The sequence below is a fragment of the Odocoileus virginianus genome, chromosome 11 (assembly GCF_023699985.2).
Source record: "Odocoileus virginianus isolate 20LAN1187 ecotype Illinois chromosome 11, Ovbor_1.2, whole genome shotgun sequence".
In the NCBI taxonomy this organism is placed as follows: Eukaryota; Metazoa; Chordata; class Mammalia; order Artiodactyla; family Cervidae; genus Odocoileus; species Odocoileus virginianus.
Window position 1 is genome coordinate 5,729,040 of NC_069684.1, and position 72,089 is coordinate 5,801,128.

Consider the following 72,089-nt stretch of genomic DNA (forward strand, 5'->3'; position numbering starts at 1 on the left):
GTCGTTTAAAAAAGGGTAAAAGTTGAAAAAGTGGGATTGACTATCATAAAAGAGTCAGGTCTTTGTAGGTTTTACCTTGATTGTGATGGCAGTTACCATGCATTTTCAAACCTCACTGAGATGTGTGTCAATTAACCTCAATCAAATTGATCTGCACAATCTCAATAATAAGGACTAGCAAACCAGTTTTAAAAAATGGGCAAAATATTTGAAACAACACTCACAAAAGAAGATACACAAATGGAAAATAAGCATATGAAAGTATATTCAACATCATCAGTCATTATGAAAATGCAAGTTGAAATGACAATATTATCCCACTACCTATTAGAATAGCTAAAATTAAAATGATTGACAAAATGTTGGTGAGAAGGTGTCAGAACGTGAACTCTCAAACACTGCTGGTGCTAACGTAACATGGTGTGAAGATTTTGTAAAATGCTCGACAGTTACTTAAACATTCCACATACAGCTGCCACACCATGTAGCTGTTCCACCACTGGGTGTTTATCCAACAGAAATGAAAACACAAGTCTGTACAGAGACTTGTACAGAAATATTCATAGCAGTTTTATTTGTAATTGTGCAAAAGTGGAAACAATCCAAATGCCCATCAAGAGGTGAATGGATAAACCAATTGTGGCATATCACATTTACCAGTATAATAGAATGAACTATTGAATACTTATTGAATGATTCCATTAAAAAAAATTGGAAAATGCTAACAATTTTATAGCAACAGCAATCAAGTCAGTTGTTGCCTGGGAGGAGGGCGGGGAGGGGCAGGATGAAGGAAGCAGAGATACCTTGTGGCATGATGGGTATGGGATGCTTGTGGTCTTGACTATGGTGATGATTTTTTTTGATATATACATATATATATGCCATATATATATACACACACACATATATATATGCCAAACCTTATTAAATTGTGTATTTTTAAATATGTGCAGTTTATCAAGTGTCAGTTATACCTTAGTGAACTTGTAAAAACAAAGAGACTCCATTTAAAGTTCATGGCTTAGAGGGAAGAGTCTGTTTCCTCTACTTGCCCCTGGCTCCATGTGCTGAAATTATAAGCAGGAGAGACTTCCGGCTTGGCCTAGACAGGCCCCTGGAATCCAGCTCTCTTCTCAGGGCGGCCCAGGCTCCTCCCCAGAGTCACGTTTTAGAGGATGCAGGGCAGCCGTGCATCTCTACGCTCTCCACGAAGGGCCGGCTCCAGTCCACAGTGCTTCTCTGCTCCCACTAGGGCTTCCCGGTGTGTGGGCTTTAATAATTATTTCTTTATTATTCATTTTGTTGTCAATTTTTTATGACTAGCAACACAAGCAAAATCATTTAACTCAAATTAATTCTCCTGATATATATTTTTTTTTTCAAAAGCGAGCATGTATAAGATACCTGGCAAAGGGGTGTGTGTGTAAAAGAGCCGATGTCTAAAAAGACCTCATCGATTAGAAAAGTTTGAGGGCTAATGCGGGAGCTCTAGTGACTTACTGAGATGTGGAGTGGGATTGGCATATGTGGGACCTGCAGATAAAGTGACACAGGGTTTACTGAGATCCGATTCTTCCTCTTAGAAGTTTCGTGAGCTCATCCTGAGACCCCAGAGTCCGTCTTTCTTCCATGGTCAAGAAGGCTGGAGATCCAGTCAGTGGAAGAAGGCAGAAGTGTCTTCTTGCTTATTGCCTTGCTCGTCATCTGTGCCTAGAGCAGTGGAGACTTGGGAGTTACCAGATGACTCGGGAAGTATTTTCTATCTTTACCTTTATTGCTCCCTACCACTTCCAGAGATGTGCTAGCTGAGCTTGTGGATCTGATTTACGGAGGGGCTCTAAAGGCAACTTTCAGCTGCCTGTCCGTATGCAGCTCTGTGTGGGCCACTCGACAGGCATTCAGATTGAGCGGGAAGCATATGCATCTCAGAAGGAAGCAGATGCTCCACAACCAGCAGCAATTTAGAAGGAAAAGCAAAGGTGGAAAAGGACAGACCCCCTGTTTGACCTCAGAAAGTTTTGTACCACTGCTGTCTCCTTCCTGAGGCCCCTGAGAGCTTTATGTGTCTTGAGCCACTGAACCAAAGGCTACAGGCAATTCTGAAAAAAGGAGCCTCCGGAAGACTGAGTTATGGGAGTATAGACATTACCATCCTCAGCCGTTGCCGTAGAAGGGATGTTACTGTTAGGGGGTGATGCGGAAGAGGCCGTCTGAGAAGTGCCCAAACTTGTACCTGAGAATTGAACGCAGCGTGGCGAAGAGTGAAGACCAAGGCCTTTGGAGTTTGAGAACAACAAAGGCCACTCAGAGTGAGAATCAGCTCTACCACTTCCTGATCTTGGAAATGTTATTTGCTTACTCACAGCATCATTCTATCAGCTGGAAAGTAGGGATATTAATAATAATAATGCCTGTCTTCTCAGGATCGTTTTAAGGACTAAGTGGAATGATACAGGAAGTGATGAACTGGGCAGTTCACACTTATGCTAAAAGATACATTTTAGGTGGTTTTAAATACAAGAGGCATGGCGTTTGGTTGAAAAAGGACTCTTTAGCTGCCAAAGATGTTTTTTGGATCCGAGACTGATGGTCAAGTCAGCTGCTAAACGATCAAAGCAATGGCCATACCTACAATGAATGGGGCCATCTTTTCAGATTTAAACCACGGCCCAATGGCGGAACATCAGTGAAGGCTATTTCTCCTTCCTACTTCATCTTAGTGAAAATGAAATGTTTGCAGGCTTGGAAAAAAGGGCTTGACCTCAGGTTAAAAAAAAAAAAAAAAATATATATATATATATATATATCTCTCTCACAACTTCCAGGTACACAAAATGACTTGTGTTCACCAGCTTCGAATGAACACTGAGATCTCCGGCTACCATGATTTGTTTAATCGGAAGTTGGTGAAGGGCATTAAGTAAATGTCACGGGAACACCATGCTGTTCTTGTCGGGCGGTAGAACACTTTTATTTCAGGGCCAGAGAAAATGTCTCTTTAGAGGATTCTGATGCTCCCATTAGTATGTCATGCCCCTCTGCACACAGGCAGACAAGGGTTATTTTTAAATTATTCTCTTCCCACTCAAAGAATCACGACGAGATTCCATCCCCTAAAATCTCTACCTGGGTGAAAAAGAGGAAATCTCTCTGGTATCTCGTAAGCTGACCTCTTCTCCAGCTTCCCCTGAAGTGTCTGACAAGCCACCCTTGTCCCTTTGCCTGTGGCTGCCGTTCACTGCCTGTGACCCGCCAGCCTCGCCCACCATCCCTTGTCCTCTCCCTTGTCTGTTGGATGCAGTGGGGTCACTTTCACCACCGCTGGCAGTGCGCTTACAGGCCCCTGCCTGCTGGGTCCCCCTTTTGGACATACTTTTCTCGTTGAAGGGCTTCCCTTGTGGCTCAGCTGGTAAAGAATCGGCCTGCAATGCAGGAGACCTGGGTTCGGTCCCTGGGTTGGGAAGATCCCCTGGAGAAGGGAACGGCTACCCACTACAGCATTCTGGCCAGTATTCTGGCCTGGTTGCAAAGAGTCAGACACGACTGAGCGACTTTCACTTTCACTCACTTCTCGTTGAAAATCCTGAGGCATAGAACCCGTGGAAATGGTTAGGTAGCAGGGAAGGAGTGTTGCAGGCCTCTCTGTGTGATAATGCTCATGTTCATATTCACGTTCAGTTTGTGTTAACTAATGCAGAAACCATAAAGTGTCTAGGTTAGTACCTGGCCTGCACTAGGCATTGCACACATGCTTGCTATCACCATTATTATAACACAAAAACAGAACCATGGCACATGTATCACAATTTATGAAAGTCATTTCACGGGCCATGCTGTTTCATGTTCTAGTGTTTCTCAAGTACACCAGGTTTTTTCTTAAGAGATAGAGAAACACTCCATTGGACTATTGGGGTGGCATAGATGGGATTGTGAGAGAAATGTCAGTTCTTCCATCCTTTCTAGATGCAGTGCTTCTGAAAGCATCTTCAGAAACACTCCTAGCCTAGCGCCCGGCACATAGGAAGTACCTAATATATATACCTAACATATATTAGGTACTTTCTAATTTTTCCTCTGTGTAAAAGAACTGTACTTAGAAATCTGGACCCAGGCCCCGCTAAGCAGCCCTGCCCTGGAGCCCAGGGAAGCCCCATTCGCAGCCGCACCGGGCTTCTTATCTTTAGGCTCCTGCTCCTGGAGGAAGTGAGCTTATACATGTGCTCAGCTGCTTGAGTCGTGTCTCTTTGCGACGCTATACACTGTAACCCCAGGCTCCTCTGTTCATGGGATTTCCCAGGCAAGAATACTGGAGTGGGTTGCCATTTCCTTCTCCAGGGACCAAACCTACATCTCCTGCATTGCAGGCAGATTCTTTACCTCTGAGCTACCTAGGAAGACGAAGTGAGCTTAGTTGCCCCCAAATCAGCAAAGGACTATGCCTTTCTCCTCTAACTCCTTATCCTGTCCCAATCTAGGTGGTAATTGTTTCTCTCCCTCAGCTGGCTTTCTCTCTGCTTGACAAGCAGTTCTTGCTAATACTCTTTTGTTTTATAGATAATGATCATGATAACGACAATCTCTCTCTCTTGTACAGTGCTTTCTAGTTTTCAGATCATTTCCTCTGCCTTGTCTTATTTTTCCCCTCAATCAACCAGATGAGTAAGCAGGAGAGTGCCACCTGTCCTTCCCATTTTACAGACCAGGATATGACATTCACACATATTCCTGCTGTTCTAAGGTCACACAGCTAGGAACTGGCAGAACCAGAACTAGAGTTCAAGGCCTTACCTTCGGACCCTTGGTGTTTTCGCTGTTGCAGATGATTTCCTGTGAATGAGTGACAGGTCTGGAAGCACAGAGCTGGAAATGAGCAAGCCCTAAGGTTGCAAAGAATCCGCCTGCTAATGTAGGAGATAAGGGTTCGATCCCTAGGTCAGGAAGATCCCTTGGAGTAGGAAAGGGCAGCTCAGTATTCTTTTTTTTTTCAATCCATGTGTCTAGGGCATGAACCAGGCTTGGGCACAGAGCAAAAGCCAAGCTGGGATAAACAAGAAGTTGCTTTGTCCCTCACTGACATGAGACAGGCGTCATCAACCAGGTGCCACTCTACCCAGGTCAGAGACAACAACCCAATATTCTTGCCTGGAAAAGTCTATGGACAGGGGAGCCTGGCAGACTATAGTCCACGGGGTCGCAAAAGCGTTGGACTGAGCCCACACACTATACACATATGGTGATGAACAACAGCAGGGGCTACTGTGGCTGAGAGAGAAGCAGCACTGTCAGGCTTAAAACAGATCCAAAAATGACAATTTCAATAGCCAAGAAGTATAGCAAACATTGCTGGTAGCGACTTAATTTGTTGAACGAATACAGGAATGAATAACATCAAAAAAGAAGTACATTCTCTAAAGATGTGCGCACATCCTCATGATCAATTCAGTCATCTCAGCTAGGGGAAGCGTCACCTCTTAGATTCTCAAAGAGCACTTTTGACCCTCAAAGGACATTGGACAGTGCCTGGATATATTTTTAATCATCATGGCTGGGAAGGGAGTGCTACTGGCCTCCAGTTAGTAAAGACAGTCAATGCCGTTAAACATCCTACTGGGCACAGGCTAACCCCGACCCCCTCCGCCCCCCCAAAAGATCATCTAGCCCAAATGTCAATAGTGCCAAGGTTGAGAAACTCTGCCCTAGAGGAATAAACATTTCCACACTTGCCCTCCTTTCAGGATAGAGACAGTCTTGGCATTAACCTTTCTTATGGGTCTGTGAGTATGACTACCGGTAACGGGCATCCTTAAGGGAAGGAGAAGGGCTTCAAGAATTGTATTTGATTTTAAAACCAAACACTGGCTCAGCCCAATATTTTTTCCTCTCTACAAATTTAATACACTCTCCTCTGTGGATAATAAAGGAGTGGGGAAATAAGAGTCAAGTGGTGTTCTACAGGGATGTGCTTCCACGAGTTGGCAAAGTAAGATCTGAAATATTGATAATTAATCTATACAGACCTTGAGAATGGAGAGCTCTGTTGAGAGCTGGAAAGGTCAAGAAAGAATTGACTGAAACAAAACAAAACAATGTGAGAGGATAAGAGCTCCATGAAGGTCAGGGCTGGAGGAAGGCTTAGAGATGATATCACTGCTCCTTTTCTACATGGGGAAACTGGAGTCCCATGCAGTGTGCCCTGACAATGGCACAGTGAGGCCCAAACTCAAGCTTCAGAGTGGTTGCGGTGAAGCAACGTGCCTAAGGATTCTGCAGTGTCATCGCAGTCAGCACAGGGACAGTTCTGATGGAGTATTTCTCTGTTTACTAGGGCATTGTCAACTCTGACAGGGAGAGAGCTGAGAAATGCTATCCTGTGAAACTGGGCCCTTTAATACAAGGTCGACAAAATGATACCAATACTCCGAATGAAAATTTGCACATCACTTTTACCCTTTCTGGTTTATTTACATATGCTTCTCACCTTCTCAGTTCTCTGTACATGCAGTCTTCTTGTCTTTCCTTTTTCCAATCATCCTCTGGATAGTGACCCATCCCCCCTCCTATAGATCTTTCCTGGCACACCCTCTCTTCATATGCATGTGCACACACACGTGCCATACACACACACACACACACACACCCCATATAAAATAAATTCCTCCCTACTGCATATTAATTCTATGCTTTATGCATCTTTCTGCAGTACAATAACCTGTGTCATGTTGGATTTTGTGAAAACCAATAAACAACACACCCTTTATTCCCCAGTTGAATTCAGAATCAATTGAGAAATAAGACACAGTTGTCAAACAGATGGATATAAAAATATAAACTTTATTGGTAAATTTTACTAGAGAACATGGCTTAGATCTGCAGCCAAGTGTGCCTCCCTAATAATTTCCTCCAGAGTGAAACGCACACATCCAGTCCCAGGAGAAGCAGAAGTGTGCCGTGGTGGGTGAGCAAGATGATGGAAAAAAAGAGGCCCCACACTTTCTCTTCCTGTAGTTTGGTCATTTTTTCCTTTCTTGGGGACCAAATATTTCAGAATTGAAATCAAAATATACAGTCTGTCTCCTCTCTTAGATTGTGGGCAACTTGGGGGCAGGGATACCATATGGTCTATCTTTGTTTATTCAATCCCAAGTTTAGCGTCTGGTACTTAGCAGGTCTGCTAAATGAATGATGTTAGACATACTCCATGTCTTTTTCTTCTGCCTCATTTCATTCCTTTCAAACAGAAATTGATGCTGCCAGTCCTCTCCCAGCCAGCCAGGCTCCATCCCACCCCACACGTTACAGCAACCAATTTTACAAAGCCCCTGCGGAGTCATGTCACTTCCTCTTTTACCAAGGAGGGAAATGAAGCTCAGAGCTCTTTAGTAATCTGAGTATCAATCAAGTCAGCCTGCAAACAAGTGGTAAAGCCAGCTTCAGTATGTGCCTCCTCAGCCCTCATGTGCCATGGGCTTCTCCTTGCTAGCTCAGACCTCACCTCTTTCTGCATCCTCTTACAAATTCTTCACTAATCCTGACTAAGGCAGAAATTTGAATCAACTTAATTTTTAATATGGACTTCCCTGGTGACTCAGTGGTAAAGAATCCACCTGCCAATGCAGGAGACATGGGTTTGATCCCTGGGTCGGTAAGATCCCCTGGAGGAGGAAATGGCGATCACCCCAGTAATCTGGCCTAGGAAACCCCATGGACAGAGGACCTGGATGCGCTATGGTCCACAGAGTTGCAAAAGAGTCAGACACGATTTAGTGACTAAAGAGAGACAGTTTTTAATATAGTGAGATTGTAGGCTTCAGACTTAGTGGGGTTCAGTGGCCCAGTTACCACTAGAATCCCACCAACTAAAAAAAAAGGGGTATCACTAGGCAGAGAGATCGCTAAGCTCTGTGCGGTTCCTCAGCCAGAGGCCACCTTTCTATCAGCCAACACCTCTCTTTCAAAGTTTCCACCTACCCAAGGCTCACCTTCAGGACATAGAGTCTATCTCGAATTCATTCCCTCTAGACAAGCATCTCAAGGACATACTCCGAAGTACCGACCACGTGTCTGGCTTCCCCCGTAATCTTGGCTCCTGTGTTCTGCCTACTCTTCCAGGATATCATTGCCCACTCCTGGCAACCCGCACACTCACCACGACCATAGACTATCTGCAGCTTTCCCAGGTGTCACCTCAGAGCTAGCCTCTGCTCTGCGGTGTCCTCAAGCTGATACCTGCCCATCCCTGTGGGCAGGGCTCAGGTGAGACCCCAGCCCACTCTGTTCTCTTTCTTCCATCATCTCCTCACACCAAAGGCAAAGCACCAGGTCTTGGAGCTAGGACCTATCATTTGTGGAGCAGGTTGGGGATGAGTAGATTGTATTAACTGTCCTCATTTTTAAAATGAAGACACCGAGATCTCAGGAGGCTTAGAAGCCCACCAAGTTCACACAGGCATGATGATCTGAAGGAAATCAGGGCTTCAGGAATGTTGATCTTTGTATTCCTGAATGCGTAATTCTGTCTCTTCACTACACAGCCAGACTCACTCTCTCGGCCCCTACGAGCCTGTTCCTGCCTCTTCAATCAGAAGGATGTAAAATGAGAGGAAAGAGAGAATCAAGAGAAGGCAAAAATCGTTCACAATTCAACATAATTCTAATCTGACGTGACAAGGCCAAGTCCATCTCTTTCTGGTGCCAATTACTTAAAGGGCATTGATGCCATGGCACCATTAAAGTAACAGCCAAGACGAATTGTAGGACCTCGTGGATCAATGTGTTCAGTGTTGTTCAACTCGTTCAATGAAATAAAGTGGTAGATGATTAACCTTACCAATGTCAATGTGTTGTTGCCATCAAATTCAGCTAAATGAATGTCCACAGCTCTCATTATAGAGTGCACTCTGAGGTAACTAATGTATTAATACCTTATTGGCAGATTATAAAGGGAGAGAATCTCCAGGGCAGGGCAACGAGTCTGAACAGAAGCTAAGATTATTTGATATTCTTAGAGTGGGGAACAGTGACAGATACAAATGCAGAGATGTGGACTGGGTCAGTAATTGAGAGGGAGATAGAAGGGAAAAAAAAAAAAGCAATGCCCAGAGCTAGTGAATGACTGCCTCCTTGATCAGTGGGGTCTGGAGTACACAGACATTGATGGTGGACTTCAGAAGAAAACCGCAACTTGCCCATTTTATTTTCTTTTGGGATAGCTGTCTAATCTGGGAGGGGTTAACTCATCCTTTTAACCTTAACCCAGCTGAGGATTTTAAAGAAATGGGAGAGTGCCTACAAGGAAAGCAGTGAGTGGGCGCAGCATGCAGTAGAAAGATAGCTTAGGAAGCATTTGATTCCCTCCTCTTGCCACCCCGCCCCACTGTCCGGGGATGCTGAGAACCCCTTGAGGAGCATTGGCTCCCTGGCCAAGGCTGGCTTCTAGGTGTGGAGGCAAAGGGCAGTGGATTGCAATTCAAGAGACCGGAGCGCTGCTTCCAGTTCCACTGCCCTGGGCAAGAATTCTGCACGCCCGTTCTGATCTCTGGATCTGTTTCCTTATTTGTGGAACAAGGGGGTTGGAGGACTGCAAACAGACTTTTTCAGGGTCTCAGACACCTGTAGGGTGAATTAGGGGATCCCGAGGGAAAACACGAGTGGGCGGGGTAGCAGGAATCTGCTTCTTTACCCGCTTCTGTCTATCCACAGCAGCTCGACATGCATACATGGTATATCAGGCTTCTGCATAATATTTCATGGGAAAAATAGACCCCATTGCCAAACAAGACAAAACGAACAAGCAAACAAGCAAATCTGAAACAAAAACCCTGGACCGTGTAATCCCCAATATTTAATAATTTTTAACACTAAAATGTACTCGCTGAAAAGTGATAAATGCAGTCCATTATCTAGTCTTTGTAGCTACCAAATGCCATTCAGACAGATTTTTTTTCCTTCCTCCCTAACAAATGCTCTGATTATCCTGGCACCATGTGGAAATAACTTTGTTACGTCTTTACCATCAGTACATGCATTAATGCCTCATGGGCTGGTGATAAGCTTCCAGAGGAGAGCAAGAGCATTTGAAAGCACGCCAAGCCCAATGGGTGGAAAGGGGAGGAGTCCTCTAAGGGAAGAGGGTAATGGTAGATAGGAGGCAGAGAGGCTGATGCAGAGAGCAGACATCGGGTCACCCATGTGGTGGCAATGCTTATTTTACAGTCAAAGAGGACTGTGATTGTCCAGTAATTTCTGAGAACTATCTGCCCAGCTACTCCAAGTTCTGCATTACTGGCTGAAGCTGGGGAAAATTTTGGCCTCCCTAATGTGTACTAAGTGTCTCATCTATCATAAGCTTCTGCTGGGGTGACTGATTTTGCTCTTACTCATTCTCCACACTGTCTGCAAATGTTTCCCAGAACCCAAAGAAACTCTTTTCTGTTTATAAAAGCTTACATTTTCATTTCCTGAGCCTTGATCTGCCAAAGGTCCTCCTGTTGGGCCAACATTTTCTGTAGCTGCTCTGGAGTCCTTTCCTTGGTTACCTGTCCCCATTTGGAGATTTCCAAGTCAGTCCCTACAAGAGATGCTTGTACTGAAATCACACAAATGAATGTCATGGACTAGTCAAAGCTCTAGTTTTTTTCATGTGTGTTCTCAGAAAGTGATGACCGTCTCTTGAGTTAGGAATGCTTATTTTAAAGAATGTTTTTCATCTATATTACCATATGTGAAATAGATAACCAGTGAGAATTTGCTATATGACGCAGGGAGCTCAAATCTGGTGCTCTGTGACTACCTAGAGGGGTGGGATTGGGTGGGAGGTGAGAAGTAGGTTTAAGATGGAGAAGACATATGTATACCTATGGCTGATTCATGTTGATGTTTGGCAGAAACTAACACAATATTCTAATCTTAATCCTCCAAATTAAAAATAAATGACTTTAGAAAATTTTAAAAAGAATGCTTTTTCTCATCTAACTGTGTACTCATTGGTGGCAGAAGTCATTATCATTTATTTGTTTTATTTTAGTTATTATCACTATTATCGGGTTGGCCAAAAAGTTCATTTGGTTTTTTCTGCAATGGTGATAAAACCCAAATGAACTTTTTGGCCAGCCCATCATCATCTCAATTGGTGTCTCCCAATAATGATGGATGGTATGTATTCCTTAGGTTACTTGGAAAAAATACCTATTCTGAAGCCCCTCCCCTAGAGTTTAAGTCAGTAGATATAGAAGGGCTGTCCAGGAATCTGTAATTAAAAAAAAAAAATGATTGTGATCCTCATGATCACAGAAGACTGGGAAACACTGAGCTATAGAATCGAGTGCCCAGCCCAGTGCCTGGCACTGACAGTTCTCAGCAAATGCTTGCAGCGAATAAAGACACTCCAGGATCCAGGCCTAATGACCCAAGCCTAGCCCAATGAGGAAGAGGGGGGTGCATGAGAAAAGCCCATGCAATGATCTGTGTTTCCCGAGAGTCCAGCCCGGAGGGACTGTGTGTATGTCATAGACTCTCAACACCCTAGCCTCCAGCTACATTGCCAGACATGCAGCCCGTATCTGCAATAATAGTCCTTGTACTCAACAGGCAGACATTCAGACTGTGTACCTCTCCCCAAAATTGTCCCCTTCAGAGCAGCAAGCTGCAGATCCCAAGGGGACATCCAGACTGCTGTCCATTCTGGGCTGCTTTTTGGGGTCCCTGCGGCCTCCCGCCCTCTATCTGTTTTGCGATAAAAGTGAAGTCCCTTTCTGTCGCCCCTTGGCTCATCGTGGGCTTCTCCCCGACGAACATCTCTGCTCCAAGAAGCAGCAAGGCTGTCCGAGCCTGTGCTGGACTTGTCCGCCAGGAACACCTCTTGGCAGAGACTTCCATTCACTTTCTTATGTGTCTACTTGTCCCAGATTGTTGACCAGTCATCTGGCCTGAGCTCTTCTGCAGATGTGTCCCCTTGACCTTGTCATGGCTTCCCAAATCTGGAAGATCTGCATAATTTGGTGATAACTCTTTGAGCACTCTGCACACGGCTGGTGGCTGAGGGTGCAACAGGGAATAACATGCAACCTCTTTATCTTAGAATCACAGGAGATGTAAAAGGTCAGAAGTCCAACCCTGGCTACCCTCTGAAAAAATGCTATCTTAAGATTAAACACAGATGACTGTGCGGGCTCGCAGAAAGGGCCTTGACCCTGAATGCTTCAGCAGGGAAGGTCTCCTGGAGGAGGTACTCCTTGATCCATGTCTGAAGGAGGCAGTTGTCCAAGGGCGAAAGCCAAGCCTGATGGGCATGCTAGGAGGAAGAAGCAACATGCACAGAAACAAATGTTTTGGTACTTAGATTCCCTGCATTATTTAAATATCCTGGCCTTAGACTCAGTTCCATTTAGGAAAGAGTTCTAGGATCAGGAGTCAGAAAGTTGTATTTTAATTATTTTTCTTTTTTTGTTTTTAGTTGTATGATCTTGAAAGAGTCACTGCTTTTCTTAAAGTCTCTATTGTCTTCTCTGTAAGGGGTTTGGAGAGATTTATAATCCCTTCTAGTTTATTCTACTCTGAATCTTCCTGTAGTACATGTGCTGTTACTTGGCATAATAAATTGTTCTACTTACCAGGTAATATTTGCATGTGTGTGTATTTGTGGGTGCACACAGGCATTCATGTATATTCGGGCTCATAAGACCCATCTAAGTGTAGCTGCCTTTATTGTGGAATTAAATTGTATGTTAGGGAGAAGGCACACTTTTTTTTCCCCTAGACTATCATACATTATACAACACACACACACACACACACACACACACACACACACACACACAAACACAATCTCTTTGGAGTAGACCGCCCAAGAAGGGTGGGGGTGGGGTGGAGAATGGGTGAAGGGGAGCAGAACACGGGGCTGTCACAGCGTGTGGCTTAAAAATGGCCTGAGCTGCAATTAAAAAAGGCAGAGGCCAAAGGTTATTCCCTGGCATTTTGCTTGGGGTGGATAATTTTAGAGGGTGATGTGTCTCAGCTTGTTGAGATATTCTGAGAGACTTGCAACAGCTTAAGTCCGGCCAGCCTAAAATAAAAATCAGAAAGGCCAACACATTCAAAGATACCAGAGAGAAGCAGCACATTGGTTGACGTTAAATGGAGAAAAAACTCAGCTTGATTGACGCTGCTCCTGGATCCTTATTTCTTGATTAATAGTAGAGATTGGATAATTTTAAAATTATTAATTATTTCCAGAGTGCATACACGATATCAGCTAGTCTTAGGCAGTCCTGTCACTGGGAAGGTTAAATACTCTCTGTACTTGATAATTACCTAATCACCATTACTCTTTTACATTCACTCTGCCCCAGAATTCATTATGACTGGGTTGGGTTATTAAAGCTTGCATGGAAAGAAATATAGCACCCTGTTGTTTGCTCAGGATTTAGCAGCGAATAAAATGCCCTAGTCTACCAGGCTGCTCCAGAAGAGTCCGGAGTAGACTCTCCCACCAGTTTGTTAAATTCGCTCTCAGATTCACCTCTGTGTGTCCACTAGCACGAACTGCATAAGGAAATGCAAATGAGCCCTTCCCTGGGGAAGTCTGAGGCCAGCAGGGAAATAACCTGCAGGAGAGGAAGGTGATGGCAATTAAAGTAGGGATCGCCTCACTCCAGAATGTCCGAGGCACTTTGGAGAAACTGCTGTTTCCCCCAAACCCTCTACCTGGTCGGTTGCTAGCAGGTCTCCCCAGCGATCACATCCGTTAGCTCTGGCTTCTGTTGAATCAATGTCAGCGCAGCGAGTGAGGCCAGAAACCCCTCTCACAACCTTGGCCAAAGCAGGAATTCCTGGGAGCTGCAGAGGGTTACGAATAAAATGCAGTCACAAAGGTAAACTTGGCTTTTACAAAAGCTGCCCTTGGCTGAGATTACGATGAATCATAGCCCCTAGTGTGGGTAAGGCAGTGGGGGTGAGGGGAGCTCATACACAGCTAAGGGCTGTGTAAATTGATATAAGCTTTCTGGAGGGCGGTTTGGCAAACTGTACTAACAACCTTAATAAGGTGCATATCTTTGACTGCATTTTCCTACCTTTGGGAATGCATAAAGATATGTCTCTAAAATATTAAAATATTAATCAGAAGCCTACATGTTGAGCCATAGGGAATTGATTAGGTTAAGCGTACTTTTTAAAAATAATATTAGACTTAAAAAAATCAAGCTATGAACTATTTATTGATAGTGGAAATGCCCCTTATCTATCTTTAAATTTTTTTTAAAAAGGAGGCTATGAAAATATAAGATATAATACTTTTTCATTTAAAAAAGCATATATAAGTATGCACTACAAAAGGATGGAAAGGTACAAGGCCTGATTGTTAACAGTAACTACAGGTGGTGCATACTGGGTGTTTTTGTTTCTCTGAGTTTTTTTTTTAATTGGCGTATAGCTGCTTTACACAGGTGTGTTAACTTCTGCTGAACAACCAGGTGAGTCAGTTATACATACACATATACGCACTCTTGTCTAGAGGCCCTTCCCCTTTAGGTCACACATGCATGGACTAGAGTTCTCTGTGCTGCACAGAGGTTCTCTTTAGTTACCTGGTTCATACACACCAGAGTATATATGCCAATCCCAGTCTCCCAAAACATCCCGCCGCCCTCTCTCCCCTTGGTAACCATAAGTGTGATTTCTGCATCTGTGACTCTATTTCTACTGCACCATCTTCCTAGGTTCCACATATAAGTGGTATTATAGTATATTTGTTATATATATATATATATTTCTCATTCTGACTTACTTCACTTACTTCACTCAGTGAAATAGGCTCTAGGTTCATCCATCTTATTAGAATTGATTCAAATGTGTTTCTTTTCATGCTGAGTTATATTCCATTGTGTATATGTAAAGCAATCATCCTCCAATTAAAAATAAAATAAAGTATTATACTCATCTTGGACCATGGACAGACACGCTTTAGAGAAAATGCCAATAATCTGGAAAAATAGAAGATAACTGAACTTGAAAACTTAAGTCTTTGAGCAACTTTATTAGCTAATTCTGGAAATATCTGCCTATGGATTTCTTAACATATTGGATAATAAATACCTATTTTTAGTGGAGTTTTTGATTACTTAAAGCCCAAAGCAAAGTATCTTGGGCTTCCCTGGTGACTCAGATGTTAAAGCATCTCCCTGCAATGTACGATACCTGGCTTCAATCCCTGGGTCAGGAAGATCCCCTGGAGAAGGGAAAGGCAACCCACTCCAATATTCTTGCCTGGAGAATTCCTTGGACAGAGAACCCTGGCATGTCCATGGGGTCACAGAGGCAGACACAGCTGAGCAACTAACACTTTCACTTGCAAAGCGTATTAGTCACCCTTTGCCTCTCTAACTACTTGTGGCTCACATAAAGAAGGTAGTTAGCTATGACCAACATATTTTAAAATGTTTCATGATAGAGTGTTAAAAAGCTACCAGGGGTCAAAACACACTCTAGAGCTGCGGTATTTAAAAGGTGTGGTACGGGTACACAATAGGAAAAATAAAATCCAGATACAGACTCATATATATATATATGGGAATTTGGTGCAAAAGGGATCTTATAGTATAATGATTAAAAGTACACCCTGTGGAATTATATTGCCTGGCTTTAAATTCTGGCCCCAGACAATTATTAGCTATGGAAATACAGGAAAGTTACTTAGCTTTAGTCATTTTCTAAGTTTTAGTCACTTCAGCTATAAAACATGAATAGCAATGTCTATGACATAGTGTTGGCATGAGAGTTAAATGGCATAACATATGTAAGGATCTTAGTATATCATAGAAAAATTCTAACTTTTTATGGTGCTTGGTACATGACAAAAGACATGCTGGCACCACTTAGGCATCATTTCAGAATCTTCTTCATCCACATTTTATTCCAGTCCAATGCCATCCTGTAAGTAGCCACAAGGCATATGTGGCTCTGTATATTTAAATTTAAATTGATTGAAGTTAACCAAATATTAACAGTTCAGTTCCTGAGTTGCATAAGCCACATTTTAACAGTCCAGAGTCATATAAGGATTAGCGACTCCCACACTGGACTGTAAAGATATAGACCATTTCTCTCATTGTGGAAAGCACTATGAGATGGCACTGTTCAAGGGCTTTCTGTAAAAACTGGCTGCGTGCAATGTAAGTTGACCAGCCTCATGCAGGTGAGATCAGACAGCTGTTGTCTTTGGTTCTTACCACTTGTCTGTTCCTTTTTGCTGGGGAGCATCATGCAGAATGTAGATAAGAATGTGTTTTGCACACATACAGGCCCAACCTGGAATTACAGGGGATATTCATGGGGCCTCTCTTGACCAATGGTGAAATGGAGTCAAGGGATACATTCTTCTCCCTTACATTTGCAGTGTATTTAGTAAAAATTCCAAGAATATTCAGTGAAGTTATTTTTATTTTTTTTCCAAATAAAATTTTGGTTATTTTTAATTCATTTTCTTCTTGTTTCATAAATATGTAATTGACCTACAGCGCTCTATGAGTTTGGAGAAGGAAATGGCAACCTACTCCATTATTCTTGCCTGGAGAATCCCATTGATGGAGGAACCTGGCAGGCTACCGTAATCCACGGGGTTGCAAAGAGTCAGATAGGACTGAGTGACTTCACTTTCACTTTTATAAGTTTAGGGGTTTTTTTAAATTTTTTTTTATAAGTATAAGTTTAAGGTGTATCATCCACCCACTTTTTAATACTTTGTTACAACAACCCTAGGAAACAAATGTATCCATGATCTATCACTGAGCAGAATATGGAGTCACAGAGTCATAAGCATAACATACATTTACTTTATCCATAAAACATTGCTGTATTTCTTCTCAAGTGCTTACATGTACCTACAGAGCTTCTGAAAGAATATTCACAAGGCTGTTCAACAAGACTACCCCTGAGAAGGGAACTTGTTGGGTTAGGCCATTATGGGGATGTCTTGCTTTTTTTTTTTGCTATTTTCTATTTTCCTATGAACAGACTATTTCATTTTTTACCCCATTACTTTTGTAAAGATATATCCCCTCCCAAAGTTCAACTCCCTTGTGCAACCCAGGGCCTTTTTCTTCTCGAGGTGGAGAAAAGAAATATAAGCTAGAGGAGAAGAAGGAACCTAACAAAGGGTATGAAAAATCGGGGCTTTGAGGCCCGCCCACCCGGGCCTCTGTACTAATTCCTCGTTGGTGAAACGTGCCGTATCTCTACAAATGCCCTGATTTTGTTCCTTTTTAATATCCCATTGAATACATATTGCACATCTTCTTTACCCACTCCTCTGCTGATGAACATTTAGGTTGCTTCCACGTCCTGGCTATTGTGAATCGTACTGGAGGCATCTAGAGAGTGCCATATGGAGTGAAAGTTAAGTCAGAAAGAGAAAAGCAAATGTCATATATTAACACAGATACGTGTAATCTAGAAAAATGGTGTAGGTGATCCTATCTGCAAAGCAGAAGTCGTGACACAGATGGAGGGAACAGCTGTATAGACACCAAGGGGGAAGCGGGGGATGACTTGGGAGGCTGAGATGGACACATCTGATCCATGTGTAAAATACACAGATTTGGTTCCATGTGTAAAGTACACTGTTGATTCTCTGCATAAAGTAGACCACGGATGAGAACCTCCTGCATAGCCCAGGGGACTCTACTTAATGCTCTGCGGTGGTGTGGACGGGAAGCAGTCCAGGAGGGACGGGGGATAGGTGTGTACGGGGCGGATTCACTTTGCTGTAATAGTGGAGACAGACACAACGTCGTAGAACAACTATACTCCAATCAAACTGATTAAAAAAAATAAAATGTGCCATCGACAGAACTCTTAATGCCTTGGAGCTGCCAAGAGCAGGAATCGCATCTCCGCATGAGGAAAGGCCCCTTTTCCACTGGGCCTGGGAGCCCCCTTCCTTACACGCTTCCCCTGGCATCTTCCATTCACCCTGCCACTCTGCACCAAGCTGGGAGGATGCAGCATGGGTGTCAGTCTGAGCCCTGGTTTGAAGTGTGTCCCAGGCTTATTTCTGAAAATCTGGTCATCACAGCAGGGCCAGTGCTGGAGATGGTGGGCATAGATGACCTGAAATCCTGCCTCATCCCACCTCCTTCTCTCCCCCAGCTCTGAAGGGGCCTCTTGGGGGTCAGGACGGTCTGGAGCTGGCGGGGGGTGGAGAGGAGAAGGGCAGGGAGAGGCGTGGGGGTTTCTGACGACAGAGGGGAGGGGGCACAGTTAGCGACACCAGAGAAGCGAATCTGCGCCGTTGAGGAAAGCCGCTCTCAGGCCTCTGAGCAACTCCGTCTTGGCCCCTTTCTCCTCTTCCTGCACCGTGCTTCCGCATCTCTTGCTTCACAGCACTTAGCACCTTCTTATTTCCTTTTCTCCTCCTTTCAAACCAGGACAGGGTTTGATCTCTCCCAGAGAGTGAGATAATCGCCGATCATCATTAGACAAGTAACCTCTTCCCTTCTGCAGCAGTAAAATCTGGAATTAAACTTCAGATGCTGGAGGGACAAAGCCCTCAAGGGGTGAAGGAGGATTTTCAGAGCTTTAAAAGCCTTCCCAGGAGTCTCTGACATAATATATCTAGCCCTTGTTTGATGAGAATGAGGGAAAAAATGGGTGATACATATATAAATATCCATATACTGCAGTCCTTTCCACAACCTGCTGAGGTAAACTATTCCCCATTTTATGGAGGAGAGACTGAGTCAAAAACATTAAGTAATTCGTCAGCGTGTGACAGAAGCGGGGTTTTCACCCGGGATGTCTGGCTGTGGGCTCCGGTGCTTATCAACCTATTATACTCTTTCTGATAAGTGTGTCTGGAGTGCTGATCTCCGGAAATCATCAGTGAGCCTTGTGAACACGGGACTTCAGGAGAACCAAGGGATGGGACGTGAATCAGAGAGACACTTGGGATGGACAGAATGGAAGCGGTTCCCTGGCAGGAGCACCCCATGGCAGAGGTCTCATTAGACTGTAGAATATGCCATCATAATGCAGTAGAGACCCAACGTGCTTGCGGGGCAGTGGAATCCCGACAACAGGTGGAGTTGAATTAGGTCTCCAGGGACTAGGAACAACCATTCTCTCTTTTGACCCAGTTCCATGCTGAACGTGACATTTAGGAAACCATCGCTTGACCCTACAGAATCTGCATACAAGCCTTCCTTCTGTGTTCCCTCTCCACGCTCCCAGCTCATTCTCAAGTTCACACTTCATAGGCTGGACAGGACAACGCCTGTGACCTTCATCCCTGTTTCTAGGACTTTATTGCCCTTGAGGATTCAGCCCACGGTCTCTGGTTATCATAGAATTCCAGGATTTTAAATGGTGGATGGAAAAACCACATCCACTGTGGAGTTTTGCAAGTTAAATATTTTTACAATTTCCAACCCAATGGCAGGGAGATCAAACAGCACAGTTGCGAAAGAAAGCTGAATAAGGCCATTCGATTCTAGAAGCTGCTGGCTGGTATTAAAATATTCCATTTCCTCTGTCCTTTCCCCACCTTGCTCTCTTCTGGAATAAGAGCCTTTGACTCTCCAGGCAGCCTGAAAGAGGTTTATGGATGAGACTGATATTTAAGACTCTGGCAAAGTATGACCTTCGGCTTCCCAATGAGCATCAAGGACAAACGGCAGTGCTTGGGACTTGAGACTTTAATTCCCACCAATTGCTTCCCTCTAGTCTATTATGCATGAGAAATGCAACTGGCTCAGCCCTGGTAATCCAGGGGCGCCTTTGAATCACAGACCCATAGAGCATCAGAGCTGGCCTTGGAGATCACTGAGTGAGTCCAGCCTCCTCATTTTCTGGATGAAGAACCTTGCTTCAGGTGCGTGTGCATCTCAGGCTGGACTCTGCTCTGGCTCACCGTTCCCGGAGACACAGAGCAGTCAGCAAGGTTATGAGTTTCTCAGGCCGGTTAACGTTGCTAACGAGCAGGCGACGTGGGAGTAGGACAGAGTCATCAGGCAAGGGCAGAAGCCACGGACCTGGGTTTCAACGAGGCTGAATGTGGACCAATTCCTTGCTACCATGAACCTGAAAGAAAGGATGACGTATGAGCCAGAACCTTGAGAAGGTTCTTTACAGAGGCAGAAAGGAGGATCTTTTTCTTTGTCCCATTTGCCTCTTTACCTCTTTCTTGTTTGGCAGAGGAACTCTGAAGTTTTCCACATCCCTTCCAACCCAGTGAGGAGGCTACTGTCTCTCTAGCTCTCTGATGTTCCTTGAGCATGATCCCAACAGCAAATCATTCTGTGCTTTGCATGTGTCAGGCAGCATTCTGAGGGCTTTGCATGTGTTCATTCACTGAATGCTCACAAAACTCCCAGGAGGTGGGTGTGGATATAAGCCTCATTTTATAGATGAGGAAACCGAAGCAAAGAGAGATGAAGTAACTCATCCTGGGTCACACAGCGATACCATTAAAAGTCTTGAGGCAGGAGAACGAGAAATGCTTTGGCAAGAGGGGCTTTCAATCTGGGGTAAACTTCTTGAGGCAGTGGTGAGTTAAGCTTGACCAGGGGTCTCACTGAAGGAGAATACCCTTGTTGTAAACATGCATACTCCAGGTGAGAGATGTATTCTAGAAGAAATGCAGACTTTAAAGCCTGGATAGGTTGCTTGGGATTCTAACTCTTGCTAGCTATATGACCTTGGGCAAGATACGTGATGTCTTCAAGCTTCCATGTTTACATCTGTCAAACAGATGTAACACGGTTTTGATGCTTATAAGGGTGATGAGATCATGTACCTTGCAGAGTTGTTATTAAGGTAAAAGTTATCACATAGGGTTTGATGTTGGTGGGCATTAAAAAAAAGGTAACCCCTGTTAAGCAGCCACCTCCTTTCCTATTGCCTCTTGTTTCCAGGTAGATGTGTTTCCATTTCTATAATGTTCCTGAGTTCTCTCTTAATCACTTACTCAGTAACTGAAGCAAGTAAAAAAAGTAAGTAACTTTCCCAAGGTCACCCAACTAGTAAGTGGGAAGCTATGATTTAAACCCAGACAGTCTGGCTTCAGAGCTCACATGCTTTGGTGCTTCGCCACACCAACTCCTCAGAAGACTAGGTACACATTGATATCAAGTGTCTTCTCTCTCCCTGGCAGGAAAAAGGTTGAAACCACCAGCATTTTGGAAAAGGCAGCATGGGGAAGCAGACTCAGAGCTGATGACTCAAACCACTCATTCTCCAGTCTTATTTTATTTATTTATTTTTCCCAGTCTTATTTTATATCCCCATTTCTTGTTAACCCGAGGAGTGGGGATCTTGGGAGGCAGTGTCCACTCAACCCAGTTCACCCAGGAATCTTTGATAACATCCATTTTTCTTATGTGACTATCAAGGTCCTTCTTTCACCTTCAGAAGTACCTGAGTTTGGAGATACATTTGATGGTTGTTCTATGCAGAAGGCATACAGAACGCTTAGGCAAGTGAGAGGAGCAGATCATAGACAAGACTGTTGGCATCTTCTCTAAGGCAGAGGAAAAAAAAAAATTGGCCATATTCTTTTTTTGAGGGTTGCGTTAGTTGGCGCCCTGAGAAACTAAGACCACAAGACTTCTTGGAATGTAGGCTTCTTGAGTTTTGCCTTGGCAGGACTATCTTTGTTCTGGCTCTTGAATGAGTCCCACTCATGCGTTCCCAGGGCCATCAGAACCCTAAATGACAGCTTAACAGCAGGCAATCAAATTGCCTCATGCCTCTTTCAACATGGTCAGGAGCAGCCCTCGGGCAACCTGTTGCCAAGGACAAGGACAGGAAACCTAAAGCAAAGGATGACCTGCACAGCCTAAACCCTGGAGTTAAATTTACCGGCATAATTGCCAGATGTAATTTCCCTGCACCTCTTTCTGCTAAGTGCTCTCAAAGAGCAAAGCACTTAGTAAATTATAAGGAGGAACCAGCACAAAAGTGCTTACAAATAAGAATTATGGAAAATCAGAAGCCAAATGCTCACAGCAGCATTTTTTTTTTATTTAATCAGAAACAGAGTCCGAACCAGACAGGAGGGGTGAAGCCTCTCAGGCAAGCGATAACATGAGCTGTTCATATACTTTAAGTCTAATCTAGCATTTTAAAAATTATTTTATTACAGGGCAGTTTCATAAAAAAAAAAAAAAAAGAAAATAGAGTCCGTGTTCCATTATTCTACTGGGTATCCCAAGAGAAGCCCAATAAAGGGTAATGATAGAATGACTGGGAATAAAGTTTATGGCATTAACTCACGAGCGGAGAGAACAAGCAAGAAGCAAAGATGGGTGGACAAGGGAATTCAGCTACCAACCGGTCCATGCTGATTGGGTCTGGGAGCTGTTTCTACTGGTTTTCATTTCAGGAAAGGGAGTTTGTCACACAGAAGATGGCATCTGACCTCAGCCGCAACGATGGCAGAAAGGAACAAAGCCCAGGCTTCCTGGAATCTTAAGCAATCCCACAGGAAGACTTTGAGTTTCTTAAAAACAGAGCCTGGAGGAGCCAGCCATCTATCAAAGCGACTGTGCTTTTGCCGGCTCCACATCAGTCACCTCCTGGGGGCAGATCATGAAGCACAATTGGGCACACGGTTTTTTTCATGTCTCCCCATCACAGCTGGAAATTGTAGCTCTGGGTTCATGGGAGGCTATGTTTGGGAAAAACAGCAGATCGGGCATCTTTGAAAACCACAGATTACATATATAAACATGTCTAGTAGTGTGTAGAATACAATAGGCACAAAAAAATGCGAGCCCCTGTTTTCCTCGCCCTTTCCAGCCTTGCTTCTAGAACAGCAAGATAATGGAAGAGGCCTAGAGATAAGACTTTGAGGGGCTCTTGGGGACTCGATCCATCTCTCTGCCTCTATCCAAGTTCACAATGAACTCACCCCACTTGGGAAGCTCACCTCTTCTCAGAATGAACTGTCTTCAAACTCCTTCTCTGCTTTCAGTGTCACCCACGAGTGTCTCTTAAGCCCCAGCTACTAAGGTCATGGCTACCAGCAAGCTGTAGGCTGATTTAAGATGAAACTGACCTGAGAGCCTTCTTTTTGACTCTTAGATGACAAGAGCTTCCTTCTTTAAAAAAAAACAAAAACAAAACTCTCTGCCCTGGTTAACTCTTTAGCTGTAAATCCAACAGGCAGCTCTGAGGAATAAATGAGTCACGGAGAATAAACTAATGTTCTCAGTACCTAACAGGAATCCCTCCGTCGCCAATGGGAACTTCCTAAATGCAAGGCATTAAAGCCAAGATATGTCTTTTTCTTGCCAGTCAGAGATTCCTTTCCTGCATTTATTCCCAAAGTCTCAACTGGCACTGAAGTCTTCCAGCATTCTGAGTCACAAGAAGACTCACACAGACAACCTGTGTGCAGGTTGCGTATCTGTGGAGTGTAGACCCAGTAACTCTGAGATGGGCCATCATGCTATTTCCAGAGGGCACTGTGCGACTGACCCCAGCTACCATGAGGTGGCTCTTCCCTGCTTCCATCCCCAGGGTGAAGCACATTAAAAAGCACAGTGGCAGAGTTCATTTGGAGAGAACGCTATTTGCCTACCATCTCTTTTCTCTACATCATCAAAATTGGTCAGTTTGCTAACGCTTTATATCCTTTCCACATTGTCAGGTAAGATACATTGCAAATGTATATGGCTTAACAAATATATGGTAAATAAGCATTTTTTCCTGTCTTTTCTATTGATAAAAGATTCTATGGAAAGTTGGAGGAAAGAAAGCTGCTTTGTAAAAATGATAGATATGGTATAAAACTGCATGGTTTAAACATCTAACTTGCTGAGTTTTAATGGGGTTGTCATCACTGGACTGTTAGCTTAACTTATGAAAATCAAGAAAATGCCTTTTTGTTGCTTCATAAATCCTGATGAACAATAGTCCGACAACAGAAAACAAGCCCTGATTTTGGAATGATTGCTCTCTGTGTATCGCCAGTAATGAAGTATGCAGGAAATCGAAGACTTATTGCTCACAGATATTAGCACAGACCCAGATGGCTCAATTTTTTTTTTTACCATAATAGATAATTCTTGAATTATGTGCCTAACAAAGACAAATTCTAGATCCATCGGAAGGCATTTATTATATTAACAAGTGTGTTTTCGATTCCTTCAAAACAGAATGTAATTTAATCTCAGCTTCAGAGACAGATTGGAAATGTTAAATGTCTGCTTTTCAGAAGTGATTTCTGTAGGGAGAAAAGTATTCACCATCAGCTTGAGCTGTGGAACTGGGGGAAAGGATGTTTATCTTAACAGCACAGAAAGGGAGAAGTTGTGGATTTTTTTTCCCCATTTTCTTTTTCATTTTTTAAATGGAGAGCAGATTGTATATATCCTAGTCCTTCCCCAGGGCAACTTCTGCCTTGCTGCACATAACATATTCCACTGTGAGAAAGAATAATTATCTGATAGTGATAGGAACCCTTCTTAGTGTTCTGTGCGTATAAATGAAAACCTGGGACCTATATGTTACTCTATGGACTCAGGTGGATCTGGCTGGGGTCAGGTTTGCGATTTTTCAGGGAGGTCCCTGTTAATAATCATCCTGGGAAGGATGGCTGGAGCTGTGGAAGCTTTGGAAATCATGCCATACGAAAAACAGCAGAAGGACCGAAGTTGTTGGAGTTGGAGAAAAGAGACACTCACAGGTGTTGGCGGGAAAGGAGATGATTGTGAGGGCATGGTTTGTCCTTCATGGAGGGCGTGTCACTCCACACTGGGACCAATGTCTACATTTCCTAAGAGAAAACACACTCACTTTAATGTCCCAGCTCACCTTTCAGAGAGAGAGCATCCAGAGGGCTCTACCAAAACTTTAAGGACTTGAGTCTGGGTATGGAGCAGGGAGGATGGAGTCAATGGAGGTGTGAAAGGCGGTGCCTGGAGGAGAATCAGGGAGTGAAAGTCAGATGGTCCTAAGGAAGCCTCCATCCGAATGACGGAGATCTGACGCCAGGCGGTGGAGTGGAGACAGGAGGTGGTGGGGCTCAACTGACAACTTCAGAAGGAGATCAAGAAATGCCAAGGGGGACGACTGCCATCAGCGTTGGACACACCTGCAGTGCTTGTCATAGAACATCTGTACCCTCCCCTGCGGGCAGGAAGCGAATGGTCAGTGTGCGGAGGAGCCGCACACTGGATGAGGAGGAACTTGCTAGCAGAACCGCCACAGTGGAGCATCAGTGGGCTTGTGAAGAAGTGGCGTCTGGACACCTGCTCCCGGTCTTGCTGGAGCCAGTGGTGTCTGGGTCAGGAGCACTGCAGAGGAATGCCAGGTTTCGGTGGAGGCCCTCTCCAGGTGCCATCTGAGGTCCCGCCAGTTCCGAGGCAGTGCCAAAATACCTCTCCTTTGCCACCATGATTCATGCATTCAGCATCTCTTTATGCAGTCCCTTCACTGTGCAAGGCAAAGTGCTTGGCCCTGGGGCCATGCGGGGTCATCACACAGGGGTGAACCCTGCTCCCAGGGGTCCCGGTGGAGCAGACAGGGAGTAAGCAGGAGTTACAGGGGTGCCCGTGATGAAGATGAAGGGCAGCAGCTGGGGCGGGCGCCCTAGGCAGATGGTCTGATAACATGAGGGCAGACAGTGTGGAGGGAGTGATTGTAAGACTGACCTATACTGCCCACGGGAGTTACGTAAGGACAGGGAGGAGGAAAGAAAAAGAGAAGATCCCGTGCAAAGAGAACCACACATTTCACAATATGGAGGGAAGAAAGGGAAGTGCCACCATGGGATCACTGTCTACCTCGGATCTTAGAACAGAGCAAACCATCACGCTGGTGGCTCCGCTACTCAGCCTAATTAGTTCTATTAAATTAAAAGTTAAAGTGGGGAGAACAGAGAAGGAACATATGCATTTTGAGGTGAATTGGTGTGACCTGGAAGGGATTAAAGAAATGGGGATTATTCCTTGAAGGCTGAGTATGACTGAATAAAGCAGGAAAGGGAGTTTGGGCTGTAGCCGGAGGTGTCCCAGGGCGGCGAGAGGTCTTCAGAAGTGGCAAAGCGCTAGAGGCAGAAGCGTGGGCATACGTCTCCATTGCTGCCCTCAGGCAGAAAGAAGATGCAAGACAACGCTCTCCCCAGAGCTTGACTCTCTCCGGAGTGTCTTTCAGGCAAAACCACCCCTGTTTGGCCACCCTGCCCTCTGGTTCTTATGTAGGGAGATCCTACACTACAAGTAAGTGGGGGATTTGAAGAGAGAAAACTCCATGCAGTTTGCTTTCTTCCAATGCTTCATAGCTTGCAAAGTGTATCACCCATTTGAAGACTGATCTTTGCTCTGTAGACAGGACTTGAGATCCAGACATGGGAAATGATTTACCCGAGGTTATGGCTCGGTTCTGTTCTGGAACACTCTATTTCTGCTCTGCCGACTGGTTTTTATGCCAAGCATTCCCATTGCAGGGGCATGCGAAACAATGGTGTCTTTCCAAAAAAGAGCCTTTGATGGGGAGATCAGTCAGGTAAGCGAAGGGACGGTTCTGAGGGGGCTCCTCTCCCTTCAGCCATCTGTCCTTGAAAACGGTGCCAAGGGCTTTCCTGAGTGAAAGGAAAGAACGGGCCCACCGGCAACCATATCTCAAAACGGTTGATAAGCACTTGCTCGTCTATTCTGGGTCTTTCCCCTCCTTTTCTTCATTGCACCGCTGTGGCGTTGAAACTGGCTGAATCAGCACGGAGTCGTTTAGCAGGAAATGATGAAAACTGTCATTTTCCTCTGTCTGCACGGTAACACAGCGGGGAGAGCTGACGAGGACGGAGGGGCCGTCTGACAGTGCCTCCGGCCTCAGATTGGAGTGTGGGTGGGAAGCGCCCACGGTCTAATCAGCGGCCCTTCCCCGGGGTGGGCTGGGGGCTGTGAACGCGAAGCTGTCCCTGCAGCAAGGACGCCAGGACCCACAGAGCGGCCTGGTGAGGGGAGGACAGAAAGACAACCTGCTCCCCGCCGGGAAACAGACCCCCAGAGGATGGGGTCACCAAGTGCTCACTGCAGCTACTGGAAATGGAGCTGGGCAAGGGGCTTCATGACGGGGAGGGGTTTCCCTTGGTTTCCAAGAAGTAACAGGGAGCCTTGCTGAAATACTACCCCCTAACCTCATTCAGGGGTCAATGTGAGTGCTTTTACCACGCTCTCAGGAGTTTCCATCACGGCTCTGTAACGTTACCATGCAACTTTGCCCTGTGAGCCTCAGTTTCCTCTTTTGCAAAATAGAGATGTTAGGACCTAGAGCTGTAGCATTATTGGGCTGAATAATGACATAATGACTCTGATAGCGCTTTGAGCAGTACACATTATTATATTATTCAGAATCCAGAGTCTCTGGGGCATGTTAGAGCCCTTATTCTAACACTCCTAAGTAGCCAAACAAGCAACACTCTCCCCCCCTCATCCCTAGCTTAATGGGTTTAATGCAACTGTGGATATAAACACTGACCTATATGTTCCAATCTGAGTGGTGTGTGGGAGGGGGGGCGCTGGTTAATGGAAATGAGACAGTCCCCAAAACCCAGAGTTGCTTCTGCGTTCTTTGAGGCCAGGAGACTCTATAGCAGTGACCATGCATCACTCGATATCCAAAAGAAATGTGAGCAATGTTGTTAACCATTTGCATATTTCTAAAGTCCAGATTTTTGGCAATGTTCATATGACAATTTAGAAATGATGTTCCCGAAGTGAGGGAGGAGAAAGTAATGCAAAGCACGCTTACTATTTTTGTTTAAAAATTGAGCAGGCAGATGCACAGCCCAAGTAGCCCCTAAGAAGGGGTGGTGCAACGCTAGAGCACAGGGCAGGGCCGGCAGAAACACTGAGTGCATGGCAGGCCGTTACGCGATGGAAAGATCTCGCTGGATCGACATTACACTCACTTAGGATTATCATGCCACTGAAGCTCTGTCCAACAATTTTTTTTCCTGTATCAGTCAGCATTGATTTATACCATTTATACTATTTAAAAAATCTTTCTGGAAGGTCACTTTGGCCACTGTGTAGGGGATGAACTTCAAGGACATGCTCCCAGAATAGAACTGAGAGCTAAGTGGGCAGCTACTCTAGATGAACTTGGATGGTGACTTGAGTCAGGGTAGTGGCCATGGAAATAGAATGGATACACCTATTCGTCACTAGCAAATTAATTAGCATGACTTGTCAATAGATGGAATGTGGCTGATGAGAGAGAAAGAGGAAAAAAAAGGAACCAAAGATGGAACCCATGTTTTTGGCTTGGGCAAATGGGTAGATTGAGGTAACTTTATTTAGATGGGGGAAACCAGGGAGGAACTCACCTGGGTAGAAAAAGCAGAATTGAGAGCTCTATTTTTTGGACATGCCTGGAAGCCATTCAATGGGAGATGCCAAGCATGCAGTTGAGTACACAAGTTTGGAGCTCAGCTGAGAGAGATGTCAAGGCCAGGAATACAGATATGGAAGTAATCTTTTAGATATCTAAATCTTGGAAACTGGAAGGGATCACTTAAGGAATGAGTGCTTATAGAAGAAAGGGACCCATTCCAACATTTAGAAGAGGGAAAGAGAAACAGAGACCAGAAAAGAAGTTGAGAAGACATGTCCAGTGAAGTGGGAATGAAACCAAGATAGTCTGTTGTCCTGCAAAGGGAGGCTGCTCTATATAACTGCTACATGCAGAGTACATCATGTGAAATGCCAGGCTGAACGAAGCACAAGCTGGAATCAAGATTGCTGGGAGAAATATCAATAACCTCAGATATGCAGATGACACCATCCTGATGGCAGAAAGCGAAGAGGAACTAAAGAGCCCTTTGATGAAAATGAAAGAAAAGAGTGAAAAAGTTGACTTAAAACTCAACTTAAAAAAAAAAAACAAAAAACACCTCAACTTTCAAAAACTAAGATCATGGCATCCAGTCCCATCACTCCATGGCAAACAGATGGGGAAACAATGGAAGCAGTGAGAGACTATTTTCCTGGGCTCCAAAATCACTGCAGATGGTGACTGCAGCCATGAAATTTAAAGATTTTCAATGAAAAGACACTTTCTCCTTGTAAGAAAAGCTATAACTAACCTTGACAGCATATTCAAAAGCAGACATTACTTTGCCAACAAAGTCCATCTAATCAAAGCTATGGTTTTTCCAGTGGTCATGTATGGATGTGAGAGTTGGACTATAAAGAAAGCTGAGCACTGAAGAATGGATGCTTTTGAACTGTGGTGTTGGAGAGGACTCTTGAGAGTCTCTTAGAATGCAAGGAGATCAAACAAGTCCATCCCAAAGGAAATCAGTCCTGAATATCCATTGAAAGGACTGATGTTGAAGCTGAAACTCCAATATTTTGACTACCTGGTGTGAAGAACTGACTCATTTGAAAAGACCCTGATGCTGGGAAAGATTGAAGGCAAGAGAAGAAGGGGACAACAGAGGATGAGATGGTTGGATGACATCACTGACTTGATGGACATGAATTTGAGTAAGCTCCAGAAATTGGTGATGGACAGGGAAGCTGGTGTGCTGCAGTCCATGCAGTTGCAAAGAGTCGGACACGACTGAGCAACTGAACTGAACTGAACTGAACTGTAAGGTTCCTTTCAGTGCAAACACTCTATGATTCTTGCTGCTCTTTGCATTGCATCTTCTCTTGTTGACTGTATAGGCTGATACACCCAGGAACTTGGATTTCTGCTTGCCTCTGGAAAGGGACCTCAGGCTGTATAGGGTAACAAATTATCTGCTTATCACGACTGACACTACTACCATTATACTTCTGTTTCTTGCTATTATTTTATCTAACTTTTGGAAAGTTGACTGCAGCTTTTAATCTAGACGCTCAGGCTCCATTGCTAATTCACTACTTCCTCTGTCTACTTACCCCCACTTTTCTGCCAGGAAGGCTTCACCATCATCTCTACCCAATGAGTTTTTATCCACTTCATCTAGTTTATCTGCTGATAGTCCTCAAGGTTCAGTTGTTTTTCCACTGTTATTTGCAATTTATCTGATTCCACACCTGACATTATATCTTGCTGTGATATACAGTTGTCTGGCTATTGTTTATCTAGTCAAAGTGTATTTTTCTGCTTCAACTTTTCTCCCTCTCTTGGAAGTTGTGGATTGCGTCTATAATATCGCACAATCTGATGTCTGCAAATCATCCACAAAAACGCAGAGATGAGACCTAATTCATTACCATTCATGTTACCCTCACTTGGGGGGAATTTGGGTCAAATTGCTTTGCCCTTGGATGGCGCTTCCTTTTAATTTTAAGCACTCTTTCTCCTACTCTCTCTCTTTCTTATTCCCACCACATCAATTTCTTCTCTGATTGGAAGACCATTTCTACTATGGTAGGCATAGTGTAAATATTTTATTTTGGTGATTTGTTCAGCGAGATCTATGCAGAGTGAAGACAAAATGCCGACTGAAGTCCCTGTGTGTGAAGAACACCGTGTTCAGCTTTTTACTCCCAAGGCAAATTATTTGCTTAAGTAAGGGTTTATTCCTTGATTACAGCTCTTATTATTGAGATCATGTTTGAATTTCCCAGGTGTGTTTTGAATTTCACAATCTTGCACTGTACTCTCCAGAACTAGTCTCAGAAAATATATTTGCATGTGCTTTCAGAGACGGAGTCCTTACCTGGAGGAGTTACCCTGGGAATAAAGGGCTACACAGAAACACAGTATCTGGGCACGTTAATTATTCTTCCTGACTGAGGCTATTTGCTGGCTGTTAACTGTGATAGCGACATCTATTAAGTGTCATACTGTTTGTTTTAGGAGATAGCCACTCTTGAGTTGCAAGATCTTAGAGGATAATGAAGTGAATAGGTGAACATGGAATAAGCTATATTTGATTCATTCATCTAAGACATATACATTGAGTACCTATGGTATGCCAAGAGAAATGCTAAGTATGGGGATCCAGAAATGAACAAGAGAAGTAGTCAGTCTATAAGGGACATCTAGGCAAGCAATTATAACATGGTGATAAGCCCTCTGACAAAATGCTGCAGGAGCCTTGAAGATGGAGTTACAAATTGCCAAGGGGTGCTGGGGATAACGTGACAAAGAATGAGTTTTGTGAGTGACTGAGAGCATGTCAGAGAAAGCGGGCCGCTGCACTCCGGAGACAGGCAGCCCTCAAGTGTGGAGCAATGACAGGCAGTGCAATGGGACCAGGCAGGATGTGGGTGGGGGTCAGAGGGAGGAAAGGGGGCATCTCGGGAAAGGACAAGGGCCTGACAGCTGATGGTGTCACACTTCCTCCTGTGTGAGGGTCTGGTGTCTGATTCAGGCTGCCTCCTAGTGAGACAAGGGAAGGGGGAAATCATGGACCTTGCAAAGGAGCAGTGACAAAATTTAATGCACCCAAATAACTCAGCCACTCCTTACATAGGATTCTGATTTTCTCTCGGAAAATTCTACAGCTGGTTCTCGAGCTCAGATTTCTCTTCTGGCTTTGCCTTTCCCATTTGGCTGCCACAGATCTGGGGACTTACCACAGGGTTTGGTTATTAAGTTTGCTTCACAGAATTCCTTTTTCTGCTTAGGTGACCCTGGCTTGTATTTATCTCTATCTATTATCTATCTATCTATCTATTCATCTATCTATCTCTGCTGATCTATTCATATCCTCTCATATAACCCTTTTGATTCAAGGCTATGGTTTCATTTTCCCATCTTAGCAGTGACTATATATGGTAGAGCTCAGTACTATCCCGGGAACAGAGAATCAGAATGGGCAAAGAACTCTCTTAATAGGGCTTATTGATATCTACTCATAAAAGGAAATGGGTGGGGTTTATTTAACTTTGTCAAGAGTCATACTATTCTGGCATGAGGATAGATGGGAAGATGTAAAGTGATAATAGTAATGACATCTGAAAGGAAAGTTTTCCTTGCAATACCAAATAAGGGCAAAGCCAAAGAATGTTCAAAATACTGCACAATTGCACTCACTTCACATACTAGCAAGCCAATGATCAAAATCCTTCAAGCTAGGCCTCAACAGTACGTGAACTGAAAACTTCCAAATGTACAATCTGTATTTAGAAAAGACAGAGGAACCAGAGATGAAATTGCCAACATCTGCTAGAAGAAGCAAGAGAATTCCAGAAAAGTTCTACTTCTGCTTCACTGACTACAAAGCCTTAGACTGTGTGGATCACAGCAAACTGTGGAAAATTCTTGATGAGATGGGAATACCAGACCACCTGACCTGCCTCCTGAGAAATCTGCATGCAGGTCAAAAAGCAACAGTTAGAACTGGACATGAAACAACTGACTGGTTCCAAATCGGGAAAGGAGAACATCAAGGCTGCATATTGTCACCCTGCTTATTTAACTTATATGCAAAGTACATCATGAGAAACTCTGGGCTGGAAGAAGCACAAGCTGGAATCAAGACTGCCGGGAGAAATATCAATAACCTCAGATATGCAGATGACACCACCCTAATGGCAGAAAGCAAAAAGGACCTAAAGGGAAAAAACAGAACTTGATAAAGATGAAAGACAAGACAGAAAAAGCTGGCTTAAAACTCCACATTCAAAAACCCAAGATTATGGCATCCAATCCCATCACTTCATGGCAAATAGATGGGGAAACAATGGAAACAGTGACAAACTTTATATTCTTGGACTCCAAAAATCACTGTGGATGGTGACTGCAGTCTTGAAATTAAAAGACACTTGTTACTTGGAGGAAAAGCTATGACAAACCTAGACAGTGTATTAAAAAGCAAAAACATCACTTTGCCAACAATGGTTCATATTGTCAAAGTTACAGTTTTTTCAGTAGTCATGTATGGATGAGAGAGTTGGACCATAAAGAAGGCTGAGCACCAAAAAATTGATGCTTTTGAACTCTGGTGCTGGAGAAGACTGTTGAGAGAGAGTCCCTTGGACAGCAAGGAGCTCAAACCAGTCAATCCTAAAGGAAATCAGTCCTGAATAGCCATTGGAAGGACTGATGCTGAAGTTAAAGCTCCAATACTTTGGCCACCTGATGCAAAGAGCTGACTCATTGGAAAAGACCCTGATTCTGGGAAAGACTGAGGGCAGGAGGAGAAGGGGGCAACAGAGGATGAGATGGTTGGATGGCATCATTGACTGAATGGAAATCAGTTTCAGCAAATTCAGGAAGATAGTGAAGGACAAGAAAGCCTGGTGTCCTGCAGTCCATGGAGTCGCAAAGAATTGGACATGACTGAGTGACTGACCAACAACACTATCACTGGTAAATAGTAGAGATAGATTTTAGAGAGTAAGGGAGCTTTTCAAGTACTAGATATGAATGATATTGGGAGATTAAGTGGAATCATTGTAAGCAGCATGAAAGAAGTAGAATAATAGGTTTGGTAAGTTATGATGCTTAGATTCTTTCATTTTTTAAATCACCAGTTCCCTTCCTCTACCTTCTCAGTCGTATCAAGAGTACCATCAGAGCTAGGGTTCAGAATATAAAAAGAGAGCTGAGGGGAATGTCAATCTTGCATTATCTCTGGAACCCAAAGCATGTTAAAAATTTTAAGCCAGTGGTTGGCTCACAGAGATAGAAGCCAACTGTCGGGTGAAACTGCATCAGTAGGGGGATGGAGGCTAGACTTGAGGAAATGGGGTTGCAAGGCACTAAAATAACACAGTGAGGGCATTAGATTTCTCTCCATGGAAATCTGTTAGAAGAGGGAAGAAAACCATCTGTCTGGAAAAGTGTAAATATAGTCATGCATATGCCCAGGGGATGGACTTGTTTTTTTCCTCTTAAACAATATTAACTAAAAGTTTTATGTAAAAACACTATCAGTACTTACTTCCACATTGTTGCAACCAGAAAGTACTTTGTATTCTGCTTTATCTTCCCATTATTTCATTTACTTAACACTATAGCAATAGCATCTTTCATAATTCTACCTAGTCTTCAGAGTTTTTTTAATGGCTATGTAATACCCCAAAATATTGTTGGACTGTTAATTTAATAATGTATCTCAGGTTAGCTTTGTAAATCCCTTTCTAGCTTCATACTGTGTATTTTATGGACTTCTTAATTCCTCTATTCTATCCAAATTAGTCTTTTCCTTTCTTGAATATTTTTATACTTCCTTCTACAACCATCCCACAACCACCAGCAGAACGTACACTAAACTTCATCTCTGCTGATCTGTAGGGAGGAAACATGATATGATGGTAAAGCTTTCAGTGTCACACCAGAAATCACAATTTCAGTTTTTGTCACTTACTAATTGTGTGATCTTGGAAACGTTACCTAATTTTGCCAAGCTTTTTTTTTTTTTAATCTTGAAAATGCTTCAGGTATAACATATAATTACATATACCTTGAAACTAAAAGTTAAAGTATTAGTCGCTGGGTCCTGTCTCACTCTTTGGGACACCATGGACTGCAGCCTGCCAAACTCTGTCCATGGGCTTCTCCAGGAAAAAATACTGGAGTGGGTTGCCATTCCCTTTTCCAGGGGATCTTCCTGACCCAGGGATGAAGCCCAGGTCTCCTGCATTGCAGGCAGATTCTTTATGGTCTGAGCCACCAAAGAAGCCTTGTATATACCTTAAAGGATTGTAATTATATATACTATATGTATCTTAAAGGGTTGTATAAGGATTGAACACAATTTGTAAAGCACTTGCTAGAGTAGATGGCTAGAGACTCTGCTTGCTCAGGTCCCTGTGGCAAAATCTTTCTTTGAACTTACTGTCCATTCCACAGAGCACTTTCCACATCCTGCCTTGTATTCTAAGTTATTCTTTGTATGTGAGTAAGTTGAGCCTCCTTACATTCAGTTGAAAACACACTGCGAGCAGGGAACCTTATTCACCCTTGAATCCTCCAGTGGTGCACAGGGCTGTATGCAGCTCATGCTGGTTGGTGGATGACGGAGATCTCTGCTGAATAGCTGATGTTATGACGACTGCTGTAGCCTTCCTCTGTGATGACTGCGGAGTGGAAGACGTGAGGGACGGGGCCAGTGGAGGGGGACGGGGCCAGTGGAGGGGGGCGGGGCCAGTGGAGGGGCGGGGCCAGTGGAGGGGGACGGGGCCAGTGGAAGGGGGCGGGGCCAGTGGAGGGGGCGGGGCCAGTGGAGGGGCGGGGCCAGTGAAGGGGGCGGGGACAGTGGAGGGGCGGGGCCAGTGGCGGGGGACGGGGCCAGTGGAGGGGCGGGGCCAGTGGAGGAGCCAGGCTCTCGGGTGGTGCCTTTCCAAAGTCTTCAACTCTTCACCCCTCATGGCTACCGGGCTTCAAGATGGCGGCGGAGCGCCGCGCAGCGCGGAGCTGCAGCTCCACCTACAGGAAAGGTGATTGGAGGAGGCAGTCGCTGGCGGCCCAACCACGTGCCAACCTGCTCCCAGCAGCAGCCCGGGCACCCGGCATGCACGTTCAGTGCGCATTTCACACTGTGCCAGTTTTAGAGACCAGGTGCACCCAAGATGCAGGGGCAGATGAGAGCAAGAGAGGGGAGGAGGGAACCCATCCACCAACAGACCCGAGTTCTCCGTTCCTCGCAAAACATTTGCCTTTTACAAGCACTCAGGTAAATCCCAGCAGAACAGGGAGTGCCAAGAGAGGAAGCTGGCATTTGAAAGGCTTGCAGTATCAGCTAATTGGTCTCAAACCTAAATCATAAAAAGAACTGTATTTATGCTGCTCAGAATGAACACAGGGGGCTGTTGGGTGCGCGGTGCTAGAGAGGAGGGGCGGTGATGGGGAAAAGAGTCCGTTTTTTAAGTGAATTTATACTATTATAAGACCTGTCGCGGGTGAGTAATAAAAATGGCGATGCTAAGTTAAGCCTTGTGTTATCCTGTTTGCTCAGATGCTGCTTATGCCAGCTGTAGCCAGCAGAAAGCACTTTTCAATTTATTTTTATGACTCTTCTCTAAAAGCATTCCATTAAAGGAATATTACCCTGTATGAAGTTTGGAGGCACCAATGGCAGTTTATTTGCTTGTTGTGCTGGAAAGGGATAAACAGTTATCTGTGGTACCCATAATTTCAGTTTTGTCTTTCTCTCTCTCCGGTAAAGGGTCAAACGTGGATTATGCCTTCTGCTCTTCTGTGGACCACCCCCTCCATCACAGAGTTTGCCTGAACCTCGGCCACATTTCAGTGCAGTCTGATTATCAGAACCGCTGAGTCTCAAGTTTGCAGCTTGCTCTGTTCATTTCCATCATCCCATCGGTGAGGAGAAGCGTCTGCAGCCATCCTTCATATTGGGAGGGATGAGCTGAAGAAGGCAGGGAGATGTCTCCTAAGGTAGAGTCTTTCCTGGCTATCATGGCTTCCAAACCTTCTTATCTGGCTCCTTTGGCAACATTCCACACAAGCTGTGATGTATAAATATGGGAACTTCACCTTTCTCTCACACAAATAAAACAATTTCTAGAAGGAAAACAAAGCCTAGTGGTTGAGAGTAATGAATGGGTTTGGAGTCAGATTGCCTAAGTTTGAAATCTCACCCTGCCACGTAGGACCTGTTATTTTAGGTGAGTTACTTAACCTCTCTGCTCTTACTTTCTTAACCTATAGAATGGGGATGTAATAGTTCTCATCTGATAGGTTTTTGTGAAGGTTGAGTGACATCACTGATGTAAAGTGTTTAAAAAATTAACTGTCCCATAGTAAGAGCTATAAATAGTAGTCAATTTTTTTTAAACTAATATTGTTACTGAGATCTCAGTAAATCTAAGGGAAGACTAGTTTTCTGGCTCTGATTTCACTACTAACTTGCCACATCACCTTAAACTTGTCACTTCACTTCTCTGGGATAGTCATTGAAGCCCCTTTCTCATTTATGGAGGGTTATGAAGACTAGCAAATGGCAAAAATCATGACATGTGAATGGCCTTATGACTTTATGATGGTTTTATGACCCAGATGAAGATGGTGCTAACTCATGGTGTCAGCATGTTCTTTATGCATATTTTGAAGATCTGGCATTGGGATGTCAATTTCCGAGTGAAGTAGTTTTTTATTTAAGTAATAGAGTCTTTCAGTTGCAAGAGATCTGAGATGCCATGAAAGTTTTATTTTTAGGCAGGAATTCCTTCAACGACTGCAGTTTGTGGCTGTTCGCAGCCTATTCTCTAACCTGCCCAGGGATGGTGGGTTCGCTCTTTTGCAGGCTCATCTTTCCTACTTCTGAGTGATAGAATGCCCTCCTTTACAGTATCTGAGATCTTCCTCTTGCTGTCGCTTTCATACAGTTGTGTTGCTTCTGCCCCGTGAACCTTCACAGATGAGTCTAATCTTTTTCCGCATCACAGATCCTCAGATATTTGCAGAGAGTAGTTCTTATGTCATTTCTGTTCTTGGCAAAACTCCTCCAAACATTTCTTATATGCCATGATGTCCAGAGGTTTCATCATCCTAACTACCTCCACTGGATGGAGGGATCCTTTATTGTCAACATCCATTATAAAATGTGCCTGAAACTGACCACGGAATTCTGACTGTTGTTGAGATTCCTTGATTGTGAAGTTATTTTGTGTGATCAAATCTATGTGATCAAAGGTGAAAGAAAGTGAAAGGTTAGTTGCTCAGTTGTGTTCGACTCTTCGCAACCCCATGGACTGTAGCCAGACAGGCTCCTCTGTCCATGGGATTCTTGAGGCAAGAATACTGGAGTGGGTTGCCATTTCCTTCTCCATGCAATCTTCCAAACCCAGGTATTGAACTCTATTGCAGGCAGATTCTTTACTGTCTGAGTCACCAGGAAAGCTTGGTTCTCACTTTTTTTAAGTTGCTACAGAATCTTGGTCAAGTTATTTATGCTCTGTGACCATGTCCCCCTGCTAAAGTGGGAATAGTAAAACTTGCCTGCTGCATCCCTCATGGAGTTTGTGTGAACCTCAGAGGTGAGCAGGTACATGAAGGGGTTTGAAAGAGCCCTGGGAGGAATATTGGGATGAAATTTTATGGCTCTTGAGTTTATGTGATCTGCTACAACTCTTGTGGTCTCTCCTCCATAAGCCCTGCTGTGAACCCATTCGTTACTCCACATTCATAACTGTGTAGATTCATCTTGTTGACTTTTCCTGTCATTTGGGTTTGTAGAATCCTTTCAGAATCTTGATTTTGCTAATCTGTTTCCTGGCCATCACACCCTGCTCTGTGTTACTCACAAATTCAAGAAGCCTGTCTTCTGTAGCTTTACCTAAATGATGGATACAGATATTGAAAGTTTCCCTTCGTGAGAACTTCTGTTAGGCTCTCCTTGCCCACAACATACACAACTAAAGTAACAACTGCCTCTTTCCTGTTTTCTCTCCTAGCACATATACATTTCACTCACAGAAACAGTTTCTCTTTTCTTTTAAAGATATTTGAGTAAGCACCTCCTCTTTGCCTGTAGACAGTAATACTCCTTGAGGACCAAGAATGTGCTGTGTTTACAGTTGTAGCACCAAAGGCACTGATCTTACCTTGCACATAGAAGTTAACTTCAAGGATGTTGGACCATGAGCAGAGATTTTCATATCCCCCAAGGAAGAATCAATCCTCAGTGGCCAGTGATTTGACCTGTTATGCCTATGCAATGAAACCACCATAAAAAGCCAAAATGATGGGCTTTGGAAAGCTTCTTAGTTGGTGAACAAATGGAAATTTGGCCAAAATGGCACACTTGCAGAGAAAGTGATGCCCTTTCATAATAAACTAATAATCTAGTAAGTGAAAAGTGAAAGTGAGAGTCACTCAGTCATGTCTGACTCTTTGCGACCCCATGGACTATAGTCCATGGAATTCTCCAGGCCAGAATACTGGAGTAGGTAGCCTTTCTGTTCTCCAGGGGATCTTCCCAACCTGGTTATCGAACCCAGGTCTCCCACATCGCAGGAGTATTCTTTACCAGCTGAGCCACTAGGCAAGCCCAAGAATACTGGAGTGGGTAGCCTATCCCTTCTCCAGTGGATCGTCCCAACCCAGGAATCGAACCAGGGTCTCCTGCATTGGAGGCAGATTCTTTACCAGCTGAGTTATGAGGGAAGCCCCATAATCTAGTAAGGAAACATAATCTAGTAAGGAAATGTTATTCTGATTCAGTAAGCCGCTCTAGCAAATTAACCAAACCTGAGGAGAAGGGAGTGTTGGAACCTTCAATCTGTAGCCAGTTGGTTACAGGCCTAGGTGACAGGTGGGACTTGTGATTGATGTTTAAGGGGGGAGGGGCAGTCTTGTAGGACTGAGCCCTTAACCTGTGGAATCTGATGCTCTGTCCAGATAGTATCAGAATTGAGCTGAATTGTAGGACTCTCGGGCAGTCTCACAGAAAATTGATGGAATTGATTGCAGTTATCAATGGTCAAAATTTACTGTGTTCCAGTTTGAGGATAGCCTGTTCCATTGTTTTAGTTTGGAATTGATGGAATTGATTGCCCCTTGATGGAATTGATTACAGTTATCAATGGTCAAAATTTATTGTGTTCCAATTTGAGGATAGCCTGCTCCATTGTTTTACTTTTCTAGAGGTAAAGTGTTTTCTTGAAAGGAATCATTGGAAGTAATTTTTGAAGTCATCAAAAAATAATTTTGAGCCAGTGGGATAAATAAAGCAGTTTAGTAGTATGAAAACATAGGTAAAAAATAAACTAATAACAATGTATTGAAAATTATGATTGAACATTAGCTAACCTTTTCTGGGGTTTACAAAGTGTCTGTGAAAGTTACAAAGAAAGGAAAGAGAGAGAGAGAGAGGAGAGGGGAAAAAGAGAGAGAAAGAGAAAGAAAGAAAAAGGAAAGAAAAGAAAGAAAAAGGAAATGATCAAGCAACTCTTTGGTGAGTTCTTTGAAGTCTAGTACTTCTTTGGTTGTACAATTTATTGTGACAAAAATTTATTAAAAATATCATAAATGATAATTATCACTTTGTAACATTATCTTGTAACATTTTCAGTCTCGCCCAATATTGTGGGGAGTTTTTTGTTTTTGTGTTGCTGTAGAAGAAGCTAAGAAACAGTTATTTGGTTCTCAGGAATACTGCAATATAATAGGAAAGATGAGAAGAAATTGATGTACAAAATGGAAAGATGCAACATACTACAGAATCTATGGGCTAAGACAAGTTCATTGTAAAGAAACTGTCATGGCTGCTTGTATATGTAATAGGAGAAAGTGCATAATTGAGTGCTGGAAAATGTCCATGTACTAGAGAATCTCATTCTGAGTTAGGCTCCGTTTCCATTTACCAAGAGAATGGAGGAGGATTTCCCTTTACCATGGCCATTAATTTTTCCAAAGTTCCAAGCTAGGTTAGCATTCTTAATTTTCTCTGGATCTTCACTTTCACACCCCAGAGCAAGCTATTGCTGAGATAGGAAGATGTGGGAAATTTGGTATGAGTTAAATGAAAGTTAAGTAAGCAGAGGTTGGGGTGATGAGAGGTTCATGGGAAACACAGTGAGCCCCAACAGAAGGCAAACATAAAGGAAGATGTGTCAGACAATTGAGGGGATGACTTCCTTAGTGAATATATCATTTTTCTTTGTTCAAATCCAAGTAAAACCCTGTTATAGTAATTTTTGCCCAATAAAAGTTGAAAGCATAAAGCAAATTGTTTCTTCTCAGACCTTTGAAATCCATGATGCCCAGATTAGGTGTTTTTTTTTTTTTTTTCTTTTTTTGCTTGCATTTCAGTCACTGTATTTTCAGCTTTATAATTTCATGTGATTTTTGTCTCCCCTAAGCCTGACTCCCTTCTTCGATTACCAGCTTCAGAAACCGGCACACACAGTTGGGAGAGGAGTCTGGAGATTCATCCCCTCTGGACTGTAAAGATGACAAATCTCTCTCAACTCTTTGGTTAGAAAATACAATTAAGTGGACTGGAGTGGGCTCTCTCCAAAGAAAATTGGCTGGATTGAGATGTGAGTATCCTAGAAGCTGAACCAATAAAAATCAATCATTCCCATCCCCTGTGGAAATGGCACTAGGGGAAAAGTTTGCTTTGATATCTCTGTGCTGTGGACGAAACGTGTGTGATTCTTACCCAATCAATAGAAATCTCTAAAATGAAAGATTGAAGCCGTCAGGAGCTGTAATGTCTCTGAGATGAGAAATGTTTGTGAGAATTGTCTCCCCTAAATGCTACCCTCTTTCTCTCACCCCATCTGAGTGCTTGCCCGGTTTGGGAGGTCTGCGTGCTGTCTTTTTGCTCAAGCTAGGAAGGCTTGAGGAATCTACAGGTCCGTGTGAGCCACTGCCCAGAAAACAACACATGGCTGAACAACCTGCCTACAGGATCACGGGGCGGGGAAGGAGGCTGCTGAGGGGTGGTGCCCATCCCTGCCTTTACCTTAACCCAGGAGATCTGGCCCTATCCTGTGTCTAAATACTTCCAGGAAACAAGATGGCATGCTGCCTGAGATGAAAAACTCTCACTCTGAAGACATTCTTATTTTTAGTCTTCTATTTAATTCCTTAATCCCAATTATGATTAATCGAGATTCCCTCTGATGCCACCCTGGGGCCAGCGATGGCTATGGCTGTGCTTAAGGTGACGTTTCTTGGGGGGACTAGACGAACGCATTTGCCAACCAGATTCTTGAAATCGATTTGTTAATCCTAGTGTCTGTGTCTTAATAAGATGGATCATAGCATAAAAATCAGCAACCGCACCCTGAACTTGATTTTCTAATGCCGGCCACTTTAGGATAATTCGTTGGACTGTCCTTTGGGTGAACATAGTAAATAGCTGGGTCTCTCCTGCCTCCTCACAACACAGAGAGAGGAGAAACTGTTCATTTTCCAACTTTATGCTTGGCCAACTACTTTTTTGTTAAATTGTGGTAAAATATACACACATGCACACACACACACATATATAAAGTTACCACTTTAGCTGTTCAAGTTTTTCATTGTATTTGTTATGTTGAAACTCAGTAGTTTCCTGTTACCACTTTTAAGTTTACAGTTCAGTACATGCATGCTGCATGCTAAGTCACTTCAGTCATGTTCAACTCTGTGACCCCATGGGCTGTAGCCCACCAGTCCATGGAATTCTCCAGGCAAGAATACTGGAGTGGGTTGCCATGCCATTACAGTTCAGTAACATCAAATATATTCACTTCATTGTGCAACTCTCACCACCACCCAACTCCAGAACTTTTTCATTTTCCTAGACTCAAACTCTGTACCCATTGAGGAATAACTGCCCATTCTCTCCTCCGCCAGTCTCTGGAAGCCACTCTTCTATTTTGTGTCTCTATGAATTTGGCTATTCTTAGGTGCTTCACCTAAGTAGATTCAAACATTATTTTTTATCTTTTTTATTTGGCTTATTTCACATACATAGTATAAGGCCTTCAAGGTGCATCCATGTTGTAGAATGTAATAAAATTTCATTCTAAGGCTGAATAATATTCCATTGCATGTATACACCATAGTTAGATTATTCATTCATTTCTTGATTATGTTGTTTCACCTTTTGACTATTGTGAATGATGCTACTCTGAAACAAATATACAAATATCTTTTGAGTCCTTGATTTCAACTCTGTTTTTTCTTTTTTTCTGGGCAGGGATTCAAATTCTTTTTTTAGTTATTAATGTTTATTGGACTATAGTTGCTTTACCGTGTTTTATTAGTTTCTGCTGTATACCAAAGTGAATCGGCTACATGTATACATGTACCTACACTTTTGTAGATAACCTTCGTATTTAGGTTGCCGCAGAGCGTTAAGTTTCCTGTGGTATACAGTAGGTTCTCATTAGTTACCTATTTTAAACATGGCAGTGTGTATGTCAATCCCAGTCTCTCAATTCATCCCACCTTCTCCTTCCCCCCTTGGTGGGCATACGTTTGCTCCCTACACCTGTGGCTCTTTTTCTGCTTTGCAAATAAGTCACCTGTGCCATTTTCTAGATTGCACATATAAGAAGTACTATGTGACATTTGTTTTTCTGTTTGACTTACTCACTCTCTGTGACAGTCTCTAGGCCCATCCATATGTCTGGAAACGACCCAGTTCCGTTCCTTTTTATGGTTGAGTGATACTCCACTGCATATGTGTACCACATGCTTTATCCGTTTGTCCACTGATGGACATATAGGTTGCTTCCATGTCCTGGCTATTGTAAATAGCGCCGAAGTGAATATTGGGGTGCATGTATCTTTTGGAGTTGAGTTCTCTCCAGGAGTATGCCCAGGAGTGGGATTGCTGGGTCATATGGTCATTCTATTTTGAGTTTTTAAAGGAATATCTGTACACTCTCTATAGTGGCTGTACTAATTTACATTCCCAGCAACAGTGTAGGAGGGTTTCCTTTTCTTCACACCCTCTCCATCATTTATTATGTGTACACTTTTTGATAATGGCCATTATGACTTGTGTGAGGTGATAACTTATTGCAGTTTTAATTTGCATTTCTCTAATAATCAGTGATGCTGAGCAACTTTTTTGTGTTTGTTGGTCATCTGTATGTCTTCTTTAGAGAAATGTCTATGTAGGTCTTCTGCTCATTTTTTTATTGGATTTTTTTAATATTCAGCTACTTGAGCTGTTTGTATATTTTAGAGATTAATCCCTTGTCAGTTGCTTCATTTGTGAATATTTTCTCCCATTCTGAGAATTATCTTTTTTTTTCTTTTTGTACAGTTCTGTGTACTCCTGCCACCTCTTCTTACTCTCGTCTGCTTCTGTTAGGTTTTTGCCATTTTTGTCCTTTATTGTGCCCATCTTTGCATGAAATGTTCCCTTGGTATCTCCAATTTTCTTAAAGAGCTCTCTAGTCTTCCCCATTCTATTGTTTTCCTCTGTTTCTTTGCGTTGTTCACTTGAGAAGGCTCTCTTATCTCTCCTTGCTATTCTCTGGAACCCTGCGTTCAGGTGGGTTTGTCTTTCCCTTTCTTCTTTGCCTCTCACGTCTCCTCTTTTCTCAGCTATTCGTAAGCCCTCCTCAGACAACCGCTTTGACTTCTTGCTTTCTTTTTTCTTGGGTGGGGATGGTTTAGGTCACCACTTCCTGTCCAGTGTTACAAACCTCCTTCTGTAGTTCTTCAGGCAGTCTATCTACCAGATCTAGTCCCTTGAATCTATTCGTCACCTCCACTGTAAAATAGCAAGGGATTTGACTTAGATCATATCTGAATGACCTAATGGTTTTCCCTGCTCTCTTCGATCTGAGCCTGAATTTTGCAATAAGGTGCTGATGACCTGAGCCACAGTCAGCTCTAGGTCTTGCTTTTCCTCAAGTGGGTACCTCTCCCAGAGATTGTGGAGGCAGGGGCCAGGGGCTGGGGCAGGGGGTTACAGTGGCAGCCCCCCCGCCGGCCTCGTGCGTGGCCCCTTGCTTCCGTGATGGCCCAGGCTTCTTCTACCAGAAGTGGCGGGAACTTCTCACTCCCATCCCTTCAGGCTGCCTCTTAATATCCAGCAGCCGTCCCCTCCATTGGTCTGCTCTCCAAACCCCACGTTCCAGCATCTAGCCCCCTCTGCACAGAGGAACAAGGTAGTCCCTTCCCACTTCGCCTCTTCTTTCTTTCATCCTACCAAGTGGCATGAGGATTTTTCTGGTCCTTTCAGATGTCTGAGGTCTTCCACGGGTGTTCAGCAGCTGCTTTGTGAGAACTTTTTCATTCGCAGATGTATTCTTGATGTACTTGTGAGGAGAAGAGAATTCCACATTTTCCTATTCTGCCATCTTGACTCCTTCCCCTGCTTTCAAGTCTTTGGGGGGGGGGGTATATGCAAGAAATGGAATTCCTAGGTCATAATTCCATGCTTTTCTTTTAGAGAAACTGCTGTACTGTTTGCCACGGTGGCTGTATCATTTTACATTCCCACTAATGATGCACGAAGACTCCAACTTCTTCACATTCTTACCAACACTTATTTTTTTTTCTTTTTAATAATGGCCATCTTAATGGCCAACTACTCTTTTATTTATGGCAATACATAAAATTTTGTGGTCTTTTTTCCATCTTTTTTTTTTTGTTGGTATTTCTTTAGTAGTCTTTTCTTGGGCAGAGCCATGAAAAATTCTTGATTTGTCTTTCCAGCCTCACACCCTCACTTTGGTGTGCTGTTAAGAAGCCAGAAGTACTTGGTGGTGCTTTGAGACAATAGAGTCATGGCAATAGTACCTCTAGTTGATTTTCTTTCTATTTCAATTTTTCCAAATTGTATTTTAATGTTTCTTTTGTGATGTTCTGTCACTCAACATGCTTAAAATTGACTTCATTATTTTGACACCATCACTTCACCTTTGTGACTTTTGGAAAATTATTTAAGGTGAGCTTCTGTTTCCTTGATTGTAAAAGAGATAATAATACTAAAGCGCAGGGTTGTTTATGGAGACTAAATTAGATAGGGTCCGTAGAGCATTTACTACAATGAGTAGCACATAGTGATATTTCAGTAAGCAAAAGCCCTTATTTTTTTTTAACTTTTCTTCTAACTGAACAATATCTGTATCTTTTTTTGGTCAATTTATGATACCAGTCTTCTTTAAGTATTGAAGCCTTATACCTCAGAATAAACCTTTCAATTCTGCTTTATATCCATTCTGTTGGTTTTTTATCAATCATTATTTTCAGCACTTCTTGCATCATAATAAACTTTTATGGATTATATTAGCAAACACCTGCTGAATCCCTGAAGCACTGACTCCAGCTTCTTCCTCCGTAGTGTGTCCAGTACTTCACCAACAGATTCATTTTCCTACAACAGTGTTTCAAGTGGTCATTCCTATTTTTTAAAAAAACATTTATTGATCTCTTCTAACCTTTACTGCCTGGAAGTAATACACACATTCTGTCTTTCAAGTCATCAGTTCAGTTCAGTTGCTCAGTTGTGTCCGAATCTTTGCGACCCCATGGACTGCAGCACACCAGGCCTCCCTGTCCATCACCAACTCATGGAGTTCACCCAAACTCATGTCCATTGAGTCGGTGATGCCGTCCAACCATCTCATCCTCTGTCATCCCCTTCTCCTCCCACCTTCAATCTTCCCCAGCATCAGGGTCTTTTCCAGTGAGTCAGTTCTTCACATCAGGTGGCCAAGGTATTGGAGTTTCAGCCTCAGCATCAGTCCTCCCAATGAATATTCAGGGTTGATTTCCTTTAGGGTTTATTGGTTGGATTGCCTTGCAGTCCAAGAGACTCTCAAGAGTCTTCTCCAATACCACAGTTCAAAAGCATCAATTTTTTGGTGCTCAGCTTTCTTTATAGTCCAATTCTTACATCTGTACATGACTACTGGAAAAACCATGGCTTTGACTAGACCTTTGTTTTTTGGGGGGTGTGTGTGTGTGAGAATTCCCTAATCTTATAAAAGGAACATGATTCTCCAGTTCTCCCCCAACCCCCACCCCACGCGCAGATTTAGTGATCTCTGAATTTATTTTCTTTCATTTGAGGAAGCCAATCATTCTCTTGGCTTTGATATATTGTTTTTGCCCTTGTATCACCATAGCAAGGATGCTCAGGCTCTAACTTAATTGACTGCTCAAGTAAACTCTAGTTATCTTTGAAACCTAGTTTTCCTAGAGTTGTTTTGTGGATCACAGTTTACCAAATTATTGGAGAGAGTTACTTGGCCCTGAAGAACAAGAGGAAAACTTCCATCCCATACCTGGGCTGCAGTCTCTTTCCAAACAGGTCTCAAAGCAGTGGCACCTTATTCTTTGCTTACAAAAACTATGAATTTAAAATGCAACAGGAGAGAGATGTGATGTACCATCTTGTTTAGAGCACTGTCTCTGCAGTCAGATCTAGGTTCTAATCCTGATTCTACTTATTGACTAAAAGATTTGGAAAATTACTTATTCTTTGTGTTCCTTAGAGTATCAGTGAAATAAGGGCAGGAAATGAATAGAGTTGTTGCCATAATATAAAAATGTTAAATCATTCATTGATTATTTGGAATGGCATGTGCTTAAATAAATGGCAGTGTTGTTATTGACATCATAATTTTGTAGGTTTCTCTTCCTAGGTCTTTGGTGTTGGTATGGTTGGGGAAGGCAAGAATAGCAATGCAATGAGACTACCACAGACCTTGTTATGGCTGAGGTTGTTCTGTCCTTCTAACTTCCCCTTTATGTTGCCTACACCCAGTTTATGCCTGGACTGACTCGAGAGAGGGAGTCCTCCAATACAAGAAGGCTTTGTTCTCATGGGATGAGATGGGTCTAATGGATGCTGGGTCTCACTTCTACCACCTTTCCAGTCATCCCAGTTTTATTCTTAATCCAAAGCTGGAATACAAATATGTTCTTTTATGGTAAACCTCATTGAATATTTGGTTTCTTTTCTTTTTTTATTTGTATTGGAGTATAGCCAATTAACAACGTTGTGATAGTTTCGGGTGGTCGGGAAAGGGACTCAGCTATGCATACACATGGATCCATTCTCCCTCAGACTCCTCTCCCCTCCAGGCTGCTACATAACATTGAGCAGAGTTCCCTGTCCTGCACAGTAGGTCCCTGTTGGTTGTCTATTTTAAGTATAGCAGTGTGCACCTGTCCATCTCAAACTCCCTTACTATCCCTTCCCCTATCTTTCCCCTGTCCGCAACCATAAGTTCGTTCTCTAGGTCTGTGAATCTGTTTGTGTTTCATAACAAGTTCATTTGTATCATATCTTTTTAGATTCTACATATAAGGGATGTCATCCTATCTTTCTGTTTCTCTGTCTGACTTACTGAACTCAGTATAACAATCCCTAGGTCCATCCATGTTGCTGCGGATGGCATTATTTCATTCTTTTTGATAACTGAGTAATATTTCATTGTATAAATGTACCATGACTTCTTTACCTGTTTATTCCTCTGTCAATGGGCATTTAGGTTGTTCTATGTCTTGGCTACTGTAAATAGCACTGCAATGAACACTGGGGAGAGTGCATGGGTCCTTTTGGACCATGTTTTGTCTCTGGATATAAGCCCAGGAGGGGCATTGCATGGTCATATGGTAGCTCTATTTTTAGGTTTTTCAAGGAACCTCCATATTGTTCTTATGTGGACGTTTCCACGAACAGTGCAGGAGGGTTCACTTCTTTCCACACCCTCTCCAGCATTTATTATTTGTAGATTTTTGATGATAGCCATTTTTACTGGTGTGATGTGATGTCTTGTTGTAGTTTTGATTTGCATTTCCCTAATAATAAGCAGTATTGAACATCTTGTCATGTGTTTGTTGGCCATCTGTATGTCTTCTTTGGAGAAATGTCTGTTTAGGTCTTCTACCCATTTATTGATTGGGTTGTTTGTTTTGTTGATATTATGCTTCATGAGCTGTTTGTAGATTTTGGAGACCAATCCCTTGTAGTCACATCACTTGCAAATATTTTCTCCCAGTTTGTGGGTTGTCTGTTCATTTTGTTTATTGTTTCCTTTGCTGTGAAAAAACTTTGGAGTTTAAGTAGGTTCCATTTGTTTATTTTTGTTATTATTTCCATTATTCTAGGAGATGCATCAAAAAAGATATTGCAGCCATTTATGTCAGAGAATATTCTGCCTATGTTTTTCTCTAGGAGTTTTATAGTGTCCAGTCTCATATTTAGGTCTTTAATCCATTTTGAGCTTATTTTTGTGTATAGTATTAAAGAATGATCTAATTTTGTTTTGCTTTACATGTAGCTGTCCAGTTTCCGAGGACCATTTGTTGGAGAGACTGTCTTGCCAGCATTGTCTTGCCTTCTTTATCTTAGATTAATTGACCATAGCTGCATGCATTTATTTTGGGGCCTTCTATCCTGTTCCATTGATCTATATTCTGAAATACTCTTGTGCCCCTGCCATACTCTTTTGATGACTGTAGGTTTGTAGTATAGTCTGAAGTCAGGGAGCCTGATTCCTCTAGCTCCATTTTTCTTTCTCAAGATTCATTTCACTATTTGATGTCTTTTGTATCTCCAAACAAACTTTTGGATTTTTTTGTTCAAGTCCTGTGAAAAATGCCACTGGTAATTTGATAGAGATTGCACTGAATCTGTTTATTGCCTTGGGTAGTAGTCCACTTGTTTGCTGATGGGTGAGGCTGCACTCCCTCCCTGGTAGTTGTTTGATCTGAACTGACCCAGCCTTGGAGTCTACAGGCTCTGTGGAAGGGCTCATGGTGATGACTTCCAGGAGGGCTCATGCCAGTGGGTGCTTCCTAGGATAGCTGCTGCCGGGGTCCTTGTCCCCGTGGCGAGCCACTGCTGACCCATGCCTCTGCAAGGGGCCCTCCAGTGTGAGTAGGCAGGTCTGGTTCAGTCTCCTTGGGGCTATTGCCCCTTTCCCCAGGCCCCCATGTACACCAGGTTTTATGTGTGCCCTCCAAGACTGGAGTTTCTGTTTCCCCCAGTCCTGTGCAGTTCCTGCGATCAAATCCTGCAAGCCTTCAAAGTCAGATTCCCTGGGGATTCCTAGTTCCTTTGCCACATCCCCAGGCTGGGAAGCCTCAGGTGGGGCTCAGAACATGCACAACAGTGGGAGAACCTCTGTGGTATAATTGTTCTCCAGATTGTGGGTCACCCACCTGACAGGTGTGGGATTTGATTTTATCATGATTGTGCCCCTCCTGTGTCTCATTGCAGCTTCTCTTTTGCCTTTGGAGATGGGCTTTCTTTTTGGTAGGTTCTAGCATTCTCCTGTCAATGGTTGTTCAGCAATTAGTTGTGATTTTGGAATTCTCATGGTGGGGGGCGGGGTGGGGGGGAGGTAAGCACACATCCTTCTACTCTGCATCTGTCACTGAATGTATTTTAACATTACAGATCATTTATACTTTAGGTGAGTTGATTGACATTTGCTTATGTTCTCCTTTGGATAAAATGAAGAGATTAATTGACTAGGAATAAAGCTGCTTGATTGAATATGGAAGGACATCATAGTTGCTCAAGGCTGCATGCTAAGCACTGGAGAATTAAGTATATATTCTACCTCATCTGGAATGTCATCCTATGTAATACTAGCTGATACTTACTTTTTCCTTTGTTAGGTTAAAGCTAGCACTTCACAGTTTATAGTAGCTCTTTGAGGCTTAATTGTGTAATTTGCACCGTAGTCTATGTTTCTTATTAAATTATTTTTGCATGTAGGACTCCATATAATTACAACCTCAGTGTAAGGAAGTCATACTCCATTGTTCCTGAAGAACCCAGTGCAGTGTTAGACATTTAAGTTCCATTAATTTGAAATACACTGAGGGCTTGCTATGCCAAAGGTTGAGGATACAATGGCAAATGGTATAGAGAAACTTATATGTTAACGGACACAAACTAATTCCTAAATTTATCATTGAGGAGGGAACAGTCAACCACCCTCGCAGTTGGTTTGGGTAGCTAGGGAGTTTTCAAGCCCAGCTTTTGCAGCCTCAGCCTGAATTTGACTTTCTTTTCTTACAAATGGGCTTAGAGATTCTCTAGTCTTATCATATTTGAAAAGCTTTTCTCTCCCAGCTTCATCGTATTTCATAACTCATAAAATATATGTGAAAATCAATGACATTAGATCACCATGTCTTACGTCTTAAGAGTCTTCTCTGTCTCCCTAATGATGTAGTGAATCAGAAAATAATTAAAAATCATTTAGGTTGCACCCTCCCTTTCTCCCCCTCTGTCTGACTCTCCCCCTGCTTGTAAGGAACAGTGCAATTTATGTCTCTTCCTCCAACCTGATTGCTTTAGATAACTCAGGGACATTTTCTCAGGTGGGAACACTGCCAGAACTGGCAGTACACCCAGGTTTGCCTGGATTCTTCATGAGACAATGCATGGATGCATACTAGCTAGTGCTATGAATAAACTGCCACCTTTAAAACCACTGCTTATTTTTCCTAACAGCAAGAAACAACCACAAAAAAGCTACAGATGACATTTTTATAGCAGTTTACCATTTGCAGGATGCTTGCCCATCCATTATCTCATTTGATGCTCATGAAAGCTTTGTGACACAGATATTACTCTTATCCTGCTAAATATCAGCAAAGCAAGGCTTATATAAAGCTGGGGACTTTTCCAAGGTCATTCTTCTTATGAGAGGTTGGAAGCAGAAATGCAGTCCTCAGACATTCACTTTACTTTTCTACCCTGACACAGAGAGTGGGGGATGATGGGAGAAATGGATGTGAAGAAATAGTGAGGGAGGTAGAATGATTTTAGTCAAATTTGGTAGACCTGTTCCCATTTTTTGGACAATAGTAGGGTTTTTCTGCATAATTTACTGCATTACTTACTGCATTATATAGGGAGAAATCTCAATAACCTCAGATATGCAGATGATACCACCCTTATGGCAGAAAGTGAATAAGAACTAAAGAGCCTCTTGATGAAAGTGAAAGAGCAGAGTGAAAAAGTTGGCTTAAAGCTCAACTAAGATCATGGCATCCGGTCCCATCACTTCATGGCAAATAGTTGGGGAAACAGTGGAAACAGTGGCTGACTTTATTTTTTTGGGCTCCAAAATCGCTGCAGATGGTGACTGCAGCCATTAAATTAAAAGACGCTTATTCCTTGGAAGGAAAGTTATGACCAACCTAGACAGCATATTAAAAAGCAGAGACATTACTTTGTCAACAAAGGTCCATCTAGTCAAGGCTATGGTTTTTCCAATAGTCATGTATGGATGTGAGAGTTGGACTATAAAGAAAGCTGAGAGCTGAAGAACTGATGCTTTTGTACTGTGGTGTTGGAGAAGACTCTTGAGAGTCCCTTGGACTGCAAGGAGATCCAACCAGTCCATCCTAAAGGAGATCAGTCCTGGGTGTTCACTGGAAGGACTGATGTTGAAGCTGAAACTCTAATACTTTGGACACCTCATGCGAAGAGCAGACTCATTTGAGAAGACCTTGATACTGGGAAAGATTGAAGGCGGGAGGAGAAGGGGACAACAGAGGATGAGATGGTTGGATGGCATCACTGACTCAATGGACATGAGTTTGAGTAAACTCCAGGAGTTAATAGACAGGGAGGCCTGGCGTGCTGCAATTCTTGGGGTCACAAAGAGTCGGACACAACTGAGTGACTGAACTGAAATTCATTATTCAGTCCTTTGTTCTACATAAGGCAAGTGACAATATGAGGTCAGACACCTTCATCCAAGTAAAGTTAGCTTAAGTAATAACAAATTTATTAACTCACATATATCTATAAGACATGTATAGGAACATCTCTTTACATCCCATCCCATCCCATCATGTTGAGTGACATGTACATTCTTCCACTACACTGACAAGGGTGTGGCACGTAGGACAACTCAGACCCTTCCTTGGTCTAGAAGCATGGTCAGCTTCTCTGGATCCCACTGGATCCCATGCATTTCTGGTGAGGGATTTCTATGCTAAATGTCCATCAAAATTATTTAACATAGAAGACTCGGTAATGACTGAATTTGCCCAAGAGCAGAGCTGTTCATCAGGATAGATCAATGATTCTCGGCCTTGGTGTACAAATAAATCATCTGGGGAAATTTAAAAGATAATGATGCATGGGCCCACTCTTAGTAATTACAACTTGACCGGTCTGGGGTGAGCATGGCATTGGAATTTTTTAAAGCAACCCAGATGATTCTAATGTGAGGTCAAGGTTAAGTACCATTTTTATCAGGCCTCGCTACCCACAGTGGGATTCATGGGCCAGCTGCACTGATATCACTTGGGCGTTTATGAGACGAGAAACTCAGGCTTCACTCTGGACCTACTGAATCAGAATCTGCCTGTTGCAAGCTTTTTGTGTGACTCATAGGTGCACTGAGGTTTGATAAGCCCTGGTATAGCTGATAATGTCCAAAGTCTTGTTCTAAAGTCACGCCTTTACTCCATTTCTAAAGTTCAGCTGTGATTCTGTTTAGTGATTTTTTGGTGGGTAGTCCCCAGATATCTGCTTTACTGCCTAATTTGCCTCAAAGGGGACCTTGGATATCAGTGTTTATCATTGATGTGATTGAGAATCACTTGAGAATTTTATCATAAATTTAGATACCTGGTTTCCACTGTAGAGCAAATTAAATAGAATCTCTGGCAATGAGTTTGAAGCATGTGTGTCCTGGGAAAAAAAACCATCTTTGGGCTCAGGTGGCTGTTGTAGTCTGGTGTATGAGAAAGCGCTGTGTTTTCCCAAAATGAAAACGAGAGGGAAATAAGCTGATTGGAAGTTTCATGATATTACAAAGAGTATTTTAATTGAGCTCATCTCTGGATGCCTGCTCTTTAGTCTGTCTGTAGACTGACCACCGAGGAGAGATCAGAGGCCCCGGCCCCCTGAGGCTGACCGGAATTGGGGCTGTGGGATGATGGATGGGCTGCTGGTGCCATAGATAGTTGCTGCCTCAGCCCATCCTGCGTTTTCCTAGAGTCATAAATCCTGGAGGGGACACCAATACATTCCTGATAGCAGAGAGAAGTCACTCTTTAATGTGGACCTGATAATGTCACTGAATTCAGTCTTCCTAAATTTAAATGATTAGCAATGACCAGCCTCGCTCCTGTTTGATGCATCGCTTAACCTGGTAATCGGGAAATCTATTCCACTTGCCTACTTAGATTGATGATGTCACGTTACCCTGAGGCTCACTTTCTCCCCCCTTAATGGGGGAAGAGCATGTTAGGATGCATTGGCCTTCAGCATTCTGGCCTCAGCCTCCCCTCATGAATTTGATTAATATCACAGGCTCCATGGGCACATCTCAGAACTGCTGAATCTGGCATCTCAGGGAGGTCTATGTTTAGAGAGCATTGAGATGTTTCTAATGGAGTCTGCCGTTGGATGATTCTATTCATGTCCTGACTTCTGGACTTTGTGAGAACATTCTTTTCTAAGAAAGAAAAAAATGTAGAGATTTTGGTTGAGCTCTATTGAGTAGGGAAAAAAAAAACAACAAAACACAGGACCCATTCTTTAAAGTAGAGCTGGCCACCTATATCTACCTACTGTGCTGAGTGAGGAGACTCCTAACCAGTGGCTGTAGGTTTCTTTATGGATATTAGGGTATTTTCTGGTGAAGTTCAAAGCTGGTTTGTCACCAAAGGGTCCCTTACTCCCTATCCAGCTCCCTAGCCCATCAGCAATATAAATGCTATTATTTTTCTCCTCTCTATTACTCTCCTGAGAGATTTTTGTTCCATATCCTCTCCTCTCTCTGGTTATTCCAAGGGATGCCAGACAACTGAAGGATAGCCTGTCTTCAAGAAATTCTGGGAGTTCTTTGTCAGGAAACATTCATGGGAGTCATCGGTAGACTCAAAACCAGGCCTGGAGCAGAGGGAAGGGAGCCGAGTGACAAGTGGTAGGAGTGGAAGAAGAAATAGGAAAACGCGCCCCAAATGCGGAATGGCAGAGGATCAAAAGCAGTAGTGTCAAAAATAAATACCCACAGTGCTAGGGTGGGCGGGGGAAGGGAACTGGAAATCAGAATGAAATACCATTTAGCAAGCCAACTTAGTAAATATTTGTTGATTACATGGACTTCCCAGGTGGTGCTAGTGGTAAAGAACCCCCCTGCCAATGGCAGGAGACGCTAGAGACACGGGTTCAATCCCTGAGTTGGGAAGATCCCCTGGAGGAGGGCATGGCAACCCACTCCAGTAGTATAGCCTGGAGAATCCCATGGACAGAGGAGCCTGGTGGGCTACAGTCCATAGGGTTGCAAAGAGTTGGACACGGCTGAAGCGACTTAACACACCATGCACACACATTGATTGCATGCTATATGTCAGGTACATAGTGACGCTAGGTACTAATGATGCAGAACTGAAGAAGTCTTCCTCTTGCCTGCAAGGACTCACGTCCTGATAGGAGATACATCCCTTCAGCCAAAAGTTGCAAAGCGGCGTGACACATGCAACTGAGGTAGGTCCAGAACACAGAGCAGAGAGGAAAGCCTTCTTCAAGAATGTGATGTCTGAGTTGAGTTCTGGAGTATCACCACTTTTCTAAGTAGATTGGTGGGCAGGGAATGAGAGACCATTGGACATTTACCTAAAGGAATGATTCTGCGAGTAAACATGACCCATTTAAATTTGTTTCTCCCTCATAATCACCAGAGAAGCAAGTGAATGCTCCATGTCTCAGTCCCAACTGATATTTCCCTCCAGACTCTGGGCCTTGGGCTAAGAGGCATCTCATGATATTATTTGTATAGTGCTGAAAGCTCATGCCCAGCTTGCTGCCTGTTTAGTATTGAGGCATCAGCACTTGGCTTCCATTGAATTCTCTGACATACAAGTTAACCCAAGTCTGGGGGGTCATAGCTGGGAGTCTCTTGTACATCTCCATTCTCCAAATCTGCATGTGTTTATGGGTAATAATTCTAAAGTCTGAAGCCACACAAAGCCCTCTCAGGGTATGAGCTAAGGTCCTTGTCTCTATATAGAAACAGGCTATCTCTTGGGACACTCGATCATCCACCCATCTCTCCGCATTCTCTCAAAAGTTACTGTGTACAAACTGTGGACATGACCAACTGCATGTGACCCTGCTCCCCAGTGCTCAACGCATAGCCTCCTCGTGGGGTCGGGGAGGCCTTCCTCTAAACAAGACATTGCTCAGCGCTTCGGGTGAGACAAAGCATCAGTTAGGAGCTTGGAGCAGCAAGGGTCTCTGAGGATGGACCACCCTGCAGAGATGTCAGCATATGGACTGAGTATGTCATGTAATAATGGAAACCACTGAAGAACTCACAGAGGAAAGAAAAGGAGAGAAAGATATATTCTTAGGCTGGAGGAAGATTGAAGGGTCCAAACCCAGGAAAAACATCATTTTAGAGGGGAAGAGTTTTCTTGGCTCCATGAATGAATCATTGACCACACGGGGCCCCCTCCCTTTTCCTTTTTTTAAGGCAGCAATTTGTCCCTGATTAGAAAGGAAGCGAGAAGCACTCTCACAGTGATGCCTGACTCGTGCTGAAGACAAATGAGGCAGACATTTTAACATTTCATGAAGGTGTTTATTATGCTCCCGCACTGTTCTGGTCTAATGTTTGTGGCAGTTCATTCTTTAATTTGTTCCTATGTAAAGCGTGGAACAAGTCAGATAGTCATTCTACTTTGACCACTCACTTTTTATTTGCAGACTGACCCAGTCTTAATAGAGGAGACTCGTGTCTTACTGATTTTATTTTTCTTATGTTCTGGAAACTATGTTTTAGGACAGCGCCTATGCAGATGAGTGAGTATTAAGGTCCTCATTAGTGACCCAGTGGACCAGAGACGGGTCACGCCCCATCACTTCCACCAAGGCCAGTGAAGGCAGGGTCAGCTGAGCGCTCCAATCTTCTTTCTCATGCCCTCCTTTAAGCAATGTCACTGTTTATCATCAGGAATGAAACTCTGTCTTTGGAGATTATGTAAACTGAAATATCATTTTAGTCAACAAATGTTTATGATACATTTTTAATGCTGTGTAACAAATGTGTTTGTATCCTCCTTTGTCTTTATATATCTGGCTTATTATTAAATATTTATGGGAATTACTGGTTACATATTTTCTAAGCTACTGAAATACGGCTCATCACGTTCACTAACACATTCCCATATTTCTCTTCCTTGAAGATACTTACTGCAGCCATGTATTTATGTTCCTGTTGAGCTTCCAAGGAGAATAACCATTTCTTGATTCAAGATGCGAGGAAAACTTCCTTCTGACAATTTTGGGAACCTCCTTTCTATCCCTTCCCATGAGATCATAGGTGCAGGTGACTTCCTGCTCCAGGCCAGCCAGTGTTGTCATCGTCTTTGAAGCCTCTGGGTTATTGGAGATGCAACTCTATACCCCGTGAAGGTTTGCTGTATTCCAGGACAAAACATACAGCCCAAAAATCAATCTTAAGTGACAGCTCTTACAAACCTACCACAAACAAAGCCACTAGAACTTACATATATTTTCCTATGTAAAAAAAAGTTCCATACTTGAATATACTTAGGCTAAATCACTACTAAAGTACAGTTTCTTGGGTCCATGCTGATGTAGCTTTTGAGATCATCTGGCTTTGTGGTCAGCACAGTGAGGGGAAAAAATTCATTCTTTCTGGGTAGTGCTTACAATGCCAAAGAGCTGTTTTTATAATCGACTTTGATGGAAGTCCTTTGGAAGGTCAAGAATGAGTGTGCTGGTCCATCTGAGTCAATGGCCTGGGATTAGAGTGGGTTTGCTCTCCATCCCTCGGGAACTTACTGAAATGAAGGATCATGGAGCATTACAACGAAGGCTGCTGGGTATGGTTGAGCAGGTCGTGCACTCTGCAAGAGGTACCTTTTATATAGTCTTTGTTATAAACAATGCCTCCTGATGTGTAATATGCACATGCATGCCCATTCATGACAATCCTCACTGGATGATATTTTCTTCCACAAATAAATGCAAATGGAATAACTCATTTACTTCCCTGGTGGCTCAGTTAGTAAAGAATCTGCCTGCAGTGTGGGAGACCTGGGTTCGATTCCTGGGTTGGGAAGATCCCCTGGAGGAGGACATGGCAACACAGTCCATTATTCATGCCTGGAGAACCCCCATGGACAGAGGAGCCTGGCGGGCTGCAGTCCCTGCGGTCGCACAGAGTCGGACGTGGCTGAGCAGCTAAGCACATGACTCATTCAGCCTCTTAGCAAGTACTTTGTCCTCTGACTTTCAGTCCGAGGCTGGGCTATCCACTGTCATCTGATACTCATCAGAATGCCCCAATGGACAGACTTAAGGTTCTATCCACTCCACAGAATTGTCTTACTCACCACAAAAAGTTTTTAAAAAATAAAATAGCTATCAAGACTTTAAAATCAGGAGATTTTACATAAAAACTCTAGTTTCAAGCTGATTAAATAATCAAATCTGGTAACATGTCACCCTTCCAGGAGGGGCAGCTATCCAGTAGAGCTGAGGATCTGCTGTTCCCTTAGAAAGAGCCCCTGCTCTCACCTCAGCATGCCCTGTTATCTCACTGCTGGCCTGGTTCACTAACTTACAACACGTGCCTGTCTCCCGTAGCCATGTTCAGGAGAGCGTGGCTAAGACCACGGCATCCGGTCCCATCACTTCATGGCAAATAGATGGGGAAACAATGGACACAGAGACTTTATTTTTGGGGCTCCAAAATCACTGCAGATGGTGACTGCAGCCATGAAATTAAAAGAAGCTTGCTCCTAGGAAGAAAATCGGTGACCAACCTAGACAGCATATTAAAAAGCAGAGACGTTACTTTGTCAACAAAGGTCTGTCTTGTCAAGGCTATGGTTTTTCCAGTAGTCATGTAAGGATGTGAGAGTTGGGCTATAAAGAAAGCTGAGCGCCAAAGAATTGATGCTTCTGAACTGTGGTGTTGGAGAAGACTGTTTGAGAGTCCCTTGGACTTCAAGGAGACCCAACTAGTCCATCCTAAAGGAAATCAGTCCTGAATATTCATTGGAAGGACTGATGCTGAAGCTGAAACTCCAATACTTTGGCCACCTGATGCAAAGAACTGACTCATGAGAAAAGACCCTGATGCTGGGAAAGATTGAAGGCAGGAGGAGAAAGGGGCTACAGAGGATGAGATGGTTGGATGACATCACCGATTTGATGGACATGAGTTTGCGCATGCTCTGAGAGTTGGTGATAGACAGGGAAGCCTGGTGTGCTGTAGTCCATGGGGTCGCAAAGTGTCAGACACGACCGAGCGACTGAACTGAACTGAATTTTGTAGTCATGTGGTCTGGGACTCCTGTGTGATTTACCCCAAAAGATGTCCTCAGCTTTCTGGCCTCAGAACAATTCATTTCCATGCTTGGAGAGGATTTGTGCTCTGTTCTTTGAGCAGCTTTCTCTGTCCTCAGGGTTCCCTGAGTTCTTATTTGCATTCACACAGCCGTGATGGAAGCAATGGCCCAGATCCACTGGTAACCAGATTTCAGCAGGCAGCGCCTCTGCCCCCGAGGAGCCCGCTGGCCCCCTGCACTCAGTGGCTGTCACATCTCAGCTCTGCTGCTGGTCCATGGAACAGCCTTCCCTGTGGCTCTCCTCTACCCTCAAAGCCTTTATCATCATCTGCTTCTATTTTGGGTGGGGTGAGATTTTAGTCCCCAAAATGAGAGTGAGCAACACCCCCACAGAGAGCAGTGCTCTGAGGATGAAAACCAACAATGCAGTACCTTCTGCTTTAATGAGTTTGTCTTTATTTCTCCTTTTCAGAAAATGAAATGCCCTTGCTCCCAATCCCTCCCAGTGTTGGCCTGGCAGGGCTCCTCTCCCCATGTTCCGGGCTCATTAAATTAAGTTTTTGTTGATAACCTTTGGCCAGATCCATCTTCAGGAAGACTCTAATGCATGTTAATAAGCCAGACTTTAAAGGCAGCAAAGATCTCCAGGCCCGTGGTCCCTTTCATGCCTTAGCAGCTTCCATGGCAAAAGGATGACACGACTTTTATCAGGGCTTGGGCTACATTCATATCTTATGACATAGATTTTTTTTTTTAAAGCAGAATTTCAAAGAGGCTTCTTTATCACAATATCTTTAGTCTTCCTTAACAGTTCATAGGGATATTTTCTCAGAAGTTGTATAATCAAAGTCATAAAGTCATTTGTACATTTATATATATATATATATATATGTATATATATATATATATATATATTTTATCTTCAGGGGCTCACAGAGTTGGGAGAATGACGTCTTTAAAAGCAGTTGCTGCTATAAAGACCGACTTCAAATCAGCCCTGACCTTTTGTTCCAACAGCTCCTCCTGTTATAGAACACATTCAAATAGCTATTTGGGTATTGGTAGGGAGAAGAAACCATTGATTCCCCTAGTTAGGGGGGTTGGGGGTTCCTGCCAAAAAGATTGGTGCTGAGTGGGGGTGACACCTGGCTTTTCTCTTGACTGCAGACTGAATGAGGTGCCAAACGTCATGCCTGTGGGATGGCATGGCTGCTGCAGAGTCCTTTTGGTTTTTTCAGCTCCATCTGAGAGGCTTGCCTGGAACAAAGTGCCCACGGGTGTATGAATGTGTCTGGGAGCCAGAAGTGGATGGTTTCAAGGGCTCATTAGGTGTGGTGTTGGCTTGGAAACAGGGAAGTGCATGCAAGTTGCCGGGTCCTCGCAGGCCCAGGAGTTGGGCTCCCAGGCTGCCGTCCATACTCCTCCCACTCCTCCGGGGAGCCCTCTGCTACGCAGAATGCATGTTTCAGCGACCTGGTGATTGAGTTCTTGCTGAGGACCTGGCACCGTGATCTTCACTTTTACCTATATCATCTCATTTTGTGCCTTCTGCTTGATGAACTTTCTCTGTTCCTTATGATAATGAACAGAGAGTCTGAGTGGTGAAGAAATGTACCCACAATTGTTCAGCTTGGGAGTGGCAGACGAACAGTTGTAACCAGGTCTCTTTCCACCAGATCACATTGCATCCTCTTGGGAAATGAACAGGTATTCTCTCCACCACCATGGCCTGCTGCCTCGGATAGCATGTGCTCTGGACTAGTGGAATTCCTTCGGAATAGCTTCTCTCTGGCCTGCTCCTTGTCTGAAAATCTTGACTGACACATTTACCAACCAACAGTCTACAGTCTAAGAAGTCTTTATGAAGTGCCTACAGCAGTGTCTGGTTCCCAGTTGACACACCACAAAATACACTTGTTACCACAGTGTCCTGGGCTTATTGCAGGCACTTCTACAGTTTCTTTAGCAATTTCAGACTAGCACTAGATACTATTGGCCCATGATCCATTTTTTTTTTCCTGCTAGTTAAGTCTCAATGAATTAAGTCTCATTGGTTAAACAAACCATTGCTCCACTTATGTTTTTCAGGCTATGTATTCTTTATATAGTTATTTTATTTAATATTAATATAACTTCTTTTAAAAACATTGCTTCCTCCATTTTACAGAGCAGAAAACTCAAAGAGGATAACTACCCAAAGTAAGAAGTGGCACTGGGCCTCTAACCCAAGCTTGATTCATTCTAAAGACCTTGCTTTTCCTAAAGGCCACATCCCTCGATGGTCAGCAGGCTTGCTGGGGACATTCTCCTCCCAGTTTCCAGGGTATAGTACAAATCAGAGCCTTTCATCTGCCGCAGACTTTGGGCTTGGGTCCTAGACCAATGATTCCAGGCTTTGCTACATGTTAGAAACACTGGGGCAGGTGGAGCTTTAAAAAGTCTCCAGGCTCAGATGATATATCCTATGTTAGTACATTCAGTAGAGAAGGCAATGGCACCCCACTCCAGTACTCTTGCCTGGAAGAGCCCATGGACGGAGGAGTCTGGTAGGCTGCGGTCCATGGGGTCGTGAAGAGTCGGACACAACTGAACGATTTCACTTTCACTTTTCACTTTCATGCGTTAGAGAAGGAAATGGCAACCCACTCCAGTGTTCCTGCCTGGAGAAGCCCAGGGACGGTGGAGCCTGGTGGGCTGCTGTCTATGGGGTTGCACAGAGTCAGACACGACTGAAGTGACTTAGCAGCAGCAGTACATTCAGGCTGCTACAACAAAAATACCATTGGACTGGCTGGTTTTAGCAATAGAGATGTTCTCTTCTCCAGAATCACAGTCCTAGAGGCTGGGAAGTCCAAGATCAAGGGCTTGGCAGGCTTGATGTCTGATTTGCAGGTATCTTCTCCTTTACATGGCAGAACATGGGACGAGAAGGCAAGCTCTCTCATGACGCTTCTTGAAAGGACACTAATCCCACCATGAGGGCACCATTCTCATGGCCCAGAGACCAAAAAGATAAACCCCTCCCCCATCTATCTTCCCAAAGTCATCTCCAAATGCCATACTTTGATAAGTAGGGTTCCACTCTGTGAGTTTTGGTGAGGATGCAAACATTTAGTCCGTAGCATACCCCATTGGATTAAATGTCTGGGGGTGGGAGCCAGAAACTGAATGTTGAAAAGCCCTCCAACTGATCCCCGTGTGCAGCATTCTTTGGAACCCCTTTCCCAGACTGTCAGGGGGCACTGCTCTCTAGAATCCCAAGTTGGCTTGAACAGTTAATGGATCAGTGCATACATCTTCAAAGGAGCTGGCCACCTGGTGCAGAAAGGGCTGCGCTGAACCTGGGAGGTGTCCGTCCAACTGGAGTGCTGGCCAATGAATTCATCATAAGTTCAGCAGTATTCACTGTCCGTCAAAGCTTTGACACTCGGCGGGAGGTGACTCTGACTATCGGCCGGAGCCCAGAGGTGTAGGCAACAGCTGTCTGCCAAACAAAACCACCCTGCAGTCTGCGAGGCAGAGCGGGTCTTTGCTGCCACAGGGAGCACATATATGACGAGGCATGTGCCTTCACACATTCTTCCCAGCCACCTGCCCTACTCCCATCCATAAATTCCAAATTCTTCTTTCTTCTCCTGACTGTCACCATATGGCCCCTGCTAATGATTTATACATCATCCTCTTCATTCATTGATGGGAAAGACACTCATGGTAATTTCTTTTCATCAACTCTCATTCCTTGTAGGCTCCCAAATAATTTCGCAAGTGTGGCCTTTTGGTTAAGTTGTTAATGAAGCAAGCTCTAATTAACATTAGGGGTGTCCTCCATACACACTCCTAGAGGATGGCAAGATCTTAAAAAGCTCCATCGTCATTAAATTAGTAAATTATTATGGCAGCAGCCTATGTGTGCTCTAACTTTTGATTTAAAAATTATCGTAGTGGGTTGATATGTTGTGTTTATCTTCTGCTAATTGAATGCTACCTTGCATTTAATCACAGAAAATTGGCCTTCCCTCTAAATAGATCTAAGGGCTTTTAACACTCGTTAACTCTTAGTAGCTCTGAGAGTAATGGGAAGAGCATGGCAGGGAGAAAGAAGCTCTGAAGAGGTGGGTGGGACTCAGTCTGACACCATCAGTGCCCCTGCTCTGGGCTCATTTCAGAGCTCTGAGTTACATTTCTTTTCAGATTTCAGAAATGTAGTCAAATGGTCAAGCTTTTGGTTCTGGGTTGGATGCACCCAGGGAATCCAGAAAAAATGTAGTTAGTGAATGAATGAAAGAAGTATGAATCCTTTGAAATAAAGAAATAAACAAGACGGTCCAGGGAGCTACTAGGCATCAGAGTTGTTCTTGTCAGTGTCTCATCTGGGACTCTGAGCCTGGAGAGCCCACGGTCGCTTAGGCAGTGACAGGGAGCTGCCAGGTAAGAGCTGGCTAGTAGCCACTACATTGTGTCCAGGGGGAGATGGTCGATTACCTCTGGAAGTGGAAATGGGATCACGGCATTTTCCCAGGGGAGAGGAGTTGAGATGAATGTTAGTCTTTGCTATGCCAAAAGAGATTTGACTTCTTTTCAGCCATAGTGCAGTCTCTGGTTGCCTTGGCTGACTCCCATCTTTCCGCATCATCCACCTTTGCTGTCACCGTGGCCATCCCTAACAGACCCAGTCCATTCCCTGGCCATTGCTCTTTGATGTCTCCCCGGATGCAAGCTTTGTCCCCATCAGCTGCTGTGGACTCTGATCTTGTGTAACTCATACAAGTTTGTCTTCTTACAGGAATGCTCACTTTTCCTTTGGGTTCTAGACACTAGCCAAAGGTGGTGACGTAACAGCCCTGTTTATTCAGTGCTGCTAGGAGGCCAGGCCTGTGCTGTAAGCCTTGCACCTAACTTCTGGTTTAGTTCTTGCTACACATCTATGAGTTGGGTGTTATTATCGCTGTAATTTGGCCAAGGTCATTGAGAGAATAAGTTGAACGGCTGAACTGAGGCTGGCTGACGTGTGATAACCTGCGTCGAGGACTATTTTATACTGACACTTTCTACTGAAGGAAGTAATTCCCCCTGTTCTGAACCTGTCCTCTCCCCTAATAGATGATTCTTTCTTCCTTAACATCATTATCACCATCATCAAACGCTTCCTGAGGCCTTCTAAAAGAAGGGCAGGAGGCCATGCAACAGGGAGGTGCGAAAACCACTCAGCACCATCTTAGAGGTCAGGAGGCTGGTGGTCATCAGGCAGAGGGGGTGGAATATGATTATTTATTAAAAAGTGTAAAAGCCACATTCTTTGACCTCACAATTCTACCTCTAGGAGTCTATCCTAAAGAAATATTGAGAACTGCAGCCTGGATTTTATGTACAAAGATCACTGTGTGCTTAATCGCCTCAGTCGTGTCCGACTCTGTGCAACCCCATTGACTGTAGCCCACCAGGCTCCTCTATCCATTGGACTCTCCAGGCAAGACTACTGGAGTGGGTTGCCATGCCCTCCTCCAGGGGATCTTCAAGACCCAGGGATCAAACCTGAGTCTCTTATATCTCCTGCACTGGCAGGGGGGTTCTTTACCACTAGCACCACCTGGGAATCCCACAAAGATCACTAGCTAAGCATTATTTACACTATCGGAAAACTGGAAACCATCCAAATGTCTTACAAAGGGATAAAGGTTAAGCCAGTATTTTCTAAGCTTTCATGGAACATGAATCCCATGAAATGCTTGTTTTAAAAAAAGATTTCATTATTAATACATTTGGGAATTACTATTTGCTAAAACTCCTTCTTGAAGAATCAAAATCTACATTGAAATTCTTCAAAGACTTATAGAATCCTGAAGGAAAAAAAAATATGTTAACCTGATTTAATCTGTTACTAAGTCATTTTTTGACATTCCATAGATTTATGCCTTCTCAGGTGGCACAGTGGTAAAGAATCTGCCTGCCCATGCAGGAGACGTGGGAGATGCAGATTTGATCCCTGGGTCAGGAAGATCCCTGAAGAAGGAAATCACAACCAGTTCCAGTATTCTTGCTTGAAAAGTTCCATGGACAGCAGAGCCTAGTGGGCTAGAGTCCATGGAGTCAGACAGAGTTGGACACGACTGAGCGCACACACACCCACAGAATTACACTGAGGAAGTACTAGGTGTAAGAAGATGGACTTGAATGTCCTTATGTTGGAATATTAGGCAGCTGTTCCCAACAATGTTTTCAAGAAATAGTTAATGATGTGGGTTTGTACTCAAACCTGCAAAGTTAAAAATTAAGGTAGAAAGTTGTATGCAGTCTTATTTCAGTTTTTAGGAGAAATACATATATAATATCTATGTATCTATAATATCTATCTATCTATCTATCTATCTATCTATCTATCTATACATATATATATATAGATAGAGAGAGAGAGAGAGAGAGAGAGATAGAAGAAAAATGTTTTAAGGATCAGCCAAAATGCTAAGTGTTGTGTTTCTACATGGTAGATTTAGGAGTAACTTAATTTTTCCCAATTTTCTATATTGTCCAAATTCTCTCCAATGAAAATGTTTAATAATGAGAAAAATCTTTGCCTTCAGAAACATACAGATAGCAATTCAAAGAAGTGAACAGGCATCTGTGCTAAGTGTTCTGTTGCGTGGACTCAGACCGTAAAAACGTAAGGAGTTCGAAGGCGGGAGAGCTGAGGACACACTAACCAGGGTTTCGGCTGAGTCTCACGTCTCTTCACAAACAGGCCGAACTGTGCCGCCTCTCTGCTGCTGCCCGTCTTCACTATCCCGCCTCTGCGCTCACACTCTTCCTCCGCTGCCTTCCCTCTCCCCCTTCTCTCCTCTCGTCTCTAGCTCCATCCGTGCTGAGACCTTGGAGAAAACCCCCGTCTCTGGGTAACCGATACCCCCTCCCTTCTAGCGCTGCTGCTGCTTTTTCATTTTACCTCTTACTATGGTTGCCGAGGTCTGCCGCCTTCTCTTCCTGCTCAGCCTTAGAGCAGGATGTCCCCGGAGGAACTTAGAGCTCCCAGAGGGCAGGAACCACGTGGACACGCTGTCATAAACTTGAGGGCACAGAGCCTTCTCCAGAGGGTACTCAGTGCAATCAATCTCACAAATTAATACACGCTCAAATTTTGACAGAAGTGAGGTTTGAAGGAAGAGACGGAGGGCCTTGAAATAGGGATCGGCAAGTTGGATGTGGGGAGTTGTGAGCACACACCCTGGGGGCTGCCAGTGGTCTTCCTCAGGGAGTAGAGGGAGATAATGTTGGAGATGAGGAATAGAGGACAGGTTTGTTTGTTTTTTTCATGACGGGTCTTGAGTGGGCCACAGATGTGGACCCTTCTAGAACAAGACATCTCACACTTTGAATCCTGCAGTCTTGCCTGGAAATGGAGAGGTTCAGGCCCCTCCCATGCAAATCGTGACTCAGTGGGTGGGGAGAAGGGCTGAGCAGCTGTGTCAGTGATTGTGATCACAGGAGACCCTTCCACTGGGGTCTGGGGCCACACTCGGAGAAGTGTGGCTCTATTTATCGGCAATGGGAGGAATGGGGGATTCTACAGAGGACAAGGTCCTCAGAGGAAGGGCGGAGGGGATTCCAACAGGGAGAGACGGGCCGGGCAGTCAGCAAAAGGCTAGCGCTGTAACACAGCAGGACTGAGCCCGATGGCGCAAAGACTCCCTGGATTTTTCTGGCTCTTGTTCTTGTTCAGTCTCTCAGTCGTGTCTGACTCTTTGTGACCCCATGGACTGCAGCACACCAGGCCTCCCTGTCCATCACCAACTCCTGGAACTTGCTCACACTCGTGTCCATCGAGTCGGTGATGCCATCCAACCATCTCGTCCTCTGTCACCCCCTTCGCCTTCTGCTTTCAGTCTTTCGCAGCATCAGGGTCTTTTCTAATGAGTTGGTTCCGCTCATTCTGTGTCTGCTTCTCCCTAATCCTCTCTGGTGCTGGAGGACTAGTCTCTAAATCAGGCGCTGTGTTTAGACACAAGGTGGGGGGACTACCAGATGTTTCAGCTTCATTCCTTGAACCGGCAGTTCTATCCTCTTAGGAGAGAAATTTGGTCATGTTGAGTTTTTTTTCTCCCTTAATCTTTGTTTTGAGATATTTTGTCAACTCAGTGATGCTGGGGGAGATTTTTTCTTTTTAACTGAAAGTAAAATAACAGATGACCCTCTGAGGCAAATGTCCCCATTTTAGTTCCTGCAGAATTCTTACCATTGGTTTTCCCAAGACAGCTGTATAAGACTCCCTGGACTCATCTGTGCACTTGGGACCTGCACAGACAGGACAAGACCTGGATGGACGGGGCTTCTCAAGCTTTTTCCAGAAAGTAAGTCAGGTGCAAAAAGGAAAGGGGAGCCGTTGGAGAAACATATCCGGCAGCAGGATAATTTGCTCTCGGTGAAGGTACTTGGGAACGTGGTTAGAAGAACATCGTTGGTCCTGAAAAGAGCAACTCAGGGAATCTATTTGTAGGGGTTAGAAAGAGAAGCATTCAAATCATTGAAATTCAAAAAGTATCTAAGGCATCCCTGCCCTACAGAAGGGGTTTCTGGTTATTATTATTATTGAATATTTATATTTATCTGCGTTAAGGATTGGGTTAACCTTTGTAATCTTCATAATAACTCTTTGGTTTAGGGAATATTATTATTTTCCCCACTGTGCAGACCAGGAAGTGGGGGTCAAGTCAATTAGACCTGCCCCAGTGCCTACAGCTAGGATTCCTTGAGTGGAGATCAGAGGTGTGGGGTGGTGGGTCGAAAGGGGGAAGAAATTAAGGAACCCTTTAACCAGTATTCGATGATCTGTGGACACTGATTTCCATTTGGATCTATAATGAGGGCCTTATCCAAAAGGGCTGGTCAGAGGTCAGATTTGCTCATCGTATGCACACCTGAATGGGGGTCACAAAGGAGAGGCCATGAGATACAACCAAATGAGGGAAAGGTCCTTATAAATGAGTTGAGATGCCTCAAGAATTTTATCCAATACAAGCTACTTGCCTCAAACTTATGTACTTGTGTAAAGGAAGTGTCCTAACTTTTCGTCACGTTGCGAAATGCCAGATGGAGCCTGCCAAGAGGCAAGAGAACAGGACAAGCTCGAAACTGCAACAGTGCGGCCCCAGAGGGCAGAGTCCTCAGCCTTTAGGACTGAGGTTTTTCAGCCCTGTCTCATTTTTGAAGGCCCTTGCCTTCCACTTCCCCTGAGATACACCTTATGGAGGAATGGCTGTAGGGGAATGCATTGGGGGTTCAGGAGGGGAGAAAAAAAGCTCTCTCCTTCTGGGATCCTGACCAAGTCACTTGCCCTCTCAGGCTGATGTTTGGTTACTTGAACTCCTGATTTCCTATCAACAGTGTCCCTCTTTCCCTTATTTATCAAAAACCTGGTTAAATAAACTCCAGGGGCAGTGAAAGACACATTATAGGGATGGATGAAAGATACAGTTCTTGCCTCCCAAAGAGCTCCAAGCCAAGAGGGAAATCAAGCGAGTACGTAGCGGCAGGCAGCACCAAAACAGTATGATGCTAGGGTTCTGCAGGGACTCAGGAGGGAGCAGCCGGCCATGTGCAGGGGAGCTCGGACTCATAGGACGCCTTGGCTGGACATGGAATGACAGAGGATAAAATTGACACAAAGCACGCTTTCTGCAGAAGGAACGGCACCTGCAGAGGTGAGGAGGTTCGGGGAGCAGATGTGTTTGAGAATAGCAAGATTGAGACGCATCTGACTTTTAAAAATATTTCTCATATGCAGAACCCTGGTTTGTTATCTTGGACATACATCTAACACTCCTAATGCTGTTGCTATGGGGCAGACATTCAGCCAGCTGACCAGAGGCCCTGAACTTCATTTGGAGATCGACCGTTTTGACCCTACTCCGTTGTTGTGTGTGTGTGTGTGTGTGTGTGTGTGTGTGTAGAGAAAAGTAAGGGTCATTGAATGTTTTTCCATGGGTTTCATGATTGCATTGGGGAGTTTCATGATTATATTTGCCTGCTGGAAAGCTCAGGCTTCAAAGCCAAGAATGACTTTTCAAGAGCAAGACTGGCACAGGAAGGCGGGTTGAGAGGCTACACCGACTCTTCAGAAAAGGGCGATGAGAGCTGAGAGGCAGAGGGCAGGGAGAGGGGCCAGCGGATCTGAGGACACTCTAGGACCCCGAGTTCACCTGACTGTGTGGCTGACTGGACAGGGAGTGAAGGAGCCAAGTCAAGGACGACTCTCGGGTCCTTCGGAAGTCGGGGCTCCTATGACCTGAGCTGTGGAGGACGAAGCGTCCTGTTCTTGAGAGAGCCTTGCCTTGGGTGACCCACGCCCTGTGTGCACAGCCTCTCCTGGCCGCAACGCTGTGTTTACACCTAAGAGCTCTTTGACACTCTCCACGCCCCGGGTTTCAACAAGACCACCCACGGGCGCGCTGGGCAAGCAGGCAGGGAGGCCGGGTTCCCAGGACGCAGAGGCCCCGGCAGCTGCATGTTTATGGTCTGGCCTGCCCAGGGCTGCATCTGAGGGGCCGCCTCTGTCTGCCCTGTGCCCCCGCAGCACCCGGACGGACATCCTCTCCTGGTCACACCAGCCCTCCCCTCAGAGCGGGCGGGGGTCACCCCTTGCCTTCCCCTCAGAGAGGGCGGGGGTCACCACCAGGCTTTCCCCTCAGAGCAGGTGGGGGTCACCACCACCTCCCTCTCAGAGTGGGCGGGGATCCCCCCCTTTCTTCCCCCTCAGAGCAGGTGGGGGTCACCCCTTGCCTTCCCCTCAGAGCGGCGGGGTCCCCCCTTCCTTCCCCCCCAGAGCGGGCGGGGGTCACCCCCAGCCTTCCCCTCAGAGTGGCGGGGTCCCCCCTTCCTTCCCCCTCAGAGCGGGCGGGGGTACGGCGAGGAGCGAGGGTGAGAGTGAGGGTGATTCTGCGCCTCAAATGATGACCTGACCTGAGTCATCTGGCCGCTGCCTTCCCGAGTGGACGCTGAGAGCCCACTTGAGGATGGAGGCCAGTTGACTGTGACTGCTCACCGTCCTCCCTCTGAGAGAGCATGACCGATGGTCCGGAGAGCGCGGTTCCACGGGGCCTTGGTGAAGTGGCCTGAGGCCTCATCTTCACAGGGGAAGCCTGGGGCCCTGGGCTCTGCCTGGCACGCAGGGGCCCTGAACAGACGCGTGCCCGCAGCAGCCGGGGAGGGGATGGGCCTTGGGAAGGAGGGCGGGCGTTTTATTCTTGGAGGCCTTTGGGGAGAGGGGAGTCAGAGACGCAGGCGAGTGGGAAGCCCCTGGAGGTGTCTGCCTGTGGCTGGGTTGTAACAGCACTTGGAGTTGTAGAGAGCTTGGAGAAAAGCCAAGTCCAATTCCTTCCTTCCACAGGGGTCACAAGTGACGAATCAGGGAAGCTCGGACACAAACCCAGGCTTCCTGACTCCTGTGCCCTTAGACGCCAAGGACTGTGTCTCCTACCCAGACGCAGGAAGTGGAGAGATGGGCACAAATCTGGGTGATTTTTTTCAGAGTCAGTGTCCAACCCAAATAACAGCCTTGTGATGCCTCGAAGAAAATTATTTTCCTTTAATATCTGACCTGTAGTCCTCTGCCTTCTGGACCTAGTTTCTCTGCTGGGAATCATTCAGAGGATATTCATAATCAGAGGACCAAGCAAAAGAGTGTGAAAGGTGAGGCTTTTGTCTCATCCATTATTAATAATATATATATGAATATATATTATATAATGTGTGCATATTATATACATTTTTGTTATATAACATATATAGTATTATACATATTTATAACATATATAATATAATATATATTAATGTATAATAATTATGTATAGTATATATTATATGTAATATATTAATTATATATTATATAATTGATATATAGTATATAAATATACTTAGTTTCTCCTCACCAGGAGGAATTTCCCTGTCAAATGTCAGGGTCCCAAACAGGTTAGGAACTCTCCACATCATTCCACCTCTGTGAACCACATTCATACCAGCATTTACCTTTCAGGGGTTCGTTTCCTCAGAGGTAATTGTCACTGTGGAAAGAAAGTGATTACTGATATCTTCCAAGATGTTCATAATGAAAAATGATACCTTAATGCAATAACTCTCAAAAATTTTTAAATTAAAGTTTTTTTTCAAAGATCAAAATGTGAAAAGCAACAGAAATATTTAATAGTGAAATATTAAATGTATACCCCGAACTCCAAGTCCAAATTTTTAAGTTGAAAGTTATGAGCTTTTCCTAAACTACGTTGTGCATATTTATGTTTATAAATATACAGTTTGAACACATTTAGAACTAGTCCAAAACTCGCTGCTGAAAGAACGAAGAAGTACTGTCTTTTGCTATTGACTTTCTCTCTTAATGAAGTATCCAAATGTTTCAACTTCAGGTCATATAAGCCTATATTATCTTTTTAGTGACCTCCTACATTTCATTGTATGGAAGCAGGATAATTTAGGAGGATGGACGTTTAGAATGTTTCCAGTTTTTTCACTCTTACAAATTATTTTTGACATTTCAAAGGTAACGCGTCTTTTCTATAAATGCTCTTGAATGAAGCTCCTAAACTTCTCAGAGGGAAAAAAAAAAGAAAAAGTGCATCTGGTTAAAGCTGATGAGACTGGTAGCCTAGAGGGGTTGGTGAGCCTTGTCCCTTCTGATGGGTCCTGGGAAATGTTCAAGGGAACCTCGAGGGGTCCTGGGAATTCAGTTTGAAAAGTTTGCTGTAATTATTTACTTTGGCAATGGTACTTATTTACATTTAAAAATAAGTTTTCTAAAGAATGAATTGCTAATGGTAGAATAGGAGGCAATACATCAAGCTATTGCTGCAGATGACTTTGAGTGATGGAGCCTTTCCTTATGTTTTTCTTCAATCAAATTATCCACTAGACAGATTGGCCCAGATAATTCTCCAATTCCCAATTCCAAACTACATTAGGGACACTCAATTCACCAGTGGGGGACCAAATGGAAAGAACCTCAAGCTGGAAACTGGGACTGCAGGGTTCATATATTTGCCTCTTCATGCTTTTATTTCAAGCCTCTGTTTGAAGGTGTGTGAAATGGCCAGAAGATCCTTGCCGCTCTACTGCTTGTTGTAGCAAATATAGATGAACTTCTTGGTATTCTAGCCCCTGGTATATAGATATAAAAAAAGGGGATTCTAATTTTATTTTTTTTTATCATTTGAGTAACAAGAATTTAAGGGAGAAAGTTAATTTGGAGACAAAAAGATGCTGAATTATACTTTATATATATATAAAGTATATATATAAAGATATATATATATATATATATATATATCAAGTTCTTAGGAAAGATAGGCATAGTTCTTAGATTCATGAGCAAGCTTGTAGTTGGAGCAACAGAATGTGGAATCATAGTGCAGTCAAAACATAAATTAATAAATGAATGAAGAGAGCAAGAGACAAACAATGTCAAA

At 43.8% G+C, this 72,089-nt stretch overlaps 2 long non-coding RNA genes and 1 other non-coding gene across 3 annotated transcripts; 1 reads left to right on the forward strand and 2 right to left on the reverse strand.

Annotated features, from left to right (window-relative positions):
• Positions 1-4,992: 4,992 nt before the first annotated feature.
• LOC139037592 (small nucleolar RNA SNORA48) lies at positions 4,993-5,127 on the reverse strand. Its single transcript, XR_011490474.1, has one exon. It is a non-coding gene; the product is annotated as a small nucleolar RNA SNORA48 (small nucleolar RNA).
• Positions 5,128-12,073: 6,946 nt separating this feature from the next.
• On the reverse strand, positions 12,074-34,960 carry LOC110130206 (uncharacterized). The gene is made up of 3 exons (XR_002311761.2): positions 34,806-34,960; positions 13,705-13,836; positions 12,074-12,292 (listed from the first exon to the last, which is right to left on the reverse strand). It is a non-coding gene; the product is annotated as an uncharacterized lncRNA (long non-coding RNA).
• A 441-nt stretch (positions 34,961-35,401) lies between these two features.
• Positions 35,402-42,221, forward strand: LOC139037360 (uncharacterized). The gene is made up of 3 exons (XR_011490135.1): positions 35,402-35,560; positions 36,053-36,207; positions 40,710-42,221. It is a non-coding gene; the product is annotated as an uncharacterized lncRNA (long non-coding RNA).
• Positions 42,222-72,089: the final 29,868 nt, after the last annotated feature.